Raw genomic sequence first — 70,474 nt, forward strand, 5'->3', positions numbered from 1 at the left:
TTGTTCATTAATTATGTAAATCTTGACCGAGATATGTGGCTTTGTTTGAGTATTTTAGGCATTGTATTAATTATCTAGATTGAGGTTCAGTTAATGTCACAGTTATATTTATTCTTCTCAGTTTTTGGCTTATTTTGTTGTCAATTTATTGGACACCCTTTTGATCACTGCTTTGTTTTCAGGGTCCAAAAGTTGAGAAGGTCTTTTTTACAACAGCCATACCAGTCGGTGGAAATTCAGGTATGATTGGATATTAGCTGTCATATATATATATATATATATATATATATATATATATATATATATATATATATATATATATATATATATATATATATTTATATATTTATACACACACAGTTGAAGTCAGAATTATTTGCCCCCTTTTGATTTTTATTTTTTTTCCCAAATGATGTTTAACAGAGCAATGACATTTTTACAGTATGTCTGATAATATTTTTTCTTATGGAGAAAGTCTTGTTTGTTTTATTTCGGCTAGAATAAAAGCAGTTATCAATTTTTTAAAAAACATTTTTGGGACAAAATGATTAACCCCTTTAAGCTAATTTTTTTTTCCGATAGTCTACAGCAGTGGTTCCCATAAAAATGCTCCACTATTATAAAGGGCTTTGCAATTAATCGAAAATCCAATTTAGATTTCGGTTTCAAACGATTATAAAAAAAGCATTAATCAAGATAAATAATTATTGCATCATATTTTGCCACGTTCCAGTTGTACACGTGTTAGTGTTGCTCTTAAAAGCGCGAAAGAGCTTATGTGTGTGTGTGCAGCATGATCACGCAGTCAGAAGCACGCGGCCGGTCAGCATTCACTCTCATTCACACACTGAGACGAGCAGAGGAGCGCAGATATCTAAAGTCATTAACGTGAGCGCTTTAATGGTCAAATAGGTGTCAAAACGCGGTGTTTAGTGATTATTTACATTAACCCTCATTTGTGTAATAAACAAACGAGTTGAGGATCAAAAGACGTGAAAGAGAAACCATTAAAGATACAGCGCGCTTTAATCCTTCTGTCACCTGTTTTTATCATTATTAAACAAACATAACGAGAAAACCCTCGCTGCTCTTGACTGAAGGACTGCTGTAGCTAAAGTGTTTTTCTTACAGTGAAGATGCTTAAAGCACAGTTTGTTTCATATTTTTATTCTATTGTATTTGTTTCTCTTTCGTTTGCAGGGTGGAAAATAACTGTATACAGTTGAAGTCAGAATTATTAGCCCTCTTGAATATTAGCAAAGCTTTTCCTGCCCAATTTCTGTTTCAGGGAAAGAATATTATATTAACTTATTTCTGAACATAATAGTTTTGATATCTCATTTCTAATTACTGATTTCTTTTTGTCTTTGCTATAATGACAGCACATAATGTTTTACTAGATATTTTTCAAAATGCAAGCATTCAGATTAAAGTGCAGTTCAAAGGCTTAATTAGAGTAATAAGGCAAGTCATTATAACGGTAGTTTATTCTGCAGACAATCAAAAATATATATTGCTTAAGGGGGCTAATAATATTGACCTTAAATTGGTTTCAAAATAGTTAAACCTTTCTTAATTCTAGCTAAAATAAAACAAACAGAAGAAAAAATATTAAAGGAAATACTGTTAAAATTCCTTGCTCTGTTAAAAATAATTTGGGAAATATTTATTAAAAAAAAAATTCTCAGGAGCGCTAATAATTTTGACTTTAACTGGCAATGGTTTTGAATAATCGTGATTACAATTATGACCAAAATAATCGTGATTATGATTTTTCCCAAAATCGAGCAGCCCTACTATTATATATGTATTTTTAAGTACCAAAAAAAAAAATTCTAAACACATACTTAAAATTCCAACATAATAGTGAAAATAATTAAAATAAATAACTTTAAATAATTATTTAAATTTTGCTCACTCACGCAATCTGCTTGTCAACGTGTCGTAAAGGCAAAATCAAAACAAAAATGGCAGACAAACGTAAATGCAGTGATTCTTCAGAGGCGAAGAAAAAGATTAGACAGTATGACAAAGCCTACCTAAATTTTGGTTTTATTGAAGGCCAAGACAAGTTAAAACTGATTAATTAATATTTTCTATATATATTACTATTAATATTACACACAGACACACACACACACATATATATATATATATATATATACACACACACACACACACACACACACACACAGTACATATGTGTGTGTGTGTATTTATATGGTGGGGGGGCTCCAATGTTTGTATATGTTCATGGGGGGGGCCCCAAAGAAAAAGGTTGGGAACCACTGGTCTACAGAACAAACCATCATTATACAATAACTTGCCTAATTACTCTAACCTGCCTAGTTACCCTAATTAACCTAGTTAAGCCTTTAAATGTCACTTTAAGCTTTATAGAAGTGTCTTGAAAAATATCTTGTCAAATGTGAGGGAGGGGGTGGGTGTAGCGGATGAAAGTGAGGACCAGGGGGGTTCGCTCACTATTCTGCTGCCCAAGGTGGCCGCCTAGGTCGCCTCTATGCGCGCACCGTCCCTAAACACACGTTGGCCACAACAGCAAATAAAAAAAAAACTGCAACTGCGTTATTTGCGTAGTTTTTTTTTTTACATGTTAAATATTTTAAATTAATCATGTGCGTTAACACGCTAATTTTACAGCCCTAAAATAAAACACTTTTTATACAGAGTTATTAACGGATAATTTCTGTGGTTTTATATTATGAATGGTGGGCATCTCGATGTACCATGCCAACAGTTGGTCGGTGAGTAAAGAAATATAATGAATGAAGTGCGTATAGACATATAATGTAATGCTGTACAGTAGCCTGTAATTTGCTTGTTTCGGTCGTCTCCATTGGAATCGTTTTGTGATGATGCGATGATGTGCTTACCTGTTTGATTGTGAGGCGTTCTGGGGGCGGGGTTTGTGTGCCAAACTGCAAGTTATTGGCCTGACAGTGGAAATGCGACATGATTTCGGCCTCTTTGCTCAACCTCCCGGGCGATTGGCCTGGCTCGCACTGGTCCAACCGTGGAAATGCGGCTAGTGTGTCCCAAATGTGTAATGAACCAAGCTCATCTGTGCCCTTACCAGTGCCAAAATAGTTTCACCTATTGATGAACTACCTCCGAAGCTAGGGTCATCAACATTCATTTAAAAAATCCTCAGCATTTAGCCTTGCAAAAGTCACGCTGTGGATCGAATGATAGGCCTTCAACAGAGCATGATGCAGATCTGACCAGTGTTTGTGTTTCAGGGAATGCAGTGCAGCAGATCGGCCTGAGTCTGCCGGTGATCATCATAAAGCAGGAGGAGTCCTGCCAGTGTCACTGTGCCTGCAGAGACTCGGCTAAAGACAAGAGCACTTCCTCATCACAGGACAAGACCAAGAACACTTCACCTCCACCACCTCCTGCTCCTCCTCCTCCTCCTCCAGCCCTCCCCAAAGAGCCTCCCTCCTGCTGCCCATCCAAACCTCACACACAGCCCCAGCAGGATCTCCCAACCGCTCCGCTCACCCCTAACCCGCCCACTGACGCTCTGGGCAGCATGGATGTTTCAGATCTGCTCAGTCCGGAAACCACCGCCAACATAGAGGCGCTGCTCATGGTGGCGGATGGCTTCTCCATGGCTGACGGAGGTGGTAGTGGCGCCCCCTAGAGGTCTGTTCACCTGTACTATGTACAGATGAGTAGCTCACACACACACCTGTACCTCTGCGGCGTGACCTCCAGAGGCTTATAGAGTGGATTTGGTGCACTTTTAAGGGAGGGTAGCAGTTTATGACAGCAGGCTAAGTCGTGTAGTTGCATTCAACATCACTGTTTTGTTTTGTTTTTCTCGACAGAACAAAAATTGCTTCTAGAGATTCACCATAGAAAGTCATTCAGTGCTTGAGTTTAAACTTGAATCCACTCGATTGGTCAGAATGTACTAGTTCACTGCTTTATCCCAGACTTCAGAAGTTACACCGTTCTTGGGGCTAATGAAGTCATCTACGCAGAAAGTCCTGCACATTGGAACAGTTGAAGTATTTTATGTGTAACTTATTAGAGAGGTGGTCATAATAATAATAATGTGATTTGGAGGTTTTTTTTTTTTTTTTGAGTTTGTCACTCTGGATGAACTGCGATGAGCATTTACCTGCCTTTTAAGTGTAATTTAGAGCTCTATTCGGCTGCCTATAACTTAGTATTTAATTTTATATATGTTAATTTATTAAAATCGTTGGATACGTTGCGTTCTTTCACACCTAAATTATTCTTCTCTAGATCTTTAAGTGCATCTCACAAAACCTGCAACATATTTCCATCATAAATGACAATATGAAATGTTTTTGCTTAAAGAAACTGTTAGTGACCAGTTCATTCTCATTAGTGCTGTTTAGCGATTAAACGCATACAAAACAACCTGTATATTTACTGTGTATATAGAAATACACACATCCATGTATATACATGTATATACGGTTTATTTATTTGAACTATATATATATATATATATATATATATATATATATATATATATATATATATATATATATATATATATATATATATATAATATTTATATATCAAATGTATGAATATTAATATATATGTAAACGTCGATTATTTACATTTGTATTTATATATACACATGATGAATGTACACAGTACATGCACATATATTATGTAAATGCAACTTTTATTTTGTATGCGATTTGTCACTATCAGTCATTAAATAGCACTAATTCTCGTCATAAAAATAAAGAAACTAAACACTTTATAATATGGTCCATGAGTCAATCTTAGTTAATGTACTTACTAACATCAATAAACAATAGATTACAGTATTTATTCATATTAGTTAATGAAAATTAAGTCATTTTTGTTCTTGCTTCTTAGTTCATGCCAGTAAATGCATCAACTAACGTTAAAGGAACTCTTCACTTGTTTTGGAAATTATATAATTTGTCATAATAGCTCATTTTATGTCTCAGATAGAGTTGAACTGTTCCCTTTTACCTTTTTTGAATCCATTCAGCCAATCTCAGGGTCTGGCGGAAGCACTGTTAGCTTAGCTTAGCATAGATCATTGAATCGGATTAGACCGTTAGCATCTCACTTCAAGATGAGCAAAAAGTTTTGATAGTTTTTCTTTTTAAAGCTTGACTTTTCTGTAGTTGCATAGTATACGAAGACTGAAGGAAAATGAAAATAATAAAGAAGCTTTGCTGCCATACCTTGATTTGGCAGTGAAGTTATTAATTATTACAACCAGAATGAAAGTATAGTTAGCCATATTGGCCTAGAAAACAGCAACATTCCATTTTCTGTCTGTTGTACTTGATGTACCTACAGAAGAGTCAAGCTTTAAAAAGGAAAATTGCACATTTTGGTCATTTTTGAGTGAGATGCTAATAGTCTAATTCAATTCATTGGTTTATGCTAAGCTAAGCAAAATGTGCCAGACCCAGAGATCAACTGAATAGATTTTGTAAGTTGATTCGGCAGCAAAGTTTTTAATTATTACGCCAGAATGAAAGTACAGTTAGCCAAATAATTCTACAAATGAGTCACAGCTGATCTCCAGGTGTGGCTCTTTTAGCTTAGCTTAGCATAGATCATTAAATCAGATTAGACCATTAACATCTCACTCAAAGATGAGCAAACCCCTGGGATAATTTTCCTTTTTAAAGCTTGACTCTTCTGTAGTTGCATTGCATAGGAAGACTGAAAATGAAAGTTATCAAGGAACTTTGCTGCTATAGCTTAATTCAGCCGCAAAGTTCTTAATTATTACGCCAGAGTGAAAGTACAGTTCGCCATATTAGCCAAGAAAATAGCAACTTTCCATTCTCCATCAGTTTTGGTACACAATGTACCTACAAATGAATCACAGCTGATCTCTGGGTTTGGTGCTTTTAGCTTAGCTTAGCATAGATCATTGAATCGGATTAGATCATTAGCATCTCACTCAAAGATAAGCAAAGAGTTTGGAAGATTTTTGTTTTAAAGCTTGACCTCTTATACAAAGACTGATGGAAAATGAAAGTATTGAAGGAGCTTTGCTGCCATACCTTGATTCGGCAGTGAAATTCAAAATTATTATGCCAGAATGAGTATAGTTAGCCATATCGGCCTAGAAAATATCATCTATACATTTTCCACCTACAAAAAAGTTGAGCTTTTAAAAAAGAAAATTGTCAATTTTGGTAATTTTTGAGTGAGATGCTAACGGTCTAATCCGATTTAATGGTTTATGCTAAGCTAAAAGTGCCAGACACAGAGATCAACTGAATGGATTTCTCAGTTGATTCGGCAGTGAAGTTTTTAATTACTACGCCAGTTAAAGTATAGTTAGCCATATATTAGCCTAGAAAATAGAAACTTTCTATTCTCCATCAGTCTTAGTACACAATGTACCTACAAAAGAGTCACAGCTGATTTTTTTGGTCTGGCACTTTTAGCTTAGCTCAGCATAGATCATTGAGTCGGATTAGACCAATAGCATCTCACTCAAAGATGAGCAAAGAGTAATAATCTTATATCTTATTTTTTAAAGCTGGACTCTTCTGTAGTTCCATTGTGTACGAAGACTGAAAATGAAAGTAATTAAGGAACTTTGCTGCTATAGCTTGAGTTCTTAATTATTACTCCAGAATTAAAGTATAGTTAGCCATATTAGCTGAGAAAGTAGCAACTTTTCATTTTCCATCACTCTTAATACACAATGTAACAACAGAAGAGTCAAGCTTTAAAAAGGAAAATTGTCAAAGTTTTGGTCATTTTGCTAATGGTCTAATCCGATTCAATTATCTATGCTAAGCTAAGCTAAAAGTGCGAGACGCAGAGATCAGCTGAATAGATTCAAAACAGCTTCATAACTCTAGAGGAGCTGTAAAATGAGCCTATTTCCAAAAATATTGCGTTTTATTTAAACTAATGAAACCTTATTATAAAGTATGACTGAAATTGCTGAACTGACCAAACAACATTCATGTCAATTCTCACAATAGCAAAGTCAAATACGTTTAGCATTAAGATTTACGGATGACACATGAACAAACACTGTCATCTTTCCCCTAGTTTGGACATCTTTTCTCTTCTCAGATCTGTGTATGCGTGTTTCCACATCCCTGCATTTATTATTATTATTATTATTCTTTTATTTTTGGGTGAAACCCCGCATTAGTGACTGTGGTGACCCGCTCAGGGATACAGAAAAACAAGCAGCGGTTTTATTCTAAGATGATGTGTGTGTTGTGTGTGTGTGTGTGTGTGTAGATTACCATACAGCCCGTCTGACCCGTGGTTGTTGCTATTTTTTGTTTAAACCTGCTTGTTAGTGCACTACCCAGCCACGGTTCAGCCGAGCCGGCGTTCAATTGCCCCTCATTTATACACCACTGCTGTATAGAGGATTTAAAGAGCTGACCGTACTGTAAATATATAAATATAGTACATTTGAAAAAGATAAATGTTTAAGCCTTTAGATTGTATTTGTATTTTTGTATAGAACTATGAGAAATCAGACTTTTGGGTGCGAGACGAGAGAGAAAGAGAAAGAGAGAGAGAGAGAGAGAGACGTGACGCTGCACTGCCTTTACTGTCACCTGTGCTTCTCTTATGCAGTTTATCCTTCATCGCAGATTCCCTCTCGTAGGACAACAATTGCCTTACAGCTCCTGATATTTCATTTCACACATATCAGCCATAGACCCGAGGTGGATGGATATTACTTACTGAGCCTTTTCCTGTGCAGTGCCAAATTAAACTGACAGTGAAGCCCTCGGTTATGCTATATTACACTATGTTTTGTTGTTTGTCGAAGTTATTTATTCACTATATTTTCCTTTTAGAGCTCCATTAATGGGACCTGTGCAAATGTAGTACTGGATCATAAGAGTGCGATCTGTTTAAGATTGTTTCTTCAATCAAATGAAAATGGTTTGTACACTGTAGAAAAAGTGAGTAAACCTGTTGCTTTTAAAGTGATTAGTTGACCTAAAGTGAGTAAACTGGATGCTTTTAAAGCAATTAGTTGACTTAAAATGAATAAACCGGTTTCGTTTAAAGCGATTAGTTGACTTAAAGTGAGTAAACTGGATGCTTTTAAAGCGATTAGTTGACTTAAAGTGAGTAAACTGGATGCTTTTAAAGCGATTAGTTGACTTAAAGTGAGTAAACTGGATGCTTTCAAAGCGATTAGTTGACTGAAAATGAATAAACCTGTTGTGTTTAAAGCGATTAGTTGACTTTACTTAAGAACATTAGTAAACTTGTTGCTGTTAAAACGATTAGTTGACTTAAAGTGAGTAAACTGGATGCTTTTAAAGTGATTAGTTGACTTAAAATGATTAAAACTGTTGTGTTTAAAGCGATTAGTTGACTTAAAGTGAGTAAACTGGTTGCTTTTAAAGTGATTAGTTGACTTAAATTGAGTAAACTGGATGCTTTTAAAGCGATTAGTTGACTTAAAATGAATAAACCTGTTGTGTTTAAAGCGATTAGTTGACCTAAAGTGAGTAAACTGGATGCTTTTAAAGCTATTAGTTGACTTAAAATGAATAAACCGGTTTCGTTTAAAGCGATTAGTTGACTTAAAGTGAGTAAACTGAATGCTTTTAAAGCGATTAGTTGACTGAAATGAATAAACCTGTTGTGTTTAAAGCGATTAGTTGACTTAAAGTGAGTTAACTGGATGCTTTTAAAGCGATTAGTTGACTTAAAGTGAGTTAACTGGATGCTTTTAAAGCGATTAGTTGACTTAAAGTGAGTAAACTGGTTGCTTTTAAAGCGATTACTTGACTTAAAATGAATAAACCTGTTGTGTTTAAAGCGATTAGTTGACTTAAAGTGAGTAAACATGTTGCTTTTAAAGTGATTAGTTGACTTTAACAGCAACAAGTTTACTAATGTTCTTAAGTAAAGTCAACTAATCACTTTAAAAGCAACATGTTTACTCACTTTAAGTCAACTAATCGCTTTAAACACAACAGGTTTATTCATTTTAAGTCAAGTAATCGCTTTAAAAGCATCCAGTTTACTCACTTTAAGTCAACTAATCTACTAAATGTTCTTAAGTAAAGCGATTAGTTGACTTAAAGTGAGTAAACTGGATACTTTTAAAGCGATTACTTGACTTAAAATGAATAAACCTGTTGTGTTTAAAGCGATTAGTTGACCTAAAGTGAGTAAACTGGGTGCTTTTAAAGCAATTAGTTGACTTAAAGTGAGTAAACTGGATGCTTTTAAAGCGATTAGTTGACTTAAATTGAATAAACTGGTTGCATTTAAAGTGATAAGTTGACTTAAAATTAGTAAACCTGTTGCTTTTAAAGTGGTTAGTTGACTTAAAATGAGCAAACTGGTTGCGTTTAAAATGATTAGTTGACTTAAATTGAATAAATTGGTTGTGTTTAAAGTGATTAGTTGACTTAAAATGAATAAACCGGGCCTTTTTAAGCAATAACTTGACTTAAAGCAAGTAAAAAGGTTGTTTTTAAAGTGATTAGTTGACAAAGTAAGTAAACTTGTTGCTTTTAAAGCGATTAGTTGTCTTTACATTTACAAGTGAGTAATCCTGTTACTGTTGCTGGGATTTGCTCACTTAAATAGTCAACTAATTGCTTTAAAAACAATGGTTTTACTTATGGTTTAAATGAAGTCAACTACTCGCCTTTAAAGGCAACTAATTACTTTAAAAGCAATGGTTTTAATCAGCTTTTTAAAGTAAACGAATCCCTTTTTTACAGTGTACCTGTAATAATAATAATAATAACAATATTATTAATAATAATAATAATGCTTTTTTCACAAGTTACCTTCTCATGATGAACATTTCATTTTTGATTGCAGCCCGTTTTCACCACCTAACAAAAAACTATGCAATGTGTTGTCGAGAATCTAGAAATGATCAATCGCACCACTCCATCTGTACATGTCCATGCAAAGCATCTCGCGTCTTGTCATTTTCAGCATACGCCGCTCATTATATACAGTCGTGTTCTGTTGCGATGTTTAAAAGCCTTCCTTGAGTCTCGTTTGTGTTGTGTACAGTTATGTTTGATGTGACTTAAACCTGTTGTATTGTTTTGTATCTGGGCATTGCAATGTTTATATATATATTATATATATTTTTTTCCTGTTGAAAATGATTGCTGCTTCAATGTAACTTCTTTTTTCCTTTAAATAATGAATCAATCAACCCCCATATGAAATGAAAAGCTGACATCTGTTTTAATGTTTAGCAAAATGCTGATGTAAGAAGGCTGTTGGCTCACGATCGTTTTTTTTTTCTCCCCTCCCATGTTCTAGTAATGCTATCATTCCTCCTTTTGTCCGGTGCCATCTTCACGATTACATTTTCATTCACACCTGGGTGTTTTTCGGAGGCATTAACTCACGATTTGGTCTTTGCAACTAGCTTGCTAATCAACAAAACATTTGCTTTTCATAGACGTTCATTCAGAAACTCTGATTTTCTGGTTCAAAGGCGAGTAGAAATGTTCATCGGGCGTGTTAGCGCAGTCTCAAAAGCTAAAAAGAGGAAACAAATGCTTCCATAAGGACTGCTTTTGATACCCAAAGTGTGAGGAAACTGTAAAGATGTGTATTTTTTAAGAATGTACAATGTGAAATTTTTCTCATATGCTTGTTTTGTATAAAGTATTATGTATTATGGCAAGGTAATAACTTTTTGAATCAAAAAGCAATACAATACCAGTTTAAAACAAACAGAGAAACACGTCTCGTTGCATTTTTTCACAATGCTCAGCTAGTGCTTTTCAACAAATGCTGGAAGATTAATGTGGCTATTTTCAATTTCACGAGGTTGCTTTTACATTATTGATGTTGTAATGTCATTACAATACATTTAGTTAAATAGATTTAAGCATTCATTTAGCTGTTAAGTGTAAAACCATAGATGTTTACATTAGATGTCGCCTATGCTATTGTTGTCTATTGGAAGGAATGAGTCAATGGAGCCGCCATTTTGGTACAGGGTAGCGCTTCTTTGAAAATAATGTGAGAGTAAGGTGCAGTGGAGGACTGTGGCCATCTAGAGCCAGAGATATATACACATATATCTATGATCAGGAGTTTTCCCGATGGTCAGTTTGCAAATATGTTTCTTAATCACTTTTCTACATCGGTGAATAAGTGACCGCACGTAGAGCTAATGTTTACGTGCATTCCCTCTCTGTTAAATTTGGTCTAATTTGTGTCCTGAAACACCCCCCTCTCCTGCTTTCACTTCTCATTGTAACGGAGGGAGCGATTAATTTATAAATGCATCTCCATTATGAACGACTCGGGTGAAGCATCGATATCCCTGCGTCTCAATGTGTACATCCACCTTTATGTTCTATATCAGGGGTGGCCAACCCTGTTCCTGGAGAGCCACCTTCCTGCAGATCTCAGTTGCTACCCATATCAAACACACCTGCCTGTAATTATCACGTAGTGTTCAGGTCCTAATTAATTGATTCAGGTGTGTTTGATATGGGTAGCAACTGAAATCTGCAGGAATGGGGCTCTCCAGTAACAGGGTTGGCCACCCCTGTTCTATATGGTATATAACAGAGGTCGCCAATCTTATTCCTGGAGGTCTGGTGCCCTGCAGGGTTTAGCTCCAACTTGCCTCAACACACCTGCCTGAGTGTTTCAAGTATACCTAGTAAGACCTTGATTAGCTCACTCAGGTGTGTTTGATTAGGATTGGAGCTAAAATCTGCAGGACACCAGACCTCCGGGAACAAGTTTGGTGACCCCTGGTATACAACATTTGTAATATTCTATCATTTTTGGTGGACGGTATGAACACTGAGGCGCAGGCACTGTTATGGTATCAGGCACCCTTATAAGTTACTTCAAGAACTAGCCATTACTTCTCTTAGCTCACAATAATACCAGTTTTTAGCACCGCAGCATCTTGTCGTATTTAGTTAGCATTGTTTGCTTATTTTATTCAACAAAACTAGCGTAAGCCTAGAATTTAGAGCGAGTTGGTGCTGTTTTGCCTTATATTCAGTGCGGTAAGAGACTGTATTATCATCATTAACGTTACTTGTTGTGCACAAAAGTTTGTAACATACAAAATCATCAAAAACGAAATCTCACCCATGAAATGTTCTGCTTTTGTACTCTGTTTGCTCGTCACTACACCTGTACGCAGCGCAAAAGCTCATCCTCTTCACATTGGCTATTGATTAAGTGCGGTTGAATGATTTTTGTCCTGGCAGCACTGTACAAATATGGAGAAGGTATTGATGCATGTTAATGGCCTGTATGCCATATCTAGTGTATATATATCTATGGTGTAAAAAAAAAAAGATGAAAGTACCAGCAATGCCAGCAGGCTAGTGCCGAAACTCAGTTGAAAATACTGAGGAAAAATATATTGTATATCTGTCAGGCAGTGATAGGGTGGAAAGTACACACATTGAGTCGCAGGCACTGTGTTTTCAGGCACCCTTATAAGTTACTTCAAAACCTAGCCGTTACTTCACTTAGCTGACAATAATACTAATATTTCTGGCATCGGTGTCTTGTTGTCATATTTAATTTGCATTGTTTGCTTATTTTATTCAACAAAACTAGCATACGCCTATATAGAATTGAATGCGAGTTGGTGCTGTTTTGCCTTATGGTCAGTGCAGTAAGAGACTGTATTATCATCATTAACGTTACTTGTTGAGCACAAAAGTTTGTAAATCATCTAAAACTAAATCTCACCCATGAAATGTTCTGCCTTTGTGCTCTGTTTGCTCGTTACTACACCTGTACGCAGCGCAAAAGCCCATCATCTTCACATTGGCTTTTGATTAAGTGCGGTTGAATGATTTTTCAGCACTGTACAAATATGGCGGCGGTATTGATGCATGTTGATGGACCGTATGCCATATCTAGTGTATATATATCTATGGTGTAAAAAAAAGATGAAAGTACCAGCAATACCAACAGGCTAGTGCCGAAACTCAGTTGAAAATACTGAGGAAATATATCGTACATCTGTCAGGCAGTGAAAGGGTGGAAAGTACACACATTGAGTCGCAGGCACTGTGTTTTCAGGCACCCTTATAAGTTACTTCAAAACCTAGCCGTTACTTCACTTAGCTGACAATAATACTAATATTTCTGGCATCAGTGTCTTGTTGTCATATTTAATTTGCATTGTTTGCTTATTTTATTCAACAAAACTAGCATACGCCTATATAGAATTGAATGCGAGTTGGTGCTGTTTTGCCTTATGGTCAGTGCAGTAAGAGACTGTATTATCATCATTAACGTTACTTGTTGAGCACAAAAGTTTGTAAATCATCAAAAACTAAATCTCACCTATGAAATGTTCTGCCTTTGTGCTCTGTTTCCTCGTTACTACACCTGTACGCAGCGCAAAAGCCCATCATCTTCACATTGGCTATTGATTAAGTGCGGTTGAATGATTTTTGAGCACTGTACAAATATGGCGGCGGTATTGATGCATGTTCATGGACTGTATGCCATATCTAGTGTATATATATCTATGGTGTAAAAAAAAGATGAAAGTACCAGCAATACCAACAGGCTAGTGCCGAAACTCAGTTGAAAATACTGAGGAAATATATCGTACATCTGTCAGGCAGTGATAGGGTGGAAAGTACACACATTGAGTCGCAGGCACTGTGTTTTCAGGCACCCTTATAAGTTACTTCAAAACCTAGCCGTTACTTCACTTAGCTGACAATAATGCTAATATTTCTGGCATCGGTGTCTTGTTGTCATAATTAATTTGCATAGTTTGCTTATGTTATTAAACAAAACTAGCATAAGCCTAGAAGTGAGTGCGAGTTGGTGCTGTTTTGCCTTATGGTCAGTGCAGTAAGAGACTGTATTATCATCATTAACGTTACCTGTTTAGCACAAAGGTTTGTAACATATAAAATCATCAAAAACGAAATCTCACCTATGAAATGTTCTGCCTTTGTGCTTTGTTTGCTTGTTACTACACATGTACGCAGCGCAAAAGTCTGACTAAGTGCAGTTGAATTACTTTTGAGCACTGTACAAATATGGCGGCGGTGTTGCTGCATGTTCATGGTCCATGTGCCATATATATATATATATATATATATATATATATATAGAGAGAGAGAGAGAGAGAGAGAGAGAGAGAGAGAGAGAGAGAGAGAAGGAGAGAGAGAGAGAGAGAGAGACACATGGCGGCGGAAATTTAATTTAATGCAATGGGTGGAAAGTACATTGAGTCGCAGGAACTGTTATCAGGCACCATTATAAGTTACTTAAAAAGCTAGCCGTTTCTTCACTTAGCCGACAATAATAAACATTTCCGGCCTCAGCGTCTTATCATATTGAATTTACATAGTTTGCTTATTTTGTTACACAAAAATAGCATAAGCCTAGTATTTAGTGCGAGTTGGTGCTGTTTTGCCTTATGATCAGTGCAGTAAGAGACTGTATTATCATCACTAACCGTTGAGCACAAAAGTTTGTAACATACAAAACTATTTGCATACTGACCACCGTGGGAAAACTCGGTGATATAAATCTGTATATATCTCTGGTACTAGATGACCAGTCCTCCACTGCACCTTGGTCACACATTCATTCAAATGAGCACTACCCTGTACTAAAATGGCGGCTGCCAGCAGGCTAGCATAGAAACTTAATTGAAACTAAGAAGGTGAAATAGTCATATTTTAAAAGACATGGGGGTTTCAAAAAGAAACGATTCAATACAAACACATTAATATCAAGAATTCATTTCAAGACTTTATTCATACGCAGAAGTTTCAGATCATAATTTAACAAGCAGCTCAGTTATCTGGTTTAAATGTTGTATTTTCAAGTCCTCTTTTCTACAAGAATGAATATTTAAATTAGTCACGTTGCAAACACCAAATATACATTTTAAAATCATCAAATAAATGTATAAAATGAACAACATACAGCAACTATTTTCTGAATTTCCAGCAGGTCGTTCAGGATCATAGTGCAGAGCTCCATCTGCTCTTCTCTTTCGGAGATCCGCCCATCAAGATCCTCCAGATGACTCACAGAAGGACTCTGTTAAAAGTTACATTTATTATTGCATTTAATAAACTATTTTAATAGTCAAGACAAAAAAAATACGGTTTACTTGAGTTGAAGACTCCGTTGTACCACCAGTGTTTTCTGAGTGCGAACATTTATGAGAAATATTAACGTTATTCATTAACCACACACACAAATACACAAATCTTACCTCCAGCTGACGCCATTTTAGTTTTACTTGTAAAGAAGAACGGTCTAAAATATATCGGTTATCATTAGTCCTAATTGCGTGATTAATAGGTGTTAACATGATACACCTGGATGATTCACTCTTAATTTTGTTGATCCTGCGAGACTAAAATATCTCCGTGAATTTTAGTTTATTTGTTTAAGCTGCAGTTTTGAAGGAGCTTTTATTTTGAAGTGCTGTCAACATGCTTTGATAGCGAGAGCGCGTCGAGAGAAGACGACGGGTAGACAGCATAGACAACGCTTTCAGCCTTGCGATAAAAAATAAAGTCTCGGATAACAAGTTAAGTTTTAATACTAAAAATTCAAACAATTAATCTCATTTAAGCGCATTTAATATGGGAAATAGCTTCGGTTAAAGCGAGTCAAACCTGTTTGATCTCGCCGGCGTCACAGCCCATACGGTCACGTGATCCTCGAAGCGCTACATATTAAATCTTGTTTTTTTTTATTTTATTTTTTTTATTATTGTAAGTATTTGAATATTACACATAACATGAAGATAAATTTACACACAAAAATTATCCATTGAGCTTTACAACGTTAAATACAGCATGCTTTGGTTATTGCGTCAATTTAGTGGCAGAGGCGACATTAATGTGGTTTTCTTATATTTAAGCATAGAGGTAAAGTTGGTTTTATATTCGCACATTCGTTTATTTAGCAGTCTCTATATTGTTTATCATGTTTCTTAGAATAGTCGATCGGATTAGCATGCAAGTATGACTTTAAAGCAACATTAACACTATCTAATTCACTGTGAACACTGTTGTACTTTAATAGTCATTTCCCGCTAATATGATTTCCCTATTTACAATTTGCACAGAAGACTTTTCTAAAATGATATTATTAAGGAGAATGTCTGAATATCCAAATATAAAACCAATTTTATATTATTATACAATTTTAATATTTACCTCTATTATTTAAGCCTCGGGTTTTGCTTGCTTACACTGTGATCATGCAGCTTTTTCAACTAATTTACAATTAAATTACTATATACTTTAGTTGCATTTAATATTGTTAGAGGATCTTTTTGGTGCTAAATATTTGTCATGCAATAATTCTAGTTTATTAATATTCTTTCAAATATTTACATTGCTTATTAAAATGTGTGTAGTATTTAAGGTTAAAACAGAAAAAATACAATTTTTGTATTTTAGAAAAGCAGCATTTATTTGATGGAAAATACAGTAACAATTGCTGAAATATTATTAAAATTGTACACAATTGTTTTCTTATTGGATGCAGTTTCAAATGTAATTTATTCCTGTGATTTAAAGCTGAATTGTCCTCATCATTACATCAGTGTCAAATGATCCTTCGGTAATCTTTATAATATGATGATTTGCTGTTCTATTATGATCAGTTATAATTAGTGCAACATCATTAACTATTTCCTACAACTATCTGCTGAATTTTTGTCTTCCAGCATAGTATCATGGAAACTGTGATACATTTGCTTTTAGAATTATTTGATCATTCATTCATTCATTTTCTTTTCTGCTTAGTCCCTTAATAATCTGATAGAGGAAAAGTTGGTTTTATATTGGGATATTCAGATATTCTCTTTAATAATATAATTTCAAAAAAGTATTTGCAAATTCTAAATTGGGAAATCATATTAGCAGCAAATGACGATCAAAGTACAACAGTGTTCACAGTGAATTAGATAGTGTTAATGTTGTTTAGAAGTCATACCTGCATGCTAATTCCGATCGAATATTCAAAGTAGCATGATAAACAAACAATATAGAGACTGCTAAATGAACAAATGTGCGAATATAAAACCAACTTTACCCCTATATTAATCTGGGGTCGCCACAGCAGAATAAAACCGCCTATTTGATAATAAGCCAGTTCAAAATAATAGCTTTTATTTGCAATCTTTTTCACATTATAAATGTATTGCAATGTGTTTTAAATGTTCCTTATTTCTAATGGAAAAAAAGACAGCAAATCACATTTTAAATTAGTTAAAATTGTAAAAAGTATTTCACAATTTAATTATTTTTGCTGCAGATTTTTCATCAAATGAATGCAGTCTTGGTGAGCAGAATTGGCTTTACTGTTTCCAAACTTTCAAGTGTGTATGTAAAATCTCACATCCTTTTTTTAATGAAAGACCACACAATGAATGCAAGCAAATACTGAATTTAAGATTAAAGTTTAAAAATTGTGCTCAAATGTACATATTAAGTAACATGTACAATATATATCCACAGAGACGAATTAACCAATTGGCATTATGGGCACAGGGGACCGTGCACACTTGGAGTCCCTACGCAGATTTATAGATATTAGGCAAGGCAAGTTTATTTATATAGCACATTTCATACACAGTGGCAATTCAAAGTGTTTTACATAAACAAGAATAAAAAAGACAAGTTTAAGAACATAAAAAACAGACAATAAAAATGATTAAAAACAGATTAAAATGAGTTAAAACAGGCTATAAAAGAATGAAAAAGAAAAACATACTAATGCAATCTGTCCGACCTATAGTGCAATATTATTTTTATAGATTTTATCCATGTGAATTGAATCTGAACTGAAAGTTTCTTCCTCCATACAGCATAGTCAGAAGAGGAAAACAATCAAGGGGACTCTGGAATATATGAAATCAAGATATAATATGCGCATTTTCACAAATGCTGCTTCTTAAAGAAGACACGTATGTTCAGCATTTATCATTTTTACAAAGTAAAAATGGATATCAGGCCATCTTTCAGATTGTAAATTGTGTCAGTAAGGTTTATTGGTGAAGATAGATGGCAGTAGTGCATCTAGAACTCTGCGTAAAACAAGAAGTAGATTTAGAAGAAGAAGAGGAGGAGCTGTCAGATAGGAGCGTTCGATTCCTGTTTTTAAGGAGTCGACTCTGATTCACTACTGTTACCGTTGGAAGTGATTCTTCCACATTATTTGCACCAAAACACAGGATCTGGAAAATAGGTGATGTCTCTAAACATATACTGTAATATGATAAAACAGTGTTAAAGATGAAAAATAACATAAAAAGACATAATAACAAACATAACCTATCTACATGTATTGATGTTCATATGAACATATCTAGTCTAATGAAAAATAAAGCGCTAATACATTTACATTAATATCAACCTTTATAGTTTTACTTGCAGGTAAAAAGTTATGTATGATAAAAAAGTCTAAAATATGCATCCTGAAAGAGAAAAGTGTGAGACATAGGGAAAGAGTCGATTCCTGTACCGGAATCGACTCTGATTCTAGAACTATTAGAATCGACTCTTTGGAATCGACTCCCATTTCTGCCAAACGTGGCTTCCGGCAGCTGTCTGAAAGCATGTTGTGTACCGCTCTTGAGCCGAGCTGTTTATGTTTTTCAGGTGTTTTCGTGCTGCCAGCCTTCGTTTAGGAGTTTGTTCGAGCACCAGATACAAGTCGTTTAAACGCGATATAATGTGTAAAGAGCTGAAGACGAGAGTCCTGCGGATTTCATCTAATTTCTCTGATGACCTGACGTTACATCAGCCGGGTAAGACACATCCAGTGATGCTTGTTAAATAAGACTTACAACATGAAGATAAAGTTTTACATATAAGACTTTCCCCTGGCTTTTTTTTCGAAAACTTAACGACGTCTTAAGAAATCTACTGAAAAACCATGTCACGTAAATACGCGCCAGACCAGTATGTGGCGCTGTGTGCTCATTAAAAAAGATGCGTTAGAAAAATGTCGATATTAATGTGTTTTATTAACGTTTTTAATGTAACTATAGAAATTACGAGAAGTACAGTACGTTGCAAAAGATGAAAATTGAATTGTATTGAGGTAAAGGTGGTTTATATTCGCACATTTGTTCATTTTTGAACAGTGAACACCCGTTACACCGTATTGTTTACCATGGTACTTTGAGCATTTGGTCAGAAATCACATTGAGGTAAAGTTGCTTTTATTATTATTCATTATTTTTCTGACTTTATCCTAAATAATATAATTTAAAAAAATAATTATTTGCAAATTTAAAATAGGGGAATCATATTAGCAGCCGATGACTAAAAAAAAAGTACACTGTAAATTAACGTTAAGTCAATTAAATAGTGGTAATGTTGTTTTGCGAATTTCAGAGCCAATAGTCAAATTAGCAAGATAAACAATATTGAAAATGTTAAAAGTAATGAATGTTCAAATATTAAACCAACTTTGCCTCAATAGAAATCAACTGTAAATTTGACTTTAATAGACATACAACGTTAGGAGTAAAGTTGGTTTTACATTCGCACATTCGTTCATTGAGCAGTCTCTATATTGTTTGTTTATCATGTTATTTTGAATATTCTAACGGAATTAGCATGCAAGTATGACTTCTAAACAACATTAACTCTATGTATTACACTATGTTGTAGTTTGATAGTCATTTGCTGCTAATATGATTTTTCTATTTAGAATTCGCACAGAAGACTTTTCTGAAATTATATTTTTAAGGAGAATGTCTGAATACCCCTATATAAAACCAACTTTACCAATATAATAGATGTTGGCTGCCATAGAGGTAAAGTTGGTTTTTAATTCGGATATTTTAACTGAAATTAAACACACATTGCCTAAAATGCGCTTTGCAACAGGGTTGTTTGTTTGAATATTTTATTATATATTATGGTTTCCGCTACATGCATTCTTTCATGGCGAGGCGCCACACCAAAATGCATCCCTCCACAGCTACATTACAGCTTCCCATTCAAAACATTCAGTCATTGTTGTTGTTGCTGTTATTAGCGGATTATAATCGCACCAAAACTTATTAAAAGGTAAGTGAATTATAACAACGCAAACTTTTCTGTAACTGCAGTAGTGATGTGCGCTATTTGTTAAACCCCTTGAGGTTGACTGACTGACTGGTGCGTGATGCTTGAGGCCCGCACAGTTTCCATAATTATACTTTATTTATATATAAAGGTCTATGGCTCTGCATATAATCACTCTTTTATTGCCGTTTCACTTTACTTCAGGACGCATTAATGCCGCTCTGTAGGTCTATTGGAGACATTCATAAATATTCCTAGCAAATCTAATAAATGTTGGAGACATGCTTGTTACATAAACGCACTAAAATCGCACTTCATCAGCGTTTATTTGAGAGCGCACAAGAAGATCTGCGCTTGAGCAGCGAATATTTGAGGGGTGTGCAAGAGGTTTTATGCACAAGCAGAGGAAATCGGCGTGCAAGCAAAAAGTATTGCACGTAAATACGATCTCGACTTGTAATATTGCGCTAACCACATTTCTCCATTTGTCATTGAAATAACGGCATAGGTAATTAAAGTAATCAACCTGGAAAAATTAGATTGATTATTGTTTCTGAATGTCGATTTCGATTAATTGCCCAGCCCTAGTTGGGAAGATCAAGTCTTTTTTTATGCAGTGCATTTGCATAAATTATAAGAAATTACAAGCATATATAAATACGACAGAGCAAAGATAAAAGTGAAATAAACCTTCTCAAACGATCCGGGAAACGGGCCTGGGCACGGTACGGATGGCATAGTGTGAGTAGGCCCTTACTTTATGATTTTCTGAAGAGTCTGACAGTATCCAGGAACAGAAATCGAAAAAAGCTTAACATGATAATCATTGTCTAGATTATTTAATAACATCTTGTATATATTTATTAATCTTTTAATCTTTAATAGACAATCTAATTCTACGATTTGACTTCTGCGAATTCACATTGTAATATCGATGCGCAAATGATATATTGTGCAGCCCTATTAATAAGTAACTAATTTGCCACATTTCAGCCTCAAGGCGTGAAAAGGCCCGTAGTTTCACAGCTGTGCTTGCTGTGTTCACAGAGTGGACGGAGATCCTGAGCTGTACAGTGAATGCTCTGAAGGCGGGTCAGGTGGTGGCAGTGCCCACCGACACCATCTACGGCCTGGCCTGTGTGGCGCAAAACTCTGAGGCCATTAGAAGAGTCTACGACATCAAGGGCAGGAATGGAGACAAACCCCTGGCCATCTGTGTCGGAGAAATCCACGACATATACAAGTGTGTGTTCATTCACAGCTTTTTCATTGACTCTTACTAAAGTGTCTGTTCGGTAGTCTGTAACATTAAAAAAGTGCACTCTAGTCTGTTGAATCATTAGAAATAATGATGATGTATAAATTTTGCAAGATGCTAGTATTCAGCTTAAAGTGTGATTTAAAGGTTAATTAGGTTAACTGGGCAAGTCATTGGATGACAGTGGTTTATTCTGTAGCCAGTCGGGGAAAAAATAACTTCTTAAAGAGAGAGTTCACTCCAAAATGAACATTTACTATTTATTTACTCAACCTCAAGAGGTTCCAAACCTTTATGAGTTTCTTTCTACTGTTGAACACACAAGAAGATATTTTGAAGAATGCTGAAAACCTGTAACCATCGACTTCCATAGTAGGAAAAACAAATACTATGGAAGTCAATAGTTACAGGTTTCCAGCTTTCTTTAAAATATCTTTGTGTTCAAGAGGACAAAACTCCCAACTGGTGAAGTTTTTGGGTGAACTATCTCTTTAAGGGAGATGATATTGTTTTATTAATATGATAATATTACATTATTTATTTAAAAAAAAAATACATTTTGGTCACTTAAATATATTTAAAAAAATATTCCAGCAAATACTGTAATAAAAAAGTATTCTATTGCTATTTTTACCCTTATTTGGGAAGTATCTGAAAAATAATCACGAGTAGGATAATAAGTTTGTCTTTAACTGTATGTAAGTTTCTTTATTTTTATAATGCTGTGACATTAAGGGTGCGTTCTGAATGTTTTCAGGTACTGTAAAGTGTCTGTGAAGGACAGGCTGCTCAGAGATCTGCTTCCCGGACCTGTTACACTCGTTCTAGAAAGATCCGCCACGCTAAACGGAGATCTCAATCCTTTTACCAAGGTTAGTTTCAATCATTGTCTGTTTATTTAAATGACGAGCAATTATGGTAAACTTGAAAACTGTCTATTAAAATGTGCATGTCATAGTTAAAAAAATATCGATTGATGATAGTTTTGTACATTTTCGCATTTTAAATTTGTCATCAACACCTGAAGTCATTTAGTATGTGGGTCAGCACATTGAAAATAAGTCTGCTTTAAAACTATGGCTGCACGATCCTGGGAGAAATCTGTGATAATGATAATTCTTATGATACAGTGGATACGGAAAGTATTCAGACCCACTTTAATCTTTCCCTCGTTGTTTTATTACAGCCTTTTGCTAAAGCCATTTAAGTTCATTTGTTTCCCTTGTTAATGTACACACAGCAACCCATATTGACAGGAAAAACAGAATTGTTGACATTTTTACAGATTTATTAAAAATAAAAAACTTAAATGTCACATAGTCCTAAATATTTAGACTCTTTGCTCAGTATTTAGTAGAAGCCCCCTTTTAACCTAATGCAGCCATCAGTCTTTTTGGGAAAGATGCAACACATTTTTCATACAAAAACAACAACTTAAAAACATTTTTAGCTATTTTATCAGCTATAAGAAAACATTTGTGATTTGTAAAAGTCATTCATTTAGATTTGTCTACATTTAGATCCTGATGCCGAGCAACAATATTAAAAGCAGACTGTAAAAATTTGAAGAGCAACAATAAATCACTCGATCATCGGCGTACAGATGATAAGAGGCATTTGGAAGGTTGTTACACAAGTTATCAATGTAAATGGAAAATATTTCTAATACTGATCTCTGCGGCACTCCTTTGGGCACCTCTAAAGATAAAGAAGTCAGGCCGGCCATATGGACGCACTGAGTTCTGTTGGACATAATTAGCAAACCAAGTGGTAGCTTGGTTTGACATACCAATCTATGTTAAGTAGTTCATTAAAAGTGTGATCAACCATATCAAATGCCTTTTGAAGATCAAGAAAAAGAGCAGTGCAATAATTCTAAAAATGGCTAATTTGATAGTAAGTTATGTGTGTCAAGTAACGGGTTAAGTTGATTGCTGATTAGTTTTTCAAAAATATTTGCAAAGATGCATAATTTGGAAATTGGATAAAAATACTATAATTAAAATTAGAGACCAAGTAGTATTTTATTGCATCAAAGTAACTGTTCAGTATGAGGTGATCTAATGCTTTTTTTATTGTGCTCATGGTAATTGTCCTCAGTTGCTGTTTGTTAGCATGTATCATTTATTAATGTGTGTGTTGTAGCTCATAGGGGTCCGTATTCCAGACCACCCGTTCATGAGGCGTCTCTGTCAGATGTGCGACACACCGCTAGCTCTCACCAGCGCTAACGTCAGCACTCAATCCAGCACTGTCGCCGCTAACGTGAGTAACACACACCATACCGCACAATAGCCATGTTTGCATCCAGCTATTTTTATGTGTATTCTGTTTGACGTGGTCATTTGTTTTCTGCAGGAGTTTGAGGATTTGTGGCCCCGTCTGGCCGTTGTTGTGGACGGGGGCCCGATTGAAGATAAGAGCCGCTTGGGATCAACAGTTGTGGATCTGTCTGTGTGTGGCAGATACCGAATCATCAGACCGGGATGGTGAGTAACTGCTCATGGATTAGTTTATTTCCAGAAGTTTAGGGAAATATTGCAGGACTTTTCTCCATTTCAGTGGTGCTTTCCAACTTTTATAAATGCAGTTTAAAGGGACAGTTCACCCAAAACAAAAACAGTTGAACACAAAGGAAGATAGTTTGAAGAAAGCTGAAAACCTGTAACTATAGTACAGCGCTCCCTCACTATAACGCGGTTCACTTTTCGCCTCGCAGTTTAGCGGATTTTTTTCTGTGCAATTTCAGATGCTCATTTCTACAACGCCCACTGTGTTCTGCATCATGATTAGCATATTGAATTCTGAGTCCTGATTGGCTGAAGGTTGTTGTCAATCAAAGTCCTCCGTGATTCCTGGGGTCCGTTCTTCGTACGTGGATTACTCAGTTAGCTGGATTTGGATATTGACGATTTGACACGATCCAGGATCGTTTCGTTCTTCAAAGCTGATCCGAGAGTTGTTGTCATAGCAACAGTTCTGTTAGCTCAAACCTGATCGGGAGCAGGTTCAATTCATATAAACAGGATTAGATCGGGTCAGTTCAAGCAAAGATATACAGAAAGTGTTCCGAATTCTGATATTTTCTTACAGTAGTAGTTATATACACTTGGGAAAAGAGTAAATATTTTTTAAACTATATATATATATATATATATATATATATATATATATATATATATATATATATATATATATACACACAAGTTATAGTTATTAATAAAATAAATAAAGTTATACATATTAATAAAACGAATGCAATCTGCACCCTCGAAATGAAAGTACAAAGACTGCCACCTGGTGGTGCAAAGAGAAAACTTATTGATATGAACTTTTTAGATCGCTTAGTACAAATTGTGTATTATAGAAATGCAGAATATGTGACTTTTTTTAAAGCAATAATACATTTATGCAGTCATGAACATGTTTTGATAGTTAATATGCCAGTGATTTGATGCTTCACAATAGTTGCAGACGCCTTTACCAATATGAAAATGCTTTTGTAAACATCCAGTTATTCTTTACACCGATTAAAAAAAACGGCTACAATAATAAAGAAAATCTTTTCTAAATGTAGAACTAAATACATTGATTCGCATTTGAAATACATGATGAATACTCTTGACACATGAAAGTGTAAAGCCTGCAGCTCACAACAAATGTGGAAGGTTATTGCGTGTCATATTTAACAAACAGTTTACTGCTAATTTGATGTAATTTTGCTCACATGGATAATTGAATATTAATCAGATGATGTCATTACGCTGCTGTGCCGTCAGCCAATCGTTGCATTGCTGATCATGATTTCGAGGATTGATAGATCTGTCCTTCAATACACACGCAGCGATCTCAGATCAGTTTATCCAGACATTCTAATCTGATTCGCGAACTTGTTTGAAGAACCAAATTAGCGAGAGATCAGTTATCAAGATTAAAAGATCCTTGATCTGCCAAATCATCTTAGATCATTTAAGCGAGGTACGAAGAACGGACCCCTGTACAGTACAGAATGTGTCCAGCTTGCCAAACTTGCATAATCTTCAATCGCTAGCAGTGTGACTGAGTGCTGAACTGTATGTTTAAGTTAAATATCATGCGGCCCTACTTATAATCTAGCTGTTGGTCAGCCATCTTGGTTAATCTATTGTGTTTCTCTCTCCTGCAGCGCTCTCTCTGCTACAGTTCAAATACTTGAAGGCAGATATGGACTGCTGGAGGATCCTGACCATCGCTGAGCTCAACACACACACGCTGCACCAAAGAGACACTCGTATAGAGTGTGTGTGTGAGAGAGATTCTCAGTAGTGGGAAATTGGGAGTTTGACAGTTTCTGAATATTTTCCACACATTTTTTTTCCTTTGAGAGGACATGTTGGGTTTGCTGGTTCTGATGTGATCAGTCTTTTGGATACACATTTGTATTCTCAACCGTATAAGACGCACATTTCCAATCAGTTACAGGTTTTGTTGTCGTTTACGGTGAGATATTTCTCAATGAGCGTGACCTCACACCATGCAGATGCCTTTGAGAGTTACACTGCATATTACAGGGAAAGTTGACTCAGGATTTTTTACTCGTCCCCCATTTATTCTAAACCTGCAGTTTCTACTGTTAAACACAAAGGAATTCTGGGAGAAAAGATCAGCTTTTGACTTCCATAGTATTTTTGTTTCTGTTATGCATGCCATTGGCTGCTTTTCCCCAACATTCTTCAGAATATCTTCCTTTTGTCCTCAACGGAAGAAGGAATTTCATGAAGGTTTTAGAAAATGTTCAATTTTGGCTGAACTATCCCCTTAGATTGAGTCGATTGCTTTATTTTCAGAACTCTTACAGCTTTGACTGATTTTATTTTTTGTTCATTGTGTTTTATTTAGATCAGTGATGTCCAAACTCGGTCCTGGAGGGCCGGTGTCCTGCATAGTTAAGCTTCAACCACTCAACACACTTGCCTGGAAGTTTCAGTATACCTTTAATCTGGGTTGGAACTAAAACATGCAGCTCTCCAGGACTGAGTTTGGACACTTCTGGTCAAGAGTATATTTATTTAGTATAATGTGTCGAGGGGTCAGTTGCTCTCTGGCAGGGCAACGTTCATCTTTTCTTTATAAATATATATAAAAAATGAATCTGAAGTGAAGAACTTTTATTTATTATTGTGCTGTTTTGCATTGTGGGCCAAAGCAAAGTGATCTCAATATTATTGGTGCCACTGCAGTCCTTGTCGACTATTTAGTTGTATCTTCTACAATGCTGATGGATGGTGGAGGTTTTAGTGTCTTGTGAAGCAATTGTGAATGTGAAGCCTTATGTATTGGCCTTATTCTCCGCCGACGAGTGGGCGCTGCCATTTGAATCTTTTTGGCACGAGACTTCCGGTCTCATTCACTTCCATTCATTTTTAGACATTAAAAACTGCTCGTTTCGCTGTTTGATGTTGCAAACTGATATTTCCTTGTTGTATTATTCTACTTGGTCTGTATGGTCATGCAAACATTTGTTTGTAGAGCAAATAGTTTGACCGTTATTTGCCGTTTATTATTCCTAGTCATTTCTCCCATATGCGACTGAAACGGAAGTTCTAAGACAATCGCGAAAACAGGTGCACTTCCGCATTTTACAATAAGGTCAATACCTTTGATACTGGTCTGAGCAGAGGGGGTGTGTGTGTGAGTGTGTGAGTGTGTGTGTGTGTGTGTGTGTGTGTGTGTGTGTGTGTGTGTGTTCCAGTCATCTGTGGCTGTAGTTAAAAGAGATGGAGAACATCATAAGGTTCTATTATGCGAGAAATGAATCTCCAGCTTTTAAAGGGGACCTATTATGCACACACACTTTTATAAGCGGATTTAATACAGTTTTGTGGCAACAGTGTGAATGTAGTCAGCCTCTAATGTGGAAAATGTGTTTCATTTTTTATAAGGACACTTGATAAACAGTGTGCAGAAACACTCTTGATTGACATTCTCCCTTGTGAAAAAGCCCCGCCCATTAGTGACGATTTCTCCCTCAATAGCAGAAACAGCCCTGAGTGAGAAGCAGCCGTCCCCATTGGAGTTTAGTCAATGACTAAAAGGATAATAAACAGTTTTAGGACGCACAAATGATCACTGTAGACTGTCGCCCTTAGAGATAATAGTAGTCCCATTTTGAATCTGCCACTATGCTGACACACAGGCATTTGTAGCTCCACCCTCTTTTGTAAAGAGCACAGTCTCATTTGCATTTAAAGTAAGTCACCAAAATTACACAATACGGATCAAAGCCTAAAATGGGGCAGTTTTAGAGTTTTATAACATTTGTGTGGTATTTTGGGCTGAAACTTGTATAAAGAAGCATAATAGGTCCTCAATGTTGGAATATCTGGATCAATTTACCAACTCATGATCACTGATCCCAATCCGGTGGTCAATTATCAAGGATTTTTTTTACATTTCTATCGAGGGAAATGATATTCTTTCCTGCATCAATTATGGAATATTAGTTTTATAATGGGATAAGTCATTTTGTAATAATATTCAGTGTACTGAATGCATCTTTTCAGACTGTGCAATAAATGCTCCTTTATTTCCTGAACACATTTGCTTTTAAATTATTATTTACATCTTAAAATAAAAACTCATTACAGCAATTAGTCAAAATTATTAGCCCTCCTGTGACAATTTTACTTCCGCTAGAATAAAAGTTAGTGGTGTAACGGATCACACTATGGTTTGAGTCATCGAACGGACCATTTTTCGGATCAGCAAAAAAAAAAAAGACACATGTTTGCTTTTTCATTTATGCAGACATATTACAGCAAAACGCATCAGTTTAACAAACAGAACTGAGAACCTGTAATTTTATTAAAAATCAAGAACCTGGAAAAAAAAAAAAAAAGGAAAATAGTCAATATGAAAAAAAATTTTAGCAACTGTTGCTGATAATGCTAAACAGAGAAATCCTACAGCAATTATTTTCAATTATTAATTCAACAATTCACACAAAACTTCATGTTTTATTATTGGTGGATTATTGAAAACCTATTCAGTGACATCTTTTTGTTGGTGGTTTGTCGCCACACACTGTTTACACAATATAATTGCTACAACATTAACCAAGTTCCATTAAACGCTGATTTTAATCTTTACCGTGCATTCACACAGGGCTTCAGCATCAACGCTTGACAGAGGGCGTGTCTGAAGTTCATAGCAGCGTCAGCCAATAAAACTAGTCTGCAATCAGCTACTGTCTGAGCTAGGGTATTTGCATAAAACCATCTTATTGGCTGACGCATCCGTTGGCGCTTGAAAAATTGAGAAATCCCAACTTCTGCAGTTCGGCAAAGCCTGACGTCACGTCACCCATTCAAAGTGAACAGGAAGAGTTGACGCTGACACCCTGTGTGAATAGGGCGTTACTGTTAACATCAGTGTTTATATCAGAACTATAAACGGTTCTCCAAATACTTCTGTGTTATTTGATTATTCGTAACTAAATGGAAAAAGTCTCAAAACAATCTCTCGATCAAACGCAGATTTGAATGCAGCACTTTGACGGATTAATAATCATGCAAATCACCATCATTCATGTTGCGCAGGTTTGATTTGAGATCACGATCCTTTAATGTTTAATTGTGCAGCTTTACACTGAATGCATTAATGCAGGCGAAACAATCAGTCACAGAAAACACTACCTAACGCAATAATCTAAATGAGCATTTAGGTCCCGCCACAACTTTTTCTGTCATCACTGTATTTTACAGCGAAGCCAAAATGCTTTCATATGTGATTTGAATGACGCGGGAGGCGATCTCTCTCTGCAATGGTTATAAATGTTAGATTAACCTACAAGTTCAAAAAAAGTTATTAAAGGGTCATAACACCCCCACTTTTGGTTCAGGTCTACCACAGAATAATAAAAAAATTAAAAATTAAAAAAGCATCCTAATGGACGTGGAGCTCCACGATCAGGCAGGAGTGGCCGTGGCCAGCAGAGCAGGGGAGAAGGAGGGGAGAGGACAACTGTTGTCAGTTAGCGCACAAAATGAGACACAAACCGTGAGACGACGCATTAGTTTATAGTTTACAAAGTTCAAAAGCAAAGAAATGCAGTAATTTAATGCCCTGCTACATTTGTTATTCCTTATTTCATACACAGATAACCACAATTTATATCATTATAAAGATAATCGTGTTCATATAAACACTTTAAACTAGGACTTCCTCAATCCCCGGGTCTGAATCATAGGTCTGAATGCAGACTCAGTGCAGCAGGTCTCTTGCCCTGTCTGTTTTAACTATCAGCCCTGCTGGTAATCTGGAGGATTTAGGCGAACACAGCAGCACGGCGATGTGTCTGAATGTGAACGAACTCCTGATAAAAGACAGCGTCCGCCATTCTCCAATTCTCATACTGCTCTCCCGACAAAAATGCTTGCTGGACACAAACAGCTTTGCTGTACCGGCCCTGACAGCATCTCGGAGAAGAACATGCAACAAACCCCGTGGATCATGGAACACATACGAGCCTTCATGAACAGCTAAATACTGCATGCTGTGGGTCCATGGACACGGTTTCACCCAGTGATCAAGGTAGGATCTCACAGCTTGGCACTGGCAGGTCTGCCTTGCCTTCGGAAAGCACGTGCAGTCGTGAATAATTAAGAAGCCGGCTCTTCTCATTGGATAAGAAAACTCCACTATGAATAATAATGAGAAACTGAAGCGTCATCACTCCACCAATAGTTTTGCGCTCCCGACGCTGATTTTGATCCCGCCCCAAAAATCATTTTAAACCCGGAAGATGAAATTAGCTGACAAAAGCTCAAAATTATCCAGTTTACCTAACAGTTAAAGCTAATAGCTGCTAATGTTGTCTTCAGTGATGCTCAACACACACAAATCTGTTAAAACCTCAAAAATAGTACTCGCGGGTCACATGCTTTCCGAACTGTGTTGTGATCTGTACAAAACACAGATCAACCGTGATTCGTTATACCTCTAATAATGCAGTTAAAAATATAATAATAAAATAATTTAAGGCCATAACTATAAGGCACTTTAGGCTATATTTTCTTCAATTATCTACAGAACAAACTCTTCTGTTGAGAAATGCATTAATCTCTTCGTTAAACAGAAATTGGGGGAAAAATCTACAGGGGGGCTGATAATTCTGATGCGTTTTCTAGATAAATAGACACACAGACAAATACTTTTTTCATATACCCACCCTTAAACAGATCTTAAAGGGACAGTTCAGCCAAAAATATAAATTCCATCACCTTCACTTGATCCAAACCTAAATTTTTTTCTTCTGTTGAACAAAAGGAGTGTTAAAAGACTGAAGAGCGTTAAGCCTGGTTTATACTTCTGCGTCAAGTGATCGGCGTAACCCAAGGTGCATGCAACGCGCCTGGCTGTGCATTTATACTTCTGTGCGCTGTCTCTGTCGGTCTGCATTAACACTTCTGAAACGCTAGTGGGCAGTGAGGTGTAAATGTTCCTCTGTGTCGAGTTTCTCCGCAGCCGTTTTGCTTTTCCTGAACACTTCCGGGATGTACAAGTGGCTCAAACTCGCTCATTTTGAGGCAGGAACCGGCGGACGTGCAACAACTTTAACTATGAGGTAAACACAAAACAAAACTTTCCATCCGGAGCTCCTTCACGGGACTCCACACTTGTAAACAATCTCTCCATTGGGCTACCGCTGCTCGCGCGGCTCTCGGTCCCGCCCAGACTCATCAGCGCTACCAAACAGACCAATCACAGAGCTTGCGCTACGTGTTGCTGCAACGTGTAGTTACATTTTTTGATGCCGACGGCCACGGCAAAGGGCTATGCATCAGCGCCGTAGCACACACCAGCGTTTGACGCAGAAGTATAAATCAGCCTTTAGAAAGCAACTTGAGTAAACTAATGTAAAACAACTGTAAAACAAAGCAAAACAACTAAAAAAACTAATCCAGAACTCAAATAAAGAATTAAATGAGTGACTGGTGAATGATTGGTGACAAGTTTGGTGACCAGTGGTCACCAAACTTGTTCCTGGAGGGCCGTTGTCCAGCAGATTTTAGCTCCAACCCTAACCAAATGCACCTGAACAAGCTAATCAAGCTCTTACTAGGTATACTTGAAACACCCAGGCAGGTGTGTTGAGGCAATTTGGAGCTAAACCCTGCAGGGACACCGGCCCTCCAGGAACAAGATTGGTGACCTCAGCTGTGGACCATTTCAATGTGGTAATATCATTGGCCCATGAACATTTCCTGCTTATCAAACTATTTCATAACAGTAAAAAGAGGCAATTCAATCACAACTTAATGTTAAAACAGCTCTCATAAATTTATTTATCAATATGCGTCTCTGTTTGGATTCTCGGATGCTATAGACCAGGGGTTTTCAAAGTGTGAGGCGCGCCTCCCCTGGGGGGCGCCAGAGCATGTCAAGGGAGGCGCGGGGAAAAATATTATATAATAAAAATATAATTATTAAGTTTAATTATTATATGTATTTTTATTATATTTAAACGTTTTAATTAAACAAAGCTAAAAAAAATAATATGTCAATAATAAGAAAACCTTTTTTACCCAGAAGGCCATAGCTGTGAATTCGCTTCTGTTTGGCAAGCCTGCCAATACAGGTATATGCCTGCTAATACAATGGGTCGGTTTCTGAGACCCCCGATTCAAAGCCTTCAAGTTCAGGGCTTAAACCCAAAAGACGACGATATGATGATCAGTATTTGAGTTTAGGATTTACGTGGACAGGACCAGCTGATGATCCACGACCTTTATGTGTGGTTTGTCAAGATATTTTGGCTAATGACAGCATGAGACCCGCTAAACTTCAACTGTTTTGACTGGGATGGACAGTTCTTGGATCTGTTCTATTCATATTGAACCATCATCCTAGTTTTAAAAACGTTATATTAAAATACTTGTTATTACTCTGTAAATAATTCATGCAAATGATGATAAAAGTGAGTTAACAGTCTGACATCTGTCTGTGTCTTTATATATAATGTATATATATATATATATATATATATATATATATATATATATATATATATATATATATATATGTGTGTGTGTGTGTGTGTGTGTGTGTTTGTGTTTGGGAGGAGGGGGGCGCCAATGGATAAGTTGTGTCAAAAGGGAGGCCCACTGTCTTAGACTTTGAAAAACCGTGCTATAGACATTGAAAATGTGAAACAGGAAATACGTCAGGAAATAATTGTATTTGTTTACATCCCTCAAAATGGTGTATAACAGAATATCTGGATCTTTCCCATAACATTGCTCACTTCATCTTGAACATCAAGAATCAATAAAAATCAGGACATGGACATCATTTATTTAGCAAAAGACAGACAGAAATGACTATATACAGAAATAAAGAACAGATCTGCACACAAATGGACCCATGATCCGACCAACACCACAGTCTCTCCCTGCTGCAGTGCCACATGACTCACCCTCAGAGCATTCTGGGTAATGGAGTCCTCTCTCTCTCTCTGAGGGCCTGAATGTATTCAGTCACTCCATGTTGAACATGAGACGCATCAGTCTGACTCGCTGCTGTACTCTTGTGCAGGCTCTCTCTCGTCCTCTTCTCCTCCTCCTCCATCTTCATCACTCTCTTTATCCCAGTCCTTCATGGACGCGCCCATCATGAAATCATCCTTCAGCACGCTCCAGGACGACTTCTCCGCTTTGATCTGGATCAAGCAGAAAAACCAGTTAGAGGAATCAGACCTGGCACACTGCTTCATCAGGTTTACAGCAGGGATCTCAAACTCCACAACAGGCATAAAACTGATCATAATCAAATGACCGTTGATTATTTACTAAAACAGTTTTAGTAAAATCAGAGCACTCATGGATATAGTTAGAAGTTTAAATTAGGCCTGTCGCGATAGTCGATATATTGACTTATTGCGCGATAAATGAAAATGAGGGCCGTTAATAATGGAGTCGCAATATGTTGTCTATTTCTTAAGGGTGTCTAAATTAATTTTTTCTTCAGTGCACCGTGATGCTGATAGGGACAATTCGATATCGGTTCAGTAATAGATCATAACCGGTTATTACGTACTGACGTCATTCATCTCCTTTGCGCGATGTTGCAGTAGAATACTATGGTGAAGGAGGCAAGGGCGAGTAAATAATACACTCATAATACCTAAAAGGTAGATAATTATGTACAACTCAACTGCTTGAGTTGTCTTTCGTTGACACTGAAGGCAGCACAGCACACGAGCCGCTATTTGACTACTGGGAGAAATGCTGTAAAACTCCATCATTACCTCGCTCTCTCTCTCTCTCTCACTTTGGACATTTGACCTGCTGGCGTGTTCATGAGGTAACTTTTCCTCTCCTCTTGGCTGTTAAAGTGATACTTGTGGATCCAGACACGAGCGTGTCTATTATGGATTACCTGTGATAACCGTGTATCATGAGCATACAGACTGTATCCGCGGCTGTTCGTCTCGCCATCGGTTGAACAGCGCTTTCATTTCTAAAGCCAATCGCAGCCCTTTCTGTTGAGCAGGTGAAGACAATGACCAATAATAGCGGTGTTAGACCTCGCCTGTCAGCACGCAAAAAGCGGGATAATATTGACATTAGTTTATTTGCTATAAATGCTCCTGCTGTCTTCTGTGCACGTGTTGGAGTTTTGTTTGATTCATTCAGAAAGAGTGTTTTCTTTGAGCAGGTCAAATTAAGGATACAGTTCATATGTCTTACTGCTGTGATAAGGAACAAAATTGTATCACAAAAAAAAATATATAAATAAATTTAAAGATTTTAATAAAAAAATATATTGTGTTGTGAAGAAAAAATCTAATTATGTATGGAAAGCATCGTAAATGCACCAAGATATCGAATTGAACCGAATCGATGGCATGATAAGCATAACTGAACCAAACCGTGAGACCAGTGTAGGTTCACACCCCTATTTCATATAAAGACATTTAAGATGATGATTAGACCTCGGCATGGGATGATAACTAGTTTCAAGGTTTAACGCGGTTTGAAAAAATTCTAAGCATTAAAACCGTAAAAATGTAGTTATACCGTTCCTAAAGAGTTTTAATGGGTTTTTTTTTCATGTATTTATGCTTTAAGCTATATTTTTTTCAGATTATTAACAGAACAAACCATCATGATACAATGACTTGCCTAATTAATACCTGCCTAGTTAACATAATTAACCCAGTTAAGCCTTTAAATGTCACTTTAAGCTGTATAGAAGTGTCTTGAAAAATATCTGGTCAATTATTATTTACTGTCATCATGACAAAGATAAAATAATTCAGTTATTAGAAATGAGTTATTAAAACTGTTATGCTTAGAAATGTGTTGAAAATCTTCTCTCGGTTAAACAGAAATTATTGAAAAAAAAGAAACAGGGGCGCTAATAATACAGGAGGGCTAATCATTTGACTTCAACTGTATACCGTTCTTCCACATTTGGGAAATATACACAACAATAACTTTAGATTTTTAATACTGACACTGAAAAATGTGCTCTCCTCAGAACTGAGGAACTTTTGCTGTCGTCTGTCTTCAAATAAAATAAAAATATATAATATTCCCAATCCAAATGTAAAAACTCTTTAATACTCAAAATGTGAAAATATGGACTCATGGTTCTTCGTCTCGAAGCCTCAATTGAAAACAAAGAGAGAAAATGGTATTAGTTTGTGCTAGGGCTGGGCGATACGGCAAAAAAAAAAAAAAACTTTTTTTTTTTAATACAGTTTGACCGATTCATGATTTTGACTTTGATTATTTTAATTGTGTAACTAGTCAACTCAAACCATTACAAAAACATGACTGAAGTAACATTCTCTTTATAAATAACTTGAAAAACCATCTGGTTAAGGAACATTGCATTTTTTATGGCCATATATAAATTGGTCAACAAGGTGTAAATAAATGTAAAACAAATTTACGAGTTAAATATCGCTGCAGAAGATTTGAATAAAATAAATATCGTGCAATTTGAATTAAACAATAAATACTTCTGTTCTGAATAAATTAGGGGTGTCAAAATTAATAGTTTTTTCGGTGCACCGCGATGCAGACGCGGACAATTCGGTATCGGTTCAGTAATATTCATAACCGGTTATTGTGTACTGACGTCATTATTTCATATGCGCTCTGACGTGAGGAAGGCGAGCGCAAGTATTAACAACACTCCAACTACTTAAAACTCAGAAACTGTGGACAATTTCACTGCCTCTGTGTTTGCTGGATCAGTTTTTCACTGACTCTTACAGCAGAAGCCCCTATTTCACTGCGATTGAGAGAATGAAAGTACTCCGTTTCTCTCTCTCTCAGCTGGCGTGACTTTTCCTCTCCTCTTGACTGTTTTACAGCAACACTTCTGGGCACGTGCCAGCAGAGTTTTCTCCACCGCGTCTATTATGTCTTGACAATCCACACATACGTGACCCACTAAAGCGCGAAGTCATGTAGGATTTTACTTGTTGCATTTGTCTGAATGTAAATCCCCTCGTCAGGCAGCTAGAGCTGCATGGGAGAGCGGATCACAGCGTATCAAACCAAAAGTATTAAAAGTGTGTGTGTTAAGTCCATTACTACCATGAGTGAAACCCAGACATCAGCGAGATACAGAGAGAGGACCAAAGCGCATTTGTGCAATTATAATGCATCTAACATTACTATAAAATTTTTTGCTATACCTTGATTCAATAAAAAATGAAATCGTCTTAAAACGTAAATTTGAATTAATCGGAAAAAAAAAAAAAAAAAAAAAAAAAAAATCGAAAGAATCGCCCAGCCCCTAGTATGTGCACAAGCAAAGACAAGAAATCTCACCTCTTTCTCTTTCTTAACAGCCACGTCTGTTCCTCTGAGCACATCGATGAAGTCCTTCTTGGAGACGGAGGACAGAATCTTAGATTTCTTTCTCTCCGAGCCGCCGACCTCCTTTATTCGTTCATTCACGTTCTTCTGATGGTTCTTGAGCGCGTTGAACAGCTGCACCACACCTCTAAAATCAACCATCACACAACATCACAAGCTGAAAATAACACACCAGCTCATCAAATGCTCATCACTGCGGGACGTTTCAGACCTGGTGGCGACTCTCTGCAGGTTCCTCTCATGTTCTCGGTCTTGAACAACATCGGGTTTCTCTCGGCAAATATTCTCCCAAGCTCGCTTCTTATCCAGCTGTCAGTTACACAGGAAATGAATGAATGAATGAATATAGTAGATACGGAAAGTATTCAGACCCCCTTTCATTTTTCACAAGGTTTACCTTCCTACAAGACAACGACCCTAAGCACACAGCTAAAATAATGAAGGAGTGGCTTCACAACAACTGTTGTTGAATGGCCCAGCCAGAGCCCTGACTTAAACCAAATTAAGCATTTCTGGAAAGACCTAAATATAGCTGTCCACCAATTTTTACCATCTAACCTGACAGAACTGGAGAGGATCTGCAAGGAGGAATGGCAGAGAATCCCCAAATCCAGGTGTAAAAAACTGGCTGCATCTTTCCCAGAAAGACTGATGGATGTATTAGATCGAAAGGGGGTTTATACTAAATACTGAGCAAAGGGTCTGAATACTTAGGACCATGTGATGTTTCAGCATTTCTTTAATAAATCAAAATGTCAACAATTCAGTTTTTCTGTCAATATGGGGTGCTGTGTGTACATTTATGAGGAAAACAAATGAACTTTTTAGCAAATGGCGAAGTTCAGAGATTAAAAATTCAACAATTATGACAAACTATATATAATTTGAAAGCTCAAAATGTCTCATTTCCATATCTGGTGACTGATTTCTGATAGAGGTTACTGAGCAATAGTAATAATTACTGAGGATCCTCATCAAGAGTTGTTTAGCATTACTTTGCTACAGCAATCCACACGTAAACATTTTTAAAATGTTTTTTTTAGTGGCTAAACTCAAACCAAACACCAAAAAACTACTCAAAGTACTTTTAAAGTTTATGTGTGCTTTACAAATAATGTCTAAAATAGGAAAAGGTAATATTCATATTCCTCAAAACATACACAGAAATAGGGGGCGCTTTTGTATGGACAACAATGTAAACTGGATGTCATCTGGTGGTCATGTTTGGTACTGCGGCCCAACAAAATTTCTTGTTTTTTTGCGATATCAACTTCAAATTTGGATTATAATTAGTTTGTTATTAACATTATTGGATTATAATGTTTAGTTTTTATAAAAATATATATAATGCTAAAACTGTACCTGTTTCTTCTTCTCAAGACGCTCTTTCTTCTCCTTCTCCTTGATCTTGTCCAGCTGTTTGTTCTTCAGGAGGATGCTGGGTTTGCTGTCCGGCGTTTTCTTCCCCAGGACTTTGGCCATGGCCTCTGCCCATCCGGCGTTTGGGTTTTCCTCATTCTGTTCTTCATCACTCTTTCCATCCTCATCGCCGCTGTTTTCAGCATCTGCTCCCTCATGATTACTATCTGCTCCGCTCTCTTCATCGTTACTGATGCTTACTTCAGAAACATCGTCTGAACATCACACAAAAAATAAAAAACAATGTCTCTCAAGTCTTTTTAAGGGGCTGCTGCTTAATTCAAAACTACCATGTCTAAATAGAGGTAAAGTTGGTTTTATATTGGCATAGTCAGGCATTCTCCTTAATAATATAATGTCAGAAAAGTATTCTGTGCAAATTGTAAATAGGAAAATCATTTTAGCAGCAAATGACTATCAAAGTACAACACTGTTCACAGTGAGTTAGATAGTGTTCATGTTGTTTAGAAGTCAGACTTGCATGCTAATTCCGATCGAATATTCAAAATAACATGGTAAACAATATAGAGACTGCTCAATGAACAAATGTGCGAATATAAAACCAACTTTACCTCTATTTAGAATATCTATAAACATGTATAGGGGTAAAGTTGGTTTAATATTCGCACGTTTGTTCATTGAGCAGTCTCTATATTGTTTATGATGCTACTTTGAATATTTGATCGGAATTAGCATGCAAGTGTGGCTTGAAAACAACATTAACACTGTTTGACTGTAAACAGTGTTGTACTTTGATAATCATTTGCTGCTAATATGATGTCGCTAATTAGAGTTTGCAAATAATAGTTTTATATAGATGATAATATTAAGGGGAAATCCGAATGTGTGAATATAAAACCAACTTTACAAACAAGATTACACTATATTTTCTGCCCTTTCCCTCTGCGTTGTGTGTCAGCTGAAGCTGCTGGGAATAACTGTTTCCATTAAGGGTCAATGCTAAATATTTCGGTCACGCTGTATATTGTATATCACACGGTCAATAAAAATATACGATTCCTCACCATTTCCATCTTCAACAACGACATGTGGCTTCACCGCGAGCGCCGCCATCTTTCTGATATTTACAAGTACTCCCTAAAAAGTCCGTGTGAAACAACAGGCGCCCAAGAAAGGTTCCGCAGACGAGTACGAATCTTAATTTCAAATCCGGGTATAAATAATAACAAATCATCCAGAAAACATATTTAAAGCTTTGAAATAACGTACAATGTTTTAGAGGGGATAAACGTATTTTCTGAAAAAAAAATGAGTAAATTTATTTTTCCTCACACTGCCAATTTCAGTCATTCATTATTTTTTTTTTCAGCTCAGTCCCTTTATTCATCAGGGGTCGCCACAGCAGAATGGACCGCTAACTATTCCAGCATAGGTTTTACACAGTGGATCTTCCAGCTGCAATCCAGTACTGGGAACATCCATACACACTCAGACACTACTGCCAATTTAGTTTACCCAGGGTTGATTTTTTATTCATTTTACAAAATAATTAATTTTTCTGAATGCATAATTATTTTTTTGAATTGTAAAACTGGCTATGATACACTCGATAATGCTTTGAAGTTGATAACTTTTCTTGGGAAGTTTCACATACACAAGGCAAAAGTAATGTCTATTATTCCCTTTATTTATTTCTGTAAAGATTTGAAAATATTTTATAATTCTTTGACCTCAATTACAAGAAAGAAGAAAGCTGTAAAACCTCTCTAATAATGAAAAAAATGTCTGTACAGTCTAATAATTTAAATATGATGGATCCCCTCATATATATGTTACACTTTTTTGTTTAATGTATGTTCTGCATCACTAAGCTTTCTGTGACTGTTACATATATTATCATATATTCATGTATGCTTGTCAGATATGCTTCAATAACAAAAATAAAAATAAATAAAAAAGCTCAGGTGTCTCCGGTAAACTGTCATGCCGTTACAAAATTGACACGTACAAGATCTGATTTCTTTTTTAAAAAAAATCCTGGATCCTCACTGCCTGACTGAAATAAATTATAAAGTGGGTATTAGACCAGACAAGAAGCACTGGATTTAATACCTTTGTTACGTGACATGTCTTTAAAATATGGACATTTATTTTACCTAACCCTTAGTATTTTCAATGGAGTTTCTCTGGTCGTCTGCTGCTCCTGATGCCATCTTTCATCTCGTTTTACACTTGAACAACTTGAAGAATAGGTTATTAAGTCTATTTAACTGATTATATTTTAATTACATTAACACATAAATGCTACTGAAAAAAACAAAAAACAGCTTAAACCAGCCTAGGCTGGTTGGCTGGTTTTAGCTGGTCGACCAGGCTGGTTTTAGAGGGGTTTTGTGGCCATTTCCAGGCTGGTTTTCAGCCATTTCCAGCCTGGTTTTATCTGGTCAGGCTGGAAGATGACCAGCTTGACCAGCCTAGCCAGGCTGGGTGCCCAGCCAAAACCAGCTATCTCCAGCTTAAACCAGGCTGGTCAAGCTGGTAATTTCCCAGCCTGACCAGCTAAGACCAGGCTGGAAATGGCTGGAAACCAGCCTGGAAATGGCCAAAGCCCCTCTAAAACCAGCCTCGTCGACCAGACTAGGCTGGTTTAAGCTGGATTTTTCAGCAGACAAAATTAAAAATACATAAACCTTTTACCGGAAGTTTATCGGTGAAATTAAATCATATAAAATCATCATATGACAAAGCACTAAATGACCACTAGAGTGTAGTAAACACCATGGGTAGTCCATTTAATCCATTGTGAATTTTCTACAATAGTTTAACAATTAGTATTAATCCAGATGGTTTTCCGGATGGTCATGTCCAAATCATAATCGATGCCAGGACAGCTTTACACTGTACTTCACTGATAAAAAGCAGTTGATGCTGGTGAGGTATGTCTTGATGACGGTTTGCTGTTGCTGGATCAGTTCCAGTTGGTCCCCTGCTTATCCTGACTTGAATAAATACTGGTAGGCCTATATAGTTTTGATGTGAGCAGTTTACAGCTGTGTAAACGATTCTAAACGATGTAAACGGGAGTGATAATGATCACATTTTGAAAACAACTTGAGTTGACTCTGTAAAATTAAGATTTGTAGCAATGACACTGTTCAGCCAGTATGTGGCGACAAGAAACCATTAAACGCGTATTCCTGGTTAATTCTGCACTGTCTAACTCATCCAGACATTATCAATCTATAAGTAAGTTATTGAATAATTAATTTAATATTAAATACTGAAGGTTTAGTAATACAATAGGCAAACATAATATGCAATTAATTGCTGCAAAATCCAGCTTAAACGAGCTTAGGATGGTTGGCTGGTTTTAGCTGGTGAGCCAGCCAGGTTTTATAGGGGTTTTGGCCACTACCAGGCTGGTTTCCAGCCATTTGAAGCCTGCTCTTAGCTGGTCAGGCTGGAAAGTGACCAGGTAAAACCATCTACCAGCTTGACCATCCTGGTTTAAGCTGGCTTGGCTGGTCAAGCTGGTTTTAGCTGGTCATTCCCAGTGTAATTTAGCAAATTGTAATCTGGCTTATTTGTTAATTATATATATATATATATATATATATATATATATATATATATATATATATATATATATATATATATATATATATATATATATATGACTTTTTCTTCTGTTGAACATGAAAGAAGACACTTTGAAGAATGTTGAGAATAAGCCATTGACTTCTATTTTCCCTATTGTACTGCACAGTTCCACACAATTCACTCCTGATGTCTCAACACAAATCGATTACGTTAACTTAACAATTTAAGTAGACTGAACATAAAACAATTAAGTTTTCCCCCCCAAAAAATCTCAGGAATTGTGTTGTTTCAGCTCAATTTAAATAAGTTGTTTAAACAATATTTTTTTGTGCTCCCCTACTATGGATGTGAATGGTTACCAGTTCTCAACATTCTTCAGATTATCTTCATTTGTGTTCAACAGAAGAAAGAAACTCATAAAGGTCTGGAATTGCTTGAGGAAGAGTAAATGTTGAGTACACTTTCATTTTTTTGGGTGAACTATCCCTTTAAGTTGTCTTTTCAGAAATGCAGGAGAATCGTGATGTCTATTCTGAACAGAATGCAATGGGGATTCTCAGATTATGAAGAAGCGTGCAGCTCTAACAGTGGGGTCCTTCTCTGGTGGTCCTGCCGGGAAGGTAAACGGGGGTGTCTGGCATGCATGAGCACTTCGCTTTCACTGCTGAGAGTTCAGACTGAAGGATAAACTGTGAGAAGATGCTGTTAAATAAGATCTGCATGTGTACGTGTGAGACGGGCGCACACTGACCGCTGCCCATCTGAGCATGCTCACAACACGCACACAACAGCATCACTGTTCACATAGCAACAATGCCTGTCTGTCTGAATCAGAACCATACGCTTGTTCTGCGGCCTGCTGTATTTTTCCATGTTGTCTATTAATGATGGGTCTGATGCATATTTCTAAATAAATAAAATGCTAAATTGAGGATAATGCAAAAAAAAATTAAATAATAATAAAACTTTTAAATGAAGAAAAATAAAACTTATAATGCAAAAAATAAAGAAATAAAACTTTTAAATGAAGAAAAATAAAACTTATAATGCAAAAAAGAATTTAAAAAAAACTTTTTTTGCATAAAATAAAACTTATCAATAAAAATTAAACGTATAAATGCAAAACAAATAAATATTATAAATTAAAATAAAACTTATAATGCAAAAAATAAACTTAAAAGCAAAACAAATAAAAAATTGTATAAATGCAAAAATAGAAATAAAAATAAAAAATACTTTTAAATAAATAAAAAAATTATAACACAAAAAGAATAAAAAAAAATTTTTGTATAAAATGCAACTTTCACATCATGTCACAACTTTTTTTAAGCTAACATTTGATTCAGTTACAAGGATTTTATTTATTTTTGTTATTTTATAACTATAAACTATCTACCTCACAGCCCACACTGCAAAAAAAAAAAAAGATTAATTAAATGTATAAAATATTGTTGTGAAAAGGAATATAAATGCATATATTTTTTTGTCTCTTTTTCTTTTCATTAGACAATTGTATTCATATTGCTTAAGGTGATATATTAACCAAACCATCTCTTGAATGTGATATGCCTGGCGTATTAATGAAGCATTTATGCACAAGTAGATGAAGCTGATAGAAATGCAAAGGCCTGATTGTTTAAAATGAACTAGATTTCTGCAGCTAAACTTCCAGTGAGCAGAGATGGGTTGAAACTGAACACAGAATATAATTGTGCAGAGAATTTATAGAAAAAGAGGAAGTATGTATGGGTGCGGCCAACGGAGGACTGGAGAATTATGTACAAGTGATGAATTCCACTACACTCCACCTGTTAATTTCAGCTGTGTGTAAAAGCTGGAGTCAGGAAATGTGAGTTGTTGCGCACCTCCTGAATGTAACTTTTGCATTGCATTGGGGATTCCAGAATTCTGTGAATCGAATTATTCATTCGTATCCAGTAAATTAGTAATATTTTTCACATTGAACAAAACCCTCTCCTGAATTTTTTTATTGTGAACAAGCATGGAATTGAATAAATATTCCAACAATATATATATATATATATATATATATATATATATATATATATATATATATATATATATATATATATATATATATATATATATAAAGGTAAGTGGTTGCGAGCAATTGATATGGCCTGAATTTAAGCAAATTAAATGTAGTGGTGTTCAATTTAATTTTTGTTAAAATTCAGCCCATATCAATTGTTTGCAACCACTTACCTTGAAAAAAATGTAATAAATCCAATGAATACTTTTTTGCAGTGTAATTATCAAAAATGTAGATGTAAATAAAGAAGTATATGAATACGCACATACATGCAGCAAATACCAGAAAATGCTGTATATGCAGTCGGAGCGCAGGTTTCGTGTACATCCGTATCATTCAATCTGACCTCTTTGCAACATGAAAACATATTTTCCCAGCAGATGCTTCACTGCAGGACCTTTCCTGTGCTGCTTTTCCACACTTGAAGCAAAGAGAAAAGACATGTGTTATTGATGTTATTGGCTCGTATAACCCAGCTGAGAGGAAAGAGCCTTTAGTTACATTGTTGGTGATTTGACAGGAAAGTATGTGTGTTGGCCGCAGTACAAACGCACAACATGACTAAAGCCTTATGTTAATAATACGTAATGTATTACAACATTGGTATTGGACATTATTTTACGGCACTAACAACATATTTGACCCTGTTAACACAAGTGAAGAGCTGAAGCGTGTCATAAAATAAAAAAACAGAGCCACTCCCCAGTTCAGGTCCAAAGGCTCAATGACAGCACGCATCTGCATGTTCTCACTAATGCTAACTACCATGAGAAATCAGCACAGAGGAAATTAGCAACACAATCTCACGGCAATTCGTAACTTTTTAATTTAGCAGCTAATTTGTATGAATTCCTACGATCTGATTTGTACAATTTAGTATGATTTACTCATCCCCCAAGGATGGTTGAGTTTAGGGGTGGGGCAGAAATCGTACAATTTCGTCCGACTGAATTCATACGAATTAGCTACTAAACTGACAAAATGTAAAATGCTTACGTTTTCTCGCGAGATCAGGCTGGAAATTACCATTATTGTTATTATCAAAAAAGTCAACGACAACCAACAGTTTTCTAAAAATCTGCAACCCAACTTTTTGATTTAGTAGCTAAATCGTATGAATTACTACAACTAATTCGTACAATTTAGTTTGATTTGCTCATCCTCCAATGACTGTTGAGTTTAGCGGTGGGGCAGAAATCAAACAATTTTGTCCGACTGAATTCATACAAATTAGCTACTAAACTGACAAAATGTAAAATGCTTACGTTTTCTCGCGAGATCAGGCTGGAAATTACCATTATTGCAATTATCGACAAAGTCACTGACAACCAACAGTTTCCTAAGAATCTGCAACCCAACTTTTTGATTTAGTAGCTAATTTGTATGAATTCGTACAATCTAATTCGTACAATTTAGTACGATTTGCTCATCCCCCTATGACAGTTGGGTTTAGGGCTGGGGTTTGGTGCCACGCCTCCTTTTTAAAATCGTACCATTTTGTACGACTAAAGCCTGGTTTATACTTCTCCGTCAAGTGACCGGCGTAACCAACGGCGCATGTAACGCGCGTAGCTCTGCATTTATACTTCTGCGCGCTGTCTCTGTTGGTCTGCATTAACACTTCCAAAACCCTAGTTGGCAGTGAGGTGTTAATGTGTCTCTGTGTCGAGTTTCTTCGCTGGTGTTTTGTTCTTTCTGAACACTTCCGGGATGTACAAGTGGCTCAAACTCGCTCATTTTGAGGCAGGAACCGGCGGACGTGCAACAACTTTAACTATGAGGTAAACACAAAACAAAACTTTCCATCAGGAGCTCCTTCGCGGGACTCCACACTTGTAAAAAAAAATTGCTCCATTGGGCTCGCGCGGCTCTCGGTCCCGCCCAGACTCGTCAGCGCTACCAAGCCGACCAATCACAGAGCTTGCGCTACGCGTTGTTGCGACGTGTAGTTACATTTTTTGAGAGGTGCACGTCAGCGACGCCGACAGCCACAGCGTAGGGCTATGCGTCAGCGCTGTAGCATACGCGTGCACTTGACGCAGAAGTATAAATCAGCCTTAAATTCATACGAATTAGCTACTAAACTGACAAAACGTAAAATGCTTATGTTTTCTCGTAAATCGACAAAATCAACGACAACCAACGGTTTCCTAAAAATCTGCAACCCAGGCTCATTGGAAATATGTTTTTGAGCTAGATTTCTGCAAAACATACTATACAGCAGTTACATTTTGTTGATGCTTTACATGACAAATCCACTAGAGGGCGCTGTCTACATTTGTGTCAATCTGAAATATGTTACTTGGGGCCAATCCCAATTCTATTTTTGTACCCTTCCACCTTCCCCGTGGCCCTTGAGTGTGAAGGCTTCAAAAGTTACCCCTAAGAAATGGGACAGTACTACAACACCAGCACACGTCTTCATATGTAATCGCGGTCTCTTACTTCATATGTGATAAGACGATCGCAACTGCTGTGGTTATTCCAGTTGTGTTATTTGTTGGTATTTATCTTCAGGAAATCACTATATCATGTTATCATAACAATATCATGTGGCAATCAGATTGTAACTGTACTGTGTATTTAACACTGTGGCCAAATTCATCTTTGTAAGCACACGAAAAACTGCATTAACGTTATAGCAGACACTGTAAAACGCAAGTTCCCAGCCACTAGACTTTTCTGACAGGGTATTGCAGTGTCAGAATGTTGTTGGACTGCTATACAGGAGTTATTATTAGGGATTACAGATCACCAAAAAAGCCTTTTATATAAAGTATTAAAGACATTTCAGTAGTCCAGTGCTTTCTCCTTGTGTCGTTTCATAATTAATATACAAACCTTTTCAGATTTGTTTTGTTTTATTTTATTAATATGTTTGTATTGTTTGCGTTTTTGCCAAAATCTCCATGTCAACAGCTCCTTTGGAAATATTATTGCCAGGAAAAAACATGATGGATTCAGTACTTATTTTCCCCCACTGCATGTAATGGAAACAACATTTTGTTATTCTGTGATGACTAGGGATGTAACAATATTGTAAATACCGTCATACCACAATAATAATTTTTTTCAATATTACCGTAGTCGCATGACTCAATAAAACTATATTTCTGAGAAAAGTTTGCTCAGGCGAATGAAGCGAATGGGAGGTAACGGGAACTACAATTCCCATCAGTCTAGGCGTGGCCATCATCCTTTGCGGTCTGTTGTCACTACATATCCAGTAATGTGGAAATGGAGTGTGTTGCTAGTAGCGGGGAAGAAAAAGAGCTGGAAATGATCTAAACTAAAGCGGGTTTTAAATCGGATGTGTGGAAGCATTCCGGTTTCTTTCTAAAAAGATACGAAAAAGTAGAAAAGGTGACAGACAAAGAAAAAAACAGTATGCAGGCACTGCCAGACTGTGGTGAAATATAAGTCGGGGAATACGACTAAAAACAGTCATGGGGGCTGCAGAACACAGCACACTTGTTAGATTAATGCAGACATTAGCCCCTTTCACACATACAGACCTTTCCGGAAAATTGCCGGCAATTTTCCGGAAAGGTTGTATGTGTGAACAGGACCTTTTTGAAAATACCGGTAAATTCGTTCTGGCTATTTTCCGGAAAGAGAAGTTGTAACATTACCGGCAATTTGCCGGAATGCTGCGCTGTGTGAACGCAGAAGGAAGATTGACGGAATAAGCGCGTGCACGTCTAGAACGTGCTGACGTGAGACGTCCGCTTAAGCCAATCACAACAGTCAGACGCATTTACGTCCGTGCGGTTTGTGAGAATAAAAGCCTTTGAATATTTTTCCAGACAAATTTAGCTGCTAGAAGTTAGTCAGATCACGTTTATATGTTCTTCTCAATGCCAACTGTGTAAATAATCATCGATGAGATGCTTATGATAAGCCGTTGTTTGTTTACCTTCAAGCTTTGCGTGTGCCTGTGAAACAGCCTGTGAGTGCCAGCACACGCAAATATTATGAACATCTCGACATGCGAAAGTGATCCTGCGAAAGTTGTTCACAATATTGATCATCCACAGAGTTTGTAATTTAGTCAAATGTTTACAAATACAAGCGCAGCCGTTTAAAGCTCATTTGTGGTGAATGATGTCAGAATTTACCGGTATTTTGGAATGGATGTGTGAATGTTCTTTTCCGGAAAATTTCCGTAACGTCCTCGCCTGTGTGAACAGCGCTTTTTTGAATATACCGGTAAAGTCCTTCCGGAAATTTTCCGGATATTTACCAGTATCACTGTGTGAAAGGGGCTATTGACTTGTACCGCAAAGAGACCTCTATCTTACTCATGGCTTGTCCTCTCAAGTGGGGGAAAGACAATGCACAATGTTACCCACTGCTGTCAACCTTGACTAAATCATATCTCTCTGTCCCAGAAACCTCAGTCCCAAATGAGAGGGGGTTTTTTCTGTTGCAGGGGACATGCCCAGAGATCCCAGCTTTTACCAGATTATAGTTATATGATAATTTTCCTTAAAAAACCCATCTCTATGTAAGTGAGTGAGTGATTAAATGTTGAATGTGATGAGTTTTCAACAATACTAAATTGAAACTTTTTTTTATATGGTTTAATAGTTTTTTGTTATTAAAATTAAAAAATTGAAGTTCCTGTTTCAAAACTTACAGATATATGGCTAATTTGTTTGTCATTGATATGTTCAGTGCTAAGGTAAACAAACACTTTTGGCACTTTTTTCTAGTCTTTTCATTAGTTTTGTTTTTCCTGTAAATTATTTAATAAATACCGTACCGTGCCATTCATACCGAGGTTTTATTGTACCGTGAAATTCTTATACCGTTACATCCCTAGTGATGACGTTATTGTTCTTTAACATCAAGCTGTATGATTTATAAACGGTTATCACGATGAAAATCCCTGAAAATGAATCCTGATGTAAACGTCCTGCAATGTGAACCTGTGGAGGGCCGCTCTGTTGTTAATGACTCAGTGTGTTGAGCAGCGTGATCTGGCCGTGTGATGGGCTTTGTCTTTGTCAATGGGAACTGACATTAGTGGCATAAAGGACCCGATTGTCATTGTGCAAAGCCCACTAGAACTTGGCAATGAATATCTGGCTTGGCGAACTCATTGAGGGCATCTGACTTTGATGATCCATTGAACGCTAAAGCCCTTTCAGTTGCATAAATTATTCATTATCTGACTGACTAATATATCTGGATTAAAGCACGAAGTTGCATTACAAATACACTCACCGGCCACTTTATTAGGTACACCTTACAAGCAGCGGGTTAGACCCGCTTTAGCCTTTAAAATTACCTCAATCCTTCGTGGCATAGATTTATCAAGGTACTGGAAATATTCCTCAGAGATTTTGGTTCATATTGACATGATAGCATTTAACGTTTTTCCAATTTTTTATTGTTCAATTTTGGGGAGCCTGTGGGAATTGTAGCTGACAGGAGCGGCATTCGGTGTGGTCTTCTGCTGCTGTAGCCCATCTGCCTCAAGGTTGGATGTGTTGTGCATTCAGAGATGCTCTTCTGCAGACCTCCGTTGTAACGAGTGCTTATTTGTTGGCTTTCTATCAGCTAGAACCAGTCTGGCCATTCTCCTCTGACATCAACAAGGCATTTGCGCCCACAGAACTGCCACTCACTGGATATTTCCTCTTTTTCGGATCATTCTGTAAACCCTAGAGATGGTTGTGCGTGAAAATCCCAGTAGATCAGCAGTTTCTAAAATACTCAGACCAGCCTGTTTGGCACCAACAATCATGCCACGTTCAAAGTAACTTAAATCCCCTTTCTTCCCCACTCTGATGCTCAGTTTAAACTGCAGCAGATCGTCTTGACCATGTCAAGCATGTCTACATGCCTAAATCATATACTATAAAAGATATGGACGTAGTATCAGTGACGTCACCAATAGGTTTCTGAACACTGCAAAAGAAGCTACAATTAGGCACGGCCAACCATTGCCATTTTGTTCACGCGTCATCGTGTAACGTGAGTGCTGTGCAGGTAAACCTCACTCCTATGACCTCTAAAGGTGCTCTAGCGACAGACGCTAGAAGCCATGGTCTTTAGCCTCCTTGGTAGAGCACCCAACTCCCATGCGGAAGGTCGCCGGTTCGATACCAGCTCGAAGCGGGTTTGGTGGCGTAGGACCGACGGGGTTACATTGGTGCTGTGATCTGGTTTAAGGGGGTGAGTGTAACGGAGGCCAGCTAGTAGGTGCTGTGCAGGTAAACCTCACTCCTCTGACCTCTAAAGGTGCTCTAGTGACAGATGTTAGAGACCATGGTCTTTACCCTCCTTGTTAGAGCAACCGACTCCCATGTGGAAGGTCGCCGGTTCGATACCAGCTCGGAGCGGGTTGGCTGGTTGTAGGACCGGCAGGGTTACAATCGCACCCACGGCAGGATACCAAACAAGGGCAAAGAGGTGGAGAAACGTTTTGGGAGAAATGCTTAATATTTTATTACCTGCGACTTGTTTGTGATCTGACCACATGTACTTGGTTGTACACTATATCAATAAAGTGTCGTCTTTTAAAAACACTAGTGTAACACATTGAGCCACTAAGCATTGTTCTTATGACGTTTTTAAACAGGAGGAAAACGCGAATTACTTCCAAACACTTCAAATATAGTCTGTGTTAGTTAATACGAGGCTATTGATGAAATCAAGGCAGAACAATTTTTTTTTAAATTAAAAACTTATTTTATTCTAGCCGAAATAAACCAAATAAGACTTTGAATATTAAAGGAAAAAAATATAACAGGAAATACTATAAAGCTGATGGAATATAATGGAGACACTGTTACTATGGTTTCCTAACTAGATAGTTCATTTCCACATCAATGCATCATACATTTTGCTCATTAAGCAGTGGGTTGTTATATGGAAAAGCATGCTAGGCAATTATCCCACAGTTTTTTATGTAAATGTGAAGAACACATTTTTTTAGAGACCATTTCAATCACCAAGTGAATCTAAGTGTGTCAAATGCGATATTTATTCCACCTCTTTTGATACACAGGGTTAAAAACTACCCAAATTGGGTTGTTATTAACACTACTGCTGGGTAAATATGGGACAGAACACATCAGGGGTTAAATTAAACTAAGTAATTGGGTTATTATTTTTAACCCTATAAAATGGGGGTTTTCTACCCAATAATTGTTTGTTTTCACTTAAATAATAGGTTTTGATCCAAAAATTGCCTGCGAAAGATGACCCAGCAATTGTTCTGTTTTGACTCGGCATCACTAAAGTATGGTAGGGATGTGCAGCTTTGATTACAGGTGTACAAAAAGTGGTAAGAAATTATTTATTTCAGAAAGGGCTGACTAAGCTGGCTATGGGCATGAATCTCATTTTAATCATCTGAAAACGCAAGGAATCTTTATGTTTACACTATTTTCAATGCATTTAAACAAATGAGTATATAATATGTGGTATCCCAGTCAGCCTCTGCTGTGAGTTGATTTGACCCAAAGAGCTGGGTTGAAACTACCCAAGACTCTGAAAATAACCCCCAAAAATTACCCAAATGCTTCAACCCAATATTTGGGTAGAAAAAATAACCCCATATTTTTTAGAGTGTATCTACAGCCTATAGTTTGCATGACATCTTTAGTTTTCTTCTTGCAGAATGAATGAACTGTGTCTGAGTCCAGCACCTACATGAGCAGCCGCACGTTTGCCATGGCTTAATTCTGTGCTGGCTGAGATCCAGCCTGTCAGCTGCCAGTGACGCCTGGGTGAAAGTTAATGCCAGCAAGGCTTCACCGGGGGCGCTGCTGAATAGCACACAGAGACGAATACACGCATGATAACACACACCGAACAGGCCTGGGGTTTTACGCAGGTTTACTCACAGCACAAAGGTCGTTTCTTGATAAGGGAAGTCATTGCCATGTTTATTGTGAGACTGTATATTCATCATTGAATCATCTGTGTTGATTATGGGCAGATGTAAGTGAGCAATGGTTTCATTTAAAGCTTGGGTTCTCTGATGATCGGTCTGGTGATTTGCTAGGTTGATGATGATTGGTACAAGCATCGCTCGCAAGGTGTCTGATTAGTCAGGCAGAGGTTGTTTTAACACATCATCTGATTTGGCTGGGAGGAAAATATGTAAGGTTGCATTCACAACCGAATGACTCAAAAGTTCCATGTAGCTATACGTTTTCACTGATTTTACAGATTAAACTGCTGCTATTTGGGGATTTCCGCCTGGATTTTGCCTACCCAAATTTAAAAGCTTCCCAAATCCACATGAAGAGGTGTAAATGCAAAAATTTGGTAGCATTTTAAAAGAAAACTCTTTGAATTTTCATAAAACACTATTGAAAGTGTTTAAAATATCTGTATATGTCGTCTGTGTTCTAATAAACACCTAAAAAAAGAGGCGCTTTTTGTATTTTTTTTATAAACTCAAATTTGAAAGTGGACCTTTTAGGTTCTTTGTGGTCTAGTGTGCTGTAATTAATTTTGGTGGTTCCTGTATGTCTGTAATCATAGGAAAAAAGAAAAATGTCTCTACCATAATCTATGCAAAAGTTATTGTATTCCAACTGATGAGAGGTGCTGTACAAGCCACAGAGATCGATCCTTGTTTACATATTTCACTATTCTTTTGTTTGATCAAACATAATTCACTGTGTTTAGACCATATCAGACATATAAAAGGATGACTTATGCACATCACCTCAAAAACAGAGGAGAATGGCCATGAAGGGCACAGCATAAGGTAAGAGATGACAGCTGTCTGTGCTATCTGGGGCTGCTTATTGATCATGAATGTATTGTTTACATTTCTGAGCCATGGAAACACCACAATTCCTTCAACAACTGTTTGGAATATGAATATAATTCAGTAAAAAGAATGCTAGAACCGTATGAGCACCTGCAAGAGCTTTCATTTGAGCTATAACTTGTACCTGTGTCATATAAAAAAATATGAAAAGAACCAATGTAAAATACCTAGCTCGGGTATCAAAAATACTGTGTATTTAAGTGTAAATAACTTTTATGCAGTAGAATAAAAACCAAAGTGATGCATATGTGCATAAAATATAGATTCTACACTTTCAAACGACACCACCTACGGGGGTCTGGTGCAACGCTAGCCCTTTAAATCGGAAAGCAAAAGTCGATGACGTCACAGTTTAAGTGGTTAAGAAATATTAGATTATAATTTTAGATTAGATTATATTATTTGATGTTCCTAAAACTTGGATAGATGACAAGACTTTTGTCAGGAAGTGTATTTCCCAGAAGGGTTATCAGACCACAGTTCCAATCAGGATTTAGACTTTCAGCCAACAGCTGATGGAGAGATTATAATAAACGCAACAGCACATCATTAGTGTTGTAAAGTTCCTGATAGGGTGGAAGATTACAACAAAAAGCACAATGGGCATCAAACCAACTGTGTTACTTCTCATTTGGGGAAATACTGTCAATGCTAAAGATCATATTAAGCGAATCCTTTTGTTTTTCTTCAAGCACTGCTTCTTTCTCCTGCCGGGCTACTTAGATAACAGCCGTGGCACAAGGTTAATGTTTAAAGCCATAGGATATCAGTCTGTTATGAATATTGTGACTAACTGATTTTGTCCTCCATGACCTCTACAAGTTGTTAAGCCAAGAACTCAAAACAAGCATGAAGCTGCTCACAACTGCAAGCTATTAAAGAGATTAGGTAATGCTTTAGATTACACCGGTAACTTACATTGTACGTAAACTGAATTTACAGCATTTTTTGTTTTCTAGTGTACTATTACAGTAAGTACGGGAACAATATAAAAGCCTCTTTGAACCTTCCACAAATGTTGTATTAACCTTGTTACCAGTGTTGTGCTGGTTACTGAAAAATAGTAACTAGTAACCAGTGTTGGGGAGTAACTAGTTACATGTAATGACATTACGTAAATCAATTACAAAATAAAAGTAACAGTAATTTGTTACAGTTACTTATGAAAATGTTAAAAATGTTAGAAATGCTAACTGACCCAGCCAAGGCTCGAACCAGCGACCTTCTTGTAATGAGGTGACAGTGCTACCCACAGCACCACCATGACGTCCAGTAGTGGAATTAGTTTATCAAAAAAAAAAAAAAAAACACTTTAGCTACAGTGGTCATGGAACAGAAATTAAGATTGTTATTTTTTCCATTATCATGATGTACATCCACTTGAATTATGTATGTAAATTTTGTTTTGAATTGTTTAAAGACGGGCGTTGCTAACAAAATGAAGGAAGATTGATGAATGGATGAATTCAGAGCAAAATCGAGATGAGCACGGATAGCCCCGCCCTGAATTACTGATAGCCCCGCCCTAAATGACTGATAGTCATGCACTAAAGGACTGATAGTCCCACCCTAAAGGACTGACAGCTCCTCCCCAAATGAGTAATAGCCCCACCCTAAATGACTGATAGCTCCGCCCTAAAGGACTGATAGCTCTGCTCTAAATGACTAATAGCCCCACCCTAAACGACTGATAGCTCCGCCCTAAAGGACTTATAGCTCTGCCCTAAATGACTAATAGCCCCACCCTAAACGACTGATAGCTCCACCCTAAAGGACTGATAGCTCTGCTCTAAATGACTAATAGCCCCACCCTAAATGACTGATAGCTCCGCCCTAAAGGACTGATAGCTCTGCTCTAAATGACTAATAGCCCCACCCTAAACGACTGATAGCTCCGCCCTAAAGGACTGACAGCTCCTCCCCAAATGAGTAATAGCCCTACCCTAAATGACTGATAGCTCCGCCCTAAAGGACTGATATCTCTGCTCTAAATGACTAAAAGCCCCAACCTAAACGACTGATAGCTCCGCCCTAAAGGACTTATAGCTCCGCCCTAAATGACTAATAGCCCCACCCTAAACGACTGATAGCTCCGCCCTAAATGACTTATAGCTCCGCCCTAAATGACTAATAGCCCCACCCTAAACGACTGATAGCTCCGCCCTAAAGGACTGATAGCTCCGCCCTAAATGACTAATAGCCCCACCCTAAACGACTGATAGCTCCGCCCCAAAGGACTGATAGCTCCGCCCTAAATGACTAATAGCCCCACCCTAAATCACTGATAGCTCCGCCCTAAAGGACTGATAGCTCTGCTCTAAATGACTAATAGCCCCACCCTAAACGACTGATAGCTCCGCCCTAAAGGACTGATAGCTCTGCTCTAAATGACTAATAGCCCCACCCTAAAGGACTAAAAGCTCCGCCCTAAATGACTGATAATCCTGCCCTATTCATCAGTCGAATAGAGAAACAGTTATAAGCTAATTTTGGGTAGCTGACATTGATGTTTTCAATATGTGCTGAGCACTTTGAGTTGTATCTTATGTGGGAAAAGTGCTATACAAACAAAAATGTATTATTAAAAATGTATTAAAAGCCCAAGGATGGAGCTATTCTGCTCTGCCTGCTCTCACACTGTCGTCGGAGAGAGAGAGAGAGAGATCAGCTGTGCATGAGAATGAGAATGTGCAAGACTTCAGGCAGAAATAGTCGGCCCTGACAAACACCTTTATAAATAAATGTAGCAGCGGCTGACATTCACACTGGAGAGATACGCTCTGCCAAAAGCTGGAGCCTTGTGCTTTGTCATGCCCATCAGAGAATGTGGGCAGCGGCGCTGGTCAGGCCTTCTGCTAGACACAGTATACTTTCCTGGGAACTAAATCACGCCATAACAGGCACAATATGTTAAATCATTGTATCAAAATACACCAAAAACCACTAAAATACTGAGTGTGTTTACATGGAGACCAATACTCTGATTTTAATATGATTAAGACAATACTCTGATTAAGAGTCGACCATGTAAACTTCGATTTTTGATGATCTTAATCCGACTAAAGTCATAATTGAACTAAACAGATGGAATTAAGACATGTGGAGTATTCCTACTTTAGTTTGTGAAGTAAAGACATGTAAACACCGCAATCAAACTATTACCGCACTGAAGTACTTTTCTCTGCATTTTGTGACAGGACACACACAGCAGTTGTCAGCCGTTTGACAACAAGCAAATGACCATGGCTTTAAGCAAGAGACCACATTTTTGATGAAAGCGGGAAACGATGATTTTGTTAAGAATTCTGGAAGAAATCGGACATTATGAAGTGCCTTGACTTTGATGTGAGTTTGTTGCGGGGGCATAGAATGTCAGAGGTGGCTTGTTGTTTGAGAATTTGTATTCGTCGTCATCTGTTTGCACTCGATGGGCTCTATTTTAACAATCTAAGCTAGGGTTATCAAACTCAAATTGGTCCAAAATTGGACAAAAGAAGATTGGAGAAACATTGCCTGGTCTGATGAGTCTCGATATCTGCTGCAACATTCAGATGGTCGGGTCAGAATTTGGTGTCAACAACATAAAGGCATGGATCTATCCTGCCTTGAATCTACGGTTCAGGCTGGTGCTGGTGGTGTAATGGCGTGGGGGATTTAGTCTTGGCACACTTTGGGCCCATTAGTACCGCTTGAGCATCGTGTCAATGAATCTCCCGTCACACCAGATCCCAAAGGTGCTCTATTGGATTGAGTTCTGGTGATTGTGAAGGCCTACCTGAGTATTGTTGCTGACCATGTCCATCCCTTGATGACCACAGTGTGCCATCTTCTGATGGCTACTTCCAGCAGGATAACACACCATGTCATAAATCACAAATCATCTCAGACTGGTTTCTTAAACATGACATTGAGTTCACTGTACTCAAATGGCCTCCACAATCACCAGAGCTCAATCCAATAGAGCACCTCTGGGATATGGTGTAACAGGAGATTCACATCATGCATGTGCAGCCGACAAATGGACTAAAATCACTGAGTAATATTCCCAGTACCTTGTTGAATCTATGCCATGAAGGATTAAGGCAGAAGGAGGTCCAACATGGTATGAGTAAGGTGTACCTAATAAAGTGGCCGGATAGTGATATAAACAGTTAAAGTCAGAATTATTAGCCCCCCTGAATTATTAGCGCCAGTTTATTTTTTCCCCAATTTCTGTTTAATGGAGGGAAGATTGTTTCAGCACATTTCTAAGCATAATAGTTTTAAAAACTTCTTTCTAAAAACTGATTTATTTTACTCATGATGACAGTAAATAATATTTTACTTGATATTTTTCAAGACACTTCTATACAGCTTAAAGTGACATTTAAAGGCTTAACTAGGTTAATTAGGTTAACTAGGCAGGTTAGGGTAATTAGGCAAGTTATTGTATAATGATGGTTTGCTCTGTAGATTATCGATAAAAAAATTAGCTTAAAGGGGCTAATAATTTTGTCCCAAAAATGGTTTTTGAAAAATTAATACCTGCTTTTATTCTAGCCGAAATAAAACAAATAAGACTTTCTCCAGAAGAAAAAATATTATCCGACATACTGTGAAAATTTCCTTGCTCTGTTAAAAATCATTTGGGAAATATTAAAAAAAAAAGAAAAGTAAAATCAAAAGGGGGCGAATAATTCTGACTTTAGCTGTATATAGAAAAATAAACAAACATTGACAAAATAGATGGTGTATTTTTATGTGAATGTGAAGTCAAGGAAAACTCTTTTGCCTTTGAATTCTTCCAGTTTCCAAATGTAGCTAATGTTGGAAGTTTCCATCTGTGCTTTTTTTTCTTCCTGTGAGCTCTTGATAACATGTTGATAAAAAGATTTGCAGTCTAACTTTAGAGGATATTACTGGAAGAATAAGCACCGAAGGAGGACCGTTTCAAGGTTATGACGCAATACTTTACACAGGACCTTGACCATGCGTGACCTTTTTTTTTCTCCCTTAACATTTATATCTACATCTCTGTATCTGCATGTCTGTCTATTTGTCCAGACGAATAAGGCATCAGTTAATAGAGTTATTAACTTGTTTAATATTTTATTTGATTAAAAAGACGACTTGTAAATTCTTCTGTTGTTATTCTTTTTTAAATAAATACTGTTCAATTGACTGTTTAACCGAATACATCACCAGAGTATTAAACACCTGAAATACAGTCAAAATATCAGGGATTTCCAACAATATCACTAAGATTTGTTCAGTTGTGAGCAAAATTTTTTTACCTTCATATTTATTTCTTATTTTTATCGATGTATTATTTTTATCCCTTAATGCAGTTTAAAAGTGTAAATAAACAGAATACACCTATGAATCTGGAGTTACAGTATGGTCAACTTTAAATGACCTTTTATTCTTTTAAACCTGGTATGATTTCTGGATGATCATGCAAACAACATATGGCTGCAAAATTAACAGATTTTCTTTTGCGCGTGCTTTACTCCTTAGCCTGTCTATATCTTGTTTTCCTCCAAAGAGCACGTGTGTGTGTACGCTTTAATACATTTTTATTTTGGCTGAACGATGCATAAATCATATCATCCGCAGACCTAGCCATAATCATCCACAGCTTAGCGATTTCTTTCTTATGGCAGAACAAGGATGAACGTCTTGTTTAGTCTCATTGAAGATAACCGTCAAACGTGCTGCAGCTAATCTGTGTTCCTTCAGTTTAATGATGCACTAAAACATTCATTCAAATCTCTCTCTGCCACTTTCATTGAAATGTCAAGATTTCAAGCATGAAGCGTATAGAACCACATCTTAGCATTATTACTGAAGGAAAATGAATGAATGATGTGGATTTTTTTTATTACAGTAAACAATATAGGCTATTATTATGTTATGAGCTTGAGAAAATTCATTGTGAATTGTTTATTACAACTATAATATAGTACGTGTTACATTGTGTTTCTGCATTACATGCAGTTATTACATTGCTACAAGGCATCTGTTAGCGAACAACTATGGCCATCCTCAAATCAGATTCCCCACCACAGGGGGGAGCTATGACTTCATAAAGGCATAAATACAGCTTTCATAAGAGCTTACAACAGAACTGCAAACTCTTCATTGGGCTTTTCGTAACATGGCATAAAATATTGACAATATCGATGGGAGGTGAAATGGTCGAAAGTATTGCAACATTATGTGTGATCTAATGGTATGCAAACGCTTCTGAGGCCAAGAAGAAGTCACTGGGGAAGGTGCCAACAACAGCCAGTAAGTTGTTGGGAGTAAAATTAAAGAGTATTGACAGTATATACAAAGAAAGAGTGTTAAATAAGGTTGTCATGATTGTCAATGATGAGAGATATTCCTAATAATAAACCTTCAAATTGTTACCATCAGGTCGTCGATATTGTGTTCCCAGATGTGTACGAAATAGGACAAAGTTATTATTTATACCTCAAGCCAGGGACGGTTTTAGGATTTTCATTTTAGGGGGGCTCAGCTCCTTATAGGGTAACAAAACAACAACAACAGACACACACACACACACACACACACACACACACATATATATATATATATATATATATATATATATATATATATATATAGCCCTAATTACATTTAAAGTAGTAGTTTAATAGTATTACACTTAAGAAATGTTTGTTTAATATGGTATGGTTGCATACTAGTATTCCACTGATGTCAACAGGTCAACACCCTGTTTACTGTAGTAAAAACTTTCTATATTCAAGTGTATTTTTTGTTTCCATATTTTGAATAAATAAACCAACCCAAGCTCATTCTGGAAACGTAGCCCCGCGGACGTTTCTGGAGACCGCGATTTACGTACGTAAAGGCCGCGTTTGGTTTTTTTCGAGCGAACGCTGCAGGGCGGTGTGGCGCCGCTCCGCCCCTCCTCTTCGCGCTCGCCAGCCGACACCTCGCCTCCGAGTAGAGGGCTTTCCCGACGCAATCAGTTTGTCCGCCTAGCTCACAGCGTTGCGTCGGCGGAGCGGAGGCCCCGGAGGAGGAGGACGAGCCGGACCCGGCCGCGGTGGACGACGACCGGGGTCGAGTCTGGGGAACGGCGGGTTCCGGAAATCAGGTAAGACGAAAAACGGAATCCGGAAAATAAGGGCGAGAACGCGGCAGGATCTGAAAACGCGGTCGAAATCGAACACGGGGGCTTTTGCTTTTTTTTTGTTTTTTTTCGATCCGGCGGCTATTCGCGCGAGAACGGCGAGACGCGAAAAAGCGCGCACAGCGGCCTCTCGCGGATCCGCGAAAACAAAAAAACGCTCGAATACGTACCTCCCGGGACGTAAATCGCGGTCTGCAGAAACATCCGCGGGGCTACGTTTCCACAATGAGCCCGGGTTGCAATAAACTGGCAATTTTCTAACTAAATGGCATATATATATATATATATACACACATACATAAATACAGTTGAAGTCAGAATTATTCGCCCACCTTTGAATTTTCTTTTCTTTTTTAAATATTTCCCAAATGATCTTTAACAGAGCAAGGAAAGCTTCACAGTTTATCTGATAATATTTTTTCTTCTGGAGAAAGTCTTAATTGTTTTATTTCAGCTATAGAATAAAAGCAGTTCTTAATTTTTTAAAGACCATTTTAAGGTCGAAATTATGAGCCCCTTTAAGCCTAAAATTTCTTTGATAGTCTACAGAACAAACCATCGTTAAACAATAACTTGCCTAACTACCCTAACCTGCCTAGTTAACCTAATTAACCTAGTTAAGCCTTTAAATGTCACTATAATCTGTATGGAAGTGTCTTGAAAAATATCTAGTCTAATATTATTTACTGTCATCATGGCAAAGATAAAATAAACCAATTAGAGATGAGTTATTAAAACTATAACATTATTATTTGACTGTACAAAAGAAAATCAGGTTGCGAAAGAAAAGGTGATTGTGAACAGCGTGTGGTGTTGACATTTATCCAGGCCGGGCTCTGACTCTCACATGGCTCCGGGAGCACGCGGACACCTGTTAGGGTCACCGGGCGTATTTCAGAGCGGGTGTGTGGGCTCTTTTCTGACACGCTGTGAGGTCCTGCCAACTGATTTTAACGGCCACTCTGGAAGTGGCTAAGCTTGTGTGGGCAAGGGCTGTTGTGTGTGTGGTAAAGCAGAGAGAAACACTTGGGTCATAGGTTTAAATGAGGACATTGCAAGGTTTGACCTGTGTCATCTGTGTCCACATTTACCATGTCATGGTCTAGAGTTATTAAAGCTCATATGAAAACCATTAAGATGCTAATTCTGCAATGCACAGAAATAAACTGTTTAGTTCATGAAACTCACAGTTGAAGTCTGAATTATTAGCCCCCAGTATATTTCCCCCAATTTCTGTTTAATAGAAAGATTTTTTCAGCACATTTATAAACACAGTGAAGTTTATTTATAAACTAATTTCGAGAGGAGCACGTGCTTATGATTGATAGCACCTGGTCCACATTAGCTAATAACTTACCAATCAGACGACTCCTTAACCACTATAAATAACCAGAATATCTTACTTCATCCATCTTCGTCTTGAAGAATCCCCCCTTCCACCCTTACTCCTCCCATTTCCTTGTCAGGGCACCACGGCCGCACAGCAAGAATGTCACCGGCTCAGACACTTTATAGCCAGGTCGGCATTTCTGTGCGGAGTTTACATGTTCTCCTCATGTTTGCGTGGGTTTTCACCGGGCTCTCCGGTTTCCTCCAACAGACCAAAAACATGTAACATAAGTAAATTGACAAATCTAAATTGACAGCATAGACACTTCATAGCATTAATCAACTTTCAACGTTATCAAGCAGGGGAGTTCTCGAGACCTCCCTGAACTCGGACTCCCCTCTCGCCCTGCAATGGTGGGGGGAGCCCCGGGCTCGAGGATCTCACGAGTTCAGGGCTCTGTCCCGGGACAGCATGCCAAACAAGCTCCATAATCAATCATCAGCTAAGGGCGAACTCTTGAAATAGTTTTAATAACTCATCTCTAATAACTGATTTATTTTATCTTTGAAATGATGACAGCACATAATATTTGACTAGATGTTTTTCAAGATAGTATTCAGCTTAAAGTGACCAGGGGCGGACTGGGACTAAAAATCAGCCCTGGCACTGTAGCCACACCAGCCCACATTACCACATCGACACAGCCCCATCCAAGGACACGCACATTCATTACTTATATTGGTGTACAGATGGTAAAATTATATAAGCAGTACCTTATTTAAGAGATATTTAAACATTTAATGTATGTGACTGAAACAAAAACAACCCATTTATATATGCAATCATGTCATTCATTTTCTTTTCGGCTTAGTCCCTTTATTAATCTGGGAATCAACAACTTATCCTGCATATGTTTTATACAGTGGATCCCCTTAAAGCTGCAACCTATTACTGGGTTACCCAATTCCCAATTGGCCTACCCAATTCACCTATAGCATGTGTTTGGACTTGTGAAGGAAACCAGAAGGAAACCCACGCGAACATGCCAACTCCACACAGAAACACCAACTGACCCAGATGTATGGCGGCAAATCAATGCCAATATTAATCGAGCGCAGCGGTGATGTTTGCGCGCGAGGAGAAGTGAACCGTGAGCAGATTACAGGTCTACACGCGAGAAAACTACAGCTCGCGAGCGCACAGGGGATCTTCACGCGCGCGCTCAACTGATCCAGCGCGAGAAAACAAGTCCCGCGCGCGCACATCATCATCTGTGCGCATGATGGACGCTAACTTCCGGAAAGGCAGAGTAGCCAATAGCGTTAGAGATAACAAGTACACCAAGTCCCGCCCCAGGACTGACAAAAATCAAAACTGTTTCGCGCGAGCAGAGAGAAGAACCAGCGAGCGAGCGGAGAGAACTGATCGCGCGCGCGCGCTGTAGGCATGACCTCGCTCGCGAGAGCGTCCATCGTGCGCACAGATGATGATGTGCGCGTGCGGGACTTGTTTTCTCGCGCTGGATCAGTTGAGCGCGCGCGTGAAGATCCCCTGTGCGCTCGCGAGCTGTAGTTTTCTCGCGTGTAGACCTGTAATCTGCTCACGGTTCACTTTTCCTCGCGCGCAAACATCACCGCTGCGCTCGATTAATATTGGCATTGATTTGCCGTCATACAGATGAGGCTCAAACCAGCGACTTTCTTGCAGTGAGGCGACAGCACTACCTACTGCGCCACTGCACTGCCCCCTTTCGAGACTAGTTCTGTTAATTTTATGTAATTGGCAATGTCTGACTTGACTGACTTTCCCTTTTTATGGTCCATCTTTGACAATTAGCTTGTGTTGCACTTACTGTTTGTTTGACACTCTTGCCAAATTTTGATTACGTCTGCGTAACCTCAGATTGGGTCAGCCCATCTTGAAACCAGCCGGTTGTTGCTGATTGGGCCAATGCTTAACATTTACTGTTATTCTTACTATTATCACCATCATCATCATCATAATATTCACATCTCGCACGAGATAAAAGCTGCCTACATTTAAAAAACATTACATATGAAAAAATAAATAAAAGCTGCGTCCCAAATGGCACACTATACACTATGCACTCATGTACTTATGCACTTACATACTCAACAGGGTAGTATATGTATGTAGTGGCGTCCCAAATGGCACACTGTTTTTTTTACTAAGCGGAAATTGAAACCGTTTCCCTGATGACGTTTGACGGTCGCCAAATCAGTGAAATAAACGACCGAATTATCAAATAATACCTGCCGTGAGTGTTGCTGCATTTACCATCGGGAGGCGCTATAATCACTCTCGTAGGAGAATTTTGCTTTCACCATCCAAAATAAATAAAGTTATCCAACATGTGTGTCCGATAGCTCCGCCCCTTCCGCTACGTAAGCAAACCTGCGGTCGTTGAGTGCGTGAAGTGTCCATCATTACACACTTCATTTTAGCGGCTGAATGAGTGCATCATCCGGGTAATTAAAGTGCACTTATTATTTTGAGAGTGTGAACACACTACTTAAACTATTCATACTACAAAATGGCGTAGAATAGTGCATAAGTATGCCATTTGGGACGCAGCTAAAATTTAAAAATAGCTAACCGGCCCACATTAAAAAAAGGGTCCGGCCCTTCTGGCATTTGCCAGAATTGCCAGATGGCCAGTCCGCCCCTGAAAGAGACATTTAAAAGCTTAACTAGGTTAATTAGGCAGGTTAGGGTAGGCAAGTCATTGTATAAGAGTGGTCTGTTCTGTAGACTATCAAATAAATATTACCTTAAGGTGCAGTAGGTGATCTGCCAAAAGGCTTACTGTTACAGAGACACTTAAGGGCTCAAAATTGCTGCAGTCATGACCGATCACAAAGCGTGATCATTTATTTATTTATTTATTTATTGCAATAACAACAAAATACTTACAGTAGAAATAAAACAGAATGCAGTCTCTACAAACTATAGTTCATTTTTAAACAATCAGGCACTTATGAATTCAATTTAAGTAGCCTATATATAACAAACAAGTACAGGTGTACTTGTACTTGAAATATAATTCCAGCTTCTGTAAACCTAGCTTTGCCTGCAGATCGCTTATCAAAGATATATACACTAGATGTCGCCTGGCCTATTGTTGTCTATTGGACGGAATGCGCCAATAGCGCCGCCATCTTGCTACAGGGTAGCGCTCCTTTGAAATGAATGTGGTACCAAGGTACAGTGGAGGACTGTGGCCATCCAAAGCCAGAGATATACACATATACACATATATCTATGATCGGGAGTTTTCCTGGATGTTAGTATGTAGTTTTTTTTTCTAATTAGGAAAATTATAATTTTACATCACTTTTCTACATTGGTGGATCAGTGACCGCACGGGCATTCCTGACAAAGCTTGTGTTTGTGTGTACAGAAATGTACTATTCACCCTCCCTGTTAAATTTGATCTAATCCGTGTCCTGAAACACAGCTCTTCTCCTGCTTTCACTGCTCATACTGACGGAGGGAGCGATTCGTTTGTGAATGAATCCCCCGAACGACTCTTTCACTAACGTTAGCCGACAATAATACAAGTTTCTGGCAGCGCAGCATCTCGTTGTCATATTTATTTTGCATTGTTTGCTGATTGTATTCAACAAAACTAGCATAAGCCGAGTGTTTAGTGCGAGTTGCAGCTGCTTTGCCTTATGGTGAATGCAGTGACTGCTATCATCAATAACGTTACCTGATTAGCACAAAAGTTCAGAACATACAAAAACAGAAAAAAACTTAATATTACCTATGAAATGTTCTGCCTTTGTGCTTTGTTTTCTTTGTTTGCTCGTTACTACACCCGTAGACAGCGCTTAAGTCCCGCATCTTCACGTAATAACACTGTCTTGACTAGTGCGGTTGAATGACATTTGTCCTTGGAGCACTGTACCAATGTGGCGGCGCTATTGAAGCATGCTCAGGGTCCCTATGCGACATCTAGTGTATATATCTATGATCGCTTATAAAGAGTTTTAAGTTAATTAGCACTTATTAACGGCAGCTGTTACGATTGCTAGGTGACGAAATCTGTATTCTGTAGGCTAGATCGTCTGATGGGGTGTCACAGTGGCGCATTGGGTAGCACAATCGCCTCAGAGCAAGAAGGTCGCTGGTTCGAATCTTAAGTGGGTCAGTTGGCATGGAGTTTGCAGGTTCTCCCCGTGTTCACAAGGATTTCCTCCGGGTGCTCCGGTTTCCCCCACAAGTCCAAAGACATGTGGTATTGGTGAATTGGGTAAGCTAACTTGTCCGTAGTGTATGAACGTACATGGATGTTTCCCAGTGATGGGTTACAGCTGGAAGGGCATCCAATGCATAAAACATATGCTGGATAAGTTGGTGGTTCATTCCACTGTGGCGACCCCAAATTAATAAAGGGACTAAGCCGAAAAAAAAGAAGATAGTCTTATTTCAAAATGCTCAGTTCAGCTTGTGTGGACTTCTAAGGGCTCACCTTTGAAGTCTGCATCCTCTGAAATGAGACACAGATTTTGAGAGCCCCCATTGCATAAGAGACTGTGGGTTGCATTTGTCAAGACATACAAAGATGAAAAAAAGAAAAGGACATGTGGTCAACCACACATTCATATGGTAAATCTGAGTGAGGCTTTCGTGTAGAAAAGCTCGCCATCATCACAATGCTAGGGTGTGCACAACGGTAACAGCTCGCCTTAGCAAACTCAACTAATTAAACATTTTAGTACATAAAAGAGTGCATGTTCTGGTAATCAGTCTCGCGCTTTGGTTTTGCTCGCACGATTTTCCTCATTACACTACATTTTCTCATTCTTTATTTAAAATGGGCGGCACTATATTGGTAACCATGCAGTTATGTCTAAATGCGTCCATGCATATTTGCGTGGGCGGCTTTTGTTGATTACAAGAAATCCCAAAACATGCAATGGCCAAATTCATGCTTTTCAGAGGTTAATGAAGGGTTGAAAGCGCAGAGAAAGGCGAAGCTGTCATCTGAAATGCTCGACAACCTCAAGTGCACCAAATTTGCTCACTTTCTCTTTATGTAATGCTCCTATAAAAGCATAGTCTGTGAGAATCAGCAATTACGGAAAATCGCCGTCTGATTATGACTTTCAGCAGAATGCCTCATGGCTGCCAGTAGATTAAGGCAAACGGTACGATGTGTTTGCCAGGCTTTGCATGTCCTACATCTCCAGTTGGTCTTCTGACAAAGCCTCAATGACCTGAACTAGACGGGTTTTGTAATGCATCTTATTATAGTCCCAGAAGATGCTGAGTTGTACACACCACAATAAGTTGGTTAACCAAAGTATTTAGCAATATTGCTTGCCCCTTGGAGCACAACGGTGACTCTGCACTTTAATGGAGACCTCAGTGCTGAAACAGTTTTTCATTTTCTCCATGAGGATTTCAAGAAATTATTCAGTAAGATTGAAGGTGCAGTAGGTGATTGTCTTCAGAAACTTTTTTTTTGTTTGTTGTTGTGCTGGTTGAAAGTCTCTTCACATTCCAATAGTAATGATTAAATTAAATGATCTACATGTAGTTTTATGTTTTGGATCAGGCATAAAACTAAAAAAATTTCACCCAGTTAAGTGAAGTTTTACAAACTAATTTCGAGAGGAGCACGTGATATGATTGACTGCAGCTGGCCACCCATCTACATTCCTTAGTTAGCCAATCAGATTAATCCTAACTCACTTTAAGTAACCTAGCTAGATCTACTCCCTTATCTTCGTTTTCCGAAGAAACCCCTCATCCACCCCTTCTCCTCCTTTACCACAGGGGAGCTCTCGAGAACCACCTGATCTCGTACTCTACTCACATGCTCTATGGACCTGGCGGGAGCCCTGGGCTCAGCTATGTCCGAGCTCAGGGTTCTCTCCTGGGACAGCATGCCAAACCTGCTAACAGTTGTCAAACAATATCTGTGTGAACTCTTGAAATATTGTTGGACCGACAAATAACTCAATAACGACAGGTATCTAAACTGTTTGTAAACAAATTTAAATGTGAATTTCTTTTTTTAAATTAGAATATACAAATTGGTACACAATTTGAGATGATAGAAATACAAAAACTATGAAATAATAACAAATAACAAAAACAACAACAACAACAACTCAGTCAAATACTGGCAGGTGTGTGTGTTTCTACATGTGTGCATGTATATGTGTGTGCATGTAAGGGAAACTTGGTAAACAGTTCAGAGTACATACAAATGAACAGTAACAGTCACTTAATGAAGCAAGCAACATATATATATATATATATATATATATATATATATATATATATATATATATATATATATATATATATATATATATATATATATAGGGAAAAGAAAAAAAAGATAGAAAGAAACCAGTCTTGTTATCAGTTATGAGTGACAACAATGCTAGTGTTATAATGATAGCAATAATAACAGTAAACAAGCAAGAGAGGACAACTGGAATAATAATCATCAACAACAACCACTACAATGATAATAATAAGAATAAATCACAAGTACTACACCAACTACTACTACTACTACTACAGAAAGTTTCTAGTGTTACGACTATTACTACTGCTACTACAGCCACAACCACTTCTACAATTACTACAATGTCTACTACTACTGCCACTGATACCATTACATCCCTTTAATTTTATTTTAATTTTATATGTTAAAAAAAAAACTTCTACTGATTATGCAAACTATGGCTGATAACTATGGCTGATAAAGTGTGTGTCTATAGAGTTTTCTAACTGATGAATGACATAATCTAGTGTTATATCTGATCAGTGAACGTTCGCGTGTTCATTCATGACTTAAGGAGGCGTGGCTTTGGACGGCAGGGGAGGGTTGTAAAATTTCTAAGCTATTTTGCTAATGCTAGCATTCTGGCAGATCACCTGCTGCACCTTTAACCAGTCGGCAAACAAGCCGAAACAAAAAAAAAAAAGCTAAATCATTTTCATACATTGCATTTTGTGTTGTTTTGGAGCAACAAATATTTTCAAATGTAGACTATCTGACAAAAGTCTTGTCGCCTATCCAAGTTTTAGGAACAACAAGTAATAACGACTTCTAGTTGATCATTTCCCTGCTGAAAAATCCAGCTTAAACCAGCCTAGGCTGGTTGCCTGGTTTTAGCTGGTTGACCAGGCTGGTTTTAGAGGGGTTTTGGCCATTTTCAGGCTGGTTTCCAGCCATTTCCAGCCTGGTCTTAGCTGGTCAGGCTGGAAAATGACCAGCCAAATCCAGCTAAAACCAGCTTGACCAGCCTGGTTTAAGCTGGATATAGCTGGTTTTGGCTGGACTCCCAGCTTGGCTAGGCAGGTCAAGCTGGTTTTAGCTGGTCATCTCCTAGCCTGACCAGCTAAGAGCAGGCTGGAAATGGCTGGAAACCAGCCTGGAAATGGCCAAAACCCCTATAAAACCAGCCTGGTCGACCAGCTAAAACCAGCCAACCAGCCTAGGCTGGTTTAAGCTGGATTTTTCAGCAGGGTTGGTATCAGAAGTGGCTTATATGGAAGGCAAAGGCCTCTAGATTACATTTATTTCACCAAAAATAAAATATGATCATGCCTTGATTCTTAATTATTTAATTAGGACAGTAAGGGTCTGACTTTGTGTGGATAAAAGTCTTGTCACTGAACAGAAATAATGTCCAGTATAGAGTATAAAGTCATGCTGCAGTGGAGACAGAATGAATATTGTGTCTGACTCCATCATGAGCTTGGAGAACTGCATCCATACATCTCTACAATGACTCAAATCACTGATTAATAAAGTCATCTGGAATGGCGAAGAAAGCGTTCTTGCATCTTTAATGCCTCCTTCATCTTACCCCAGACATACTCAATAATGTTCATGTCTGGTGACTGGGCTGGCCAATCCTTGAGCACCGTGACCTTTTCGTTTTCAGGAGCTTTGATTCAGTTACGTTGTTTTGGTCAAAAATAACCATCCTTGTCTTCCTTGTGTTTAACCATGACAATATGAGGGCGAATAGTTTTGAATTTGACTGTACTTGACAAATGTTTCTACAGCAGTTTATGCATGCTTTCTTTTAAAACGAGAAAAAAGATAAATATGCCATAATTGCACTTATTTATAATGTACATTTCAAGATTTGATGTCCATCCAGCTTCTTTTTGTTTGCCTGTAATACCACAAAAAGGATGTGACGACAATTATACAGCAGACATGTCTGATGTCCTCAGTGTTTAAAACGGCACGTGAGAAGGAATAAGAATCGTACAATAAATCTGATCATTATTCGAGGTGAACTGGGACGTATCCTAAGAAGTATCCACTGTGTTCCCGTTTAAAATTCTCCTCACAGATGGCAATGTGTACTTAAGGGAAATCTCTGTTTGCATCCATTGGTACAAAATCCTCTGTGCTGCTATTGCTTAGTGATGTGTGGCTCAAAGCAAACATTGCTAATGGAAGTAATCTGTCAATATAACATTTACTTTTGCATGTTCGTCCCCCTGAGCAACGCTGTCTGAGTCAGCAGTGTCCGGTAACCTGACGTATTTGGACAATGATTAAAGCTGAAGTTCTTTCATTTTTCTTTTTCAAATATTTCCCAAATGATGTTTAAGAAAGCAAGGAATTTTTCACAGTATTTCCAATAATGTTTTTATTTCTGAAGAAAGTCTTGTTTGTTTTATTTCGTCTTGAATAAAAGCAGTTTTTAATTTTTTTAAAACCTTTTTTTTTGGCTTTATGGCAATATTACCTACTGCTCCATTGCGTCGCCACTATTTATTAAATCTTTTGTAAATAATAGTCTGCATTTTAAAAGTAGGGATAAAAGACATATCCCCAATGTCCCTCCTGGTTGCTACGCCCCTGGGCTAAACTTTTTAATTTATTTGAAGTTTTTTATTTTATTTATTCATTCATTTTCTTGTCGGCTTAGTCCCTTTATTAATCCGGGGTCGGATTAACCATCAACTTATCCAGCATGTTTTTACGCAGTGGATTCCCTTCCAGTCGCAACCCATCTCTGGGAAACATCCACACACACTCATACACTACAGACAATTTAGCCTACCCAATTCACCTGTACCGCATGTCTTTGGACTGTGGGGGAAACCGGAGCACCCGGAGGAAACCCACGCGAATGCAGGGAGAACATGCAAACTCCACACAGAAACGCCAACTGAGCCAAGCCGGGGTTCAAACCAGCGACCCTTCTTGCTGTGAGGCGACAGCACTACCTACTGCGCCATTGCGTCGCCACTATTTATTAAATCTTTTGTAAATAATAATAATAACAATAATAATAAAACATATTACTGATCGTTTCAAATATTTATTTACAATGAAACAGCTCCAGATGAACATATTTATTAATTTGGGGATTTTTTAAAGGTTATCCCTTATTTTTACATCCCAGTGTTGACAGGTATGCCAAACACAGGTGTAGGATAGGGCCCTAAATGTCACTTTAAGCGGAGTACTAGCATCCTGAAAAAATCTAGTCAAACATTATGTACTGTCATCATGAAACAGATAAAATAAATCAGGTATTAAAACTATCATGATAACAAACGTGTTAAAAAATCACCTCATTAAACAGAAATTAAGGGAAAAATATACAGGAGAGCTAATAATTCTGAAATCAATTGTATATGTGTAATGCTCAGCTACATTCATATTTAATCATCAGTATTTTGAACTATATTTCTGTGGATTAGGAAGCAGCAGTCTGCGTAAATAAATGCATCTTCCTATTTGTTCTTTGCACCTTTTTATTATTCATAGTTGATTGATCAGTGCACCAGAGGGTTACTACTACTCTAATTACTATTGATCTCATTTCAAAAGCATGAAGGCGTATCTCCTCCAAGCCCAGAATTTTCCAGCTAATCTGATTTCCAGTATTTTATTTCAAAGCATTTGATCATACCAACCTGCACTGGCTTATACTCTTAATTCAGTCACAGC

The 70,474-nt window shown here is 37.5% G+C and overlaps 3 protein-coding genes and 1 long non-coding RNA gene across 41 annotated transcripts in view; 2 read left to right on the forward strand and 2 right to left on the reverse strand.

Moving 5' to 3' along the window:
* The window catches only part of mtf1 (metal-regulatory transcription factor 1), a 37,738-nt gene extending 33,308 nt beyond the window's left edge, over positions 1-4,430 (forward strand). For all 4 annotated transcript variants that reach the window (NM_001441949.1, NM_001441950.1, NM_001441947.1 and 1 more), the window contains 2 exons: positions 183-240; positions 3,261-4,430. In NM_001441949.1, the coding sequence (NP_001428878.1) occupies positions 183-240; positions 3,261-3,664 (462 nt within the window). In that variant the 3' untranslated portion in view covers positions 3,665-4,430. The remainder of the gene's footprint in view (positions 1-182; positions 241-3,260) is intronic.
* A 10,307-nt stretch (positions 4,431-14,737) lies between these two features.
* On the reverse strand, positions 14,738-15,288 carry LOC100535213 (uncharacterized). Of its 2 annotated transcripts, NR_170099.1 has the most exons (4): positions 15,236-15,288; positions 15,131-15,165; positions 14,941-15,057; positions 14,738-14,849 (listed from the first exon to the last, which is right to left on the reverse strand). It is a non-coding gene; the product is annotated as an uncharacterized LOC100535213 (long non-coding RNA). The 2 variants fall into 2 exon arrangements; NR_170100.1 differs by lacking the exon at positions 15,131-15,165.
* A 177-nt stretch (positions 15,289-15,465) lies between these two features.
* On the forward strand, positions 15,466-27,892 carry yrdc (yrdC N(6)-threonylcarbamoyltransferase domain containing). Of its 34 annotated transcripts, none has more exons than XR_015510671.1 (11): positions 15,466-15,556; positions 17,296-17,322; positions 17,499-17,582; positions 17,849-18,228; positions 18,642-18,790; positions 21,108-21,303; positions 22,076-22,190; positions 23,464-23,583; positions 23,677-23,807; positions 25,484-26,630; positions 26,947-27,892. XR_015510671.1 is itself a non-coding variant. In XM_087286335.1 (11 exons), exons 6-11 carry the CDS (start codon positions 18,715-18,717, stop codon positions 25,551-25,553), a joined length of 708 nt encoding a protein of 235 aa, XP_087142461.1. In that variant the 5' UTR covers positions 15,466-15,556; positions 17,296-17,322; positions 17,499-17,582; positions 17,849-17,947; positions 18,023-18,228; positions 18,642-18,714; the 3' UTR covers positions 25,554-27,892. The 34 variants fall into 34 exon arrangements, 20 of the variants coding, with proteins under 20 accessions (XP_087142461.1, XP_087142453.1, XP_087142459.1 ...); XR_015510672.1 differs by lacking the exon at positions 17,296-17,322 and having other exon boundaries at positions 17,849-17,947; positions 18,023-18,228; XM_087286335.1 differs by having other exon boundaries at positions 17,849-17,947; positions 18,023-18,228; positions 25,484-27,892.
* A 4,740-nt stretch (positions 27,893-32,632) lies between these two features.
* On the reverse strand, positions 32,633-38,716 carry rrp15 (ribosomal RNA processing 15 homolog). Its single transcript, NM_199762.1, is given in 5 exon segments — positions 32,633-33,016; positions 36,147-36,321; positions 36,406-36,503; positions 37,557-37,828; positions 38,639-38,716. Coding segments are annotated over 5 exon segments (750 nt in total). The 5' UTR covers positions 38,688-38,716; the 3' UTR covers positions 32,633-32,860.
* Between the last annotated feature and the right edge of the window lie 31,758 nt (positions 38,717-70,474).

This window comes from Danio rerio, chromosome 16 (genome assembly GCF_052040795.2).
Source record: "Danio rerio strain M-AB ecotype USA chromosome 16, GRCz13ab, whole genome shotgun sequence".
Classification (NCBI taxonomy): Eukaryota; Metazoa; Chordata; class Actinopteri; order Cypriniformes; family Danionidae; genus Danio; species Danio rerio.

Bases quoted from the DNA above. Each gene is read 5' to 3' on its own strand.
- yrdc (XM_087286325.1), top strand. From the start codon at position 17,522: ATGGGCACAGGGGACCGTGCACACTTGGAGTCCCTACGCAGATTTATA. The intron at 23,584-23,676 runs GTGAGTAACACA...TGTTTTCTGCAG, and splicing joins CCAGCACTGTCGCCGCTAAC to GAGTTTGAGGATTTGTGGCC. The intron at 23,808-25,483 runs GTGAGTAACTGC...TCTCTCCTGCAG, and splicing joins CGAATCATCAGACCGGGATG to CGCTCTCTCTGCTACAGTTC.